Source organism: Tursiops truncatus, chromosome X (assembly GCF_011762595.2).
Source record: "Tursiops truncatus isolate mTurTru1 chromosome X, mTurTru1.mat.Y, whole genome shotgun sequence".
NCBI classification, from domain to species: Eukaryota; Metazoa; Chordata; class Mammalia; order Artiodactyla; family Delphinidae; genus Tursiops; species Tursiops truncatus.
The window spans coordinates 65016282-65088370 of NC_047055.1; the positions used below are offsets into that span (position 1 = coordinate 65016282).

General features: G+C 38.1%; 1 protein-coding gene and 1 long non-coding RNA gene across 2 annotated transcripts; one reads left to right on the top strand and one right to left on the bottom strand.

The window, feature by feature from the left end:
* Positions 1-12678: 12678 nt before the first annotated feature.
* LOC141277600 (uncharacterized) lies at positions 12679-57189 on the bottom strand. Its single transcript, XR_012329233.1, has 3 exons — positions 57147-57189; positions 53733-53827; positions 12679-12691 (listed from the first exon to the last, which is right to left on the bottom strand). It is a non-coding gene; the product is annotated as an uncharacterized lncRNA (long non-coding RNA).
* Positions 57190-69121: 11932 nt separating this feature from the next.
* Positions 69122-71706, top strand: RTL3 (retrotransposon Gag like 3). The gene is made up of 2 exons (XM_073799161.1): positions 69122-69658; positions 69737-71706. The coding sequence occupies exons 1-2, from the start codon at positions 69254-69256 to the stop codon at positions 70790-70792; spliced, it is 1461 nt and encodes a 486-aa protein (XP_073655262.1). The 5' UTR covers positions 69122-69253; the 3' UTR covers positions 70793-71706.
* The last annotated feature ends 383 nt before the right edge of the window (positions 71707-72089 follow it).

A 72089-nucleotide genomic window follows, 5' to 3' on the forward strand; every position in this document is an offset into this window, starting at 1 on the left:
TTCTATGAGACATTTAGAGAAGAGTTAACACCTATCCTTCTCAAACTCTTCCAAAATATACCAGAGGGAGGAGCACTCCCAAATTCATTCTACGAGGCGACCATCACCTTGATACCAAAAGCAGAAAAGGATGTCACAGAGAAAGAAAACTACAGGACAGTATCACTGATGAACAAACATGCAAAAATCCTCAACAAAATACTAGCAAACAGAATCCAACAGCACATTAAAAGATCATACACCATGATGAAGTGGGGTTTATTCCAGGAATGCAAGGATTCTTCAATATATGCAAATCAATCAATGTGATAAACCATATTAACAAATTGAAGGAGAAAAACCATATGATCCTCTCAATAGATGCAGAGAAAGCTTTTGACAAAATTCAACACCCATTTATGACAAAAACCCTGCAGAAAGTAGGCATAGAGAGAACTTTCCTCAACATAATAAAGGCCATATATGACAAACCCACAGCCAACATCATCCTCAATGGTGAAAAACTGAAAGCATTTCCACTAAGATCAGGAACAAGTCAAGGTTGCCCACTCTCACCACTCTTATCCAACATAGTTTTGAAAGTTTTAGCCACAGCAATCAGAGAAGAAAAGGAAATAAAAGGAATCCAAATTGGAAAAGAAGACATAAAGCTGTCACTGTTTGCAGATGACATGATACCATACATAGAGTATCCTAAAGATGCTACCAGAAAACTACTAGAGTTAATCAATGAATCTGGTGAAGTTGCTGGATACAAAATTAATGCACAGAAATCTCTGGCATTCCTATACACTAATGATGAAAACTCTGAAAATGAAATCAAGAAAACACTCCATTTTACTATTGCAACAAAAAGAATAAAATATCTAGGAATAAAGCTACCTACGGAGACAAAAGAACTTTATGCAGAAAATTATAAGACACTGATGAAAGAAATTAAAGATGATACAAATAGATGGAGAGATATACCATGTTCTTGGATTGGAAGTATCAACATTGTGAAAATGACTCTACTACCCAAAGCAATCTATAGATTCAATGCAATCTCTCTCAACTACCACTGGCATTTTTCACATAACTAGAACAAAAAAATTCACAATTTGTATGAAAACACAAAAGACCCCGAATAGCCAAAGCAATCTTGAGAACGAAAAACGGAGCTGGAGGAATCAGGTTCCCTGACTTCAGACTATACTACAAAGCGACAGTAATCAAGCCAGTATGGTACTGGCACAAAAACAGAAAGATAGATCAACGGAACAGGATAGAAAGCCCAGAGATAAACCCCCGCACATATGGTCACCTTATCTTTGATAAAGGAGGCAGGAATGTACAGTGGAGAAAGGACAGCCTCTTCCATAAGTGGTACTGGGAAAACTGGACAGGTACATATAAAAGTATGAGATTAGATCACTCCCTAACACCATACACAAAAGTAAGCTTGAAATGGATTAAAGACCTAAATGTAAAGGCAGAAACTATCAAACTCTTAGAGGAAAACATAGGCAGAACACTCTATGACATAAATCACAGCAAGATGCTTTTTGACCCACCTCCTAGATAAGTGGAAATAAAAACAAAATAAACAAATGGGACCTAATGAAACTTCAAAGTTTTTGCACAGCTAAGGAAACCTTAAACAAGTCCAAAAGACAACCCTCAGAATGGGAGAAAATATTTGCAAATGAAGCAACGGAAAAAGGATTAATTTCCAAAATTTACAAGTAGCTCATGCAGCTCAATAACAGAAGAACAAAAAACCCAATCCAAAAATGGGCAGAAGACCTAAATAGATATTTCTCCAAAGAAGATATACAGACTGCCAACCAACACATGAACGAATGCTCAACATCATTAATCATTAGAGAAATGCAAATCAAATCTACAATGAGATATCATCTTACACCTGTCAGAATGGCCATCATCAAAATATCTAGAAACAATAAATGCTGGAGAGGGTGTGGATGAAAGGGAACACTCTTGCACTGCTGGTGGGAATGTGAATTGGTACAGCCACTATGGAGAACCCTATGGAGGTTCCTTGTATTTCCTACAAATAGAACTACCATATGACCCAGCAATCCCAGTACTGGGCATATACCCTGAGAAAACCATAATTCAAAAAGAGTCATGTACCAAAATGTTCATTGCAGCTCTATTTACAATAACCCAGAGATGGAAACAACCTAAGTGCCCATCATCGGATGAATGGATAAAGAAGATGTGGCACATATGTACAATGGAATATTACTCAGCCATAAAACGAAATGCAATTGAGCTATTTGTAATGAGGTGGATAGATACAGAGTCTGTCATACAGAGTGAATTAAGTCAGAAAGAGAGAGACAAATACCATATGCTAACACATATATATAGAATTTAAGAAAATAAAATGTCATGAAGAACCTATGGGTAAGACAGGCATAAAAACACAGACCTACTAGAGAACGGACTTCAGGATATGGGGAGGGGGAACGGTGAGCTGTGACAAAGTGACAGAGAGGCATGGACATATATACACTACCAAACGTAAGTTAGATAGCTAGTGAGAAGCAGCCGCATAGCACAGAGAGATCAGCTCGGTGCTTTGTGACTTCCTGGAGGGGTGTGTTAGGGAGAGTTGGAGGGAGGGAGGTGCAAGAGGGAAGAGATATGGGAACATATGTATATGTTTATCTGATTCACTTTGTTATAAAGCAGAAACTAACACACCATTGTAAAGCAATTATACTCCAATAAAGATGTTAAAAAATAAAATAAAATAAAAAATTAAGAGGCAAGAATATACAATGAAGTAAAGACAGCCTCTTCAATAAGTGGTGCTGGGAAATCTGGACATCTACATGTAAAAGAATGAAAGTAGAACACTCCCTAGCACCATACACAAAGCTAAACTCAAAATGGTTTAAAGACCTAAATGTAAGGCTAGACACTTTAAAACTCCTAGAGGAAAACATAGGCAGAACTGCCTATGACATAAATCACAGCAAGGTCCTTTTTAACATCCCTCCTAGAGAAATGGAAATAAAAGTAAAAATAAACAAATGAGACCTAATGAATCTTAAAATCTTTTGCACAGCAAAGGAAACCATAAACAATACAAAAAGACAACCCTCAGAATGGGAGATAATATTTGCAAATGAAGGAACTGACAACGGACTAATCTCCAAAATTTACAAGTAGCTCATGCAGCTCAATATGAAAAAAGCAAACAACCCAATCCATAAATGGGCATAAGACCTAAATAGACATTTCTCCAAAGAAGATATACAGATTGCCAACAAACACATGAAAGGATGCTCAACATCACTAATCAGTAGAGAAATGCAAATCAAAACTACAGTGAGGTATCACCTCACACCAGGCAGAATGGCCATCATCAAAAATTGTACAAATAATAAATGCTGGAGAGGGTGTGGAGAAAAGGGAACCCACTTGCACTGTTGTTTGTAATGTAAATTGATACAGCCACTGAGGAGAACAGTATGGAGGTTCCTTTAAAAAATAAAAATAGAACTACCATGCAACCCAGCAATCCCACTACGGAGCATATACCCTGAGAAAGCAATAATTCAAAAAGACTCATGTACCACAATGTTCATTGGAGATCTATTTACGGTAGCCAGGACAAGGAAGCAACCTAAGTGTCCATTGAAAGATGAATTGATAAAGAAGATGTGGTACATATATACAGTGGAATATTACTCAGCCATAAAAAGAAACTAAATTGAGTTATTTGTAGTGAGGTGGATGGACCTAGAGTATCATACAGAGTGAAGTAAGTCAGAAAGAGAAAAACAAATACCGTATGTTAACACATACATATGGAATCTAAAAAAAATATGGTTATGAAGAACCTAGGGGCAGGACAGGAATAAAGATGCAGACATAGAGAATGGAGTTGAGGACACAGGGAGGGTGAAGGTTTAGCTGTGATGAAGTGAGAGAGTGGCATTGAGTTATTTATACTACCAAATGTAAAATAGATAGCTAGTATGTAGCAGCTGCATCATACGGGGAGATCAGCTCAGTGCTTTGTGACCACCTAGAGGGCTGGGATAGAGAGGTTGGGAGGGAGATGCAAGAGGGAGGAGATATGGAGATATATGTATATGTATAGCTGATTCCCTTTGTTATAACTCAGAAATTAACACACAATTGTAAACAATTACACTCCAATAAAGATGTTAAAAAAATCTAAAATTAAAATCTTTCTCTGCTCAAAAAAAGAAAACAGCCCATGGTAAGTGTTCATTAGAAGAAAATAATAAATTATAGTATTTGTCAAAAAAATGTGTTAAATAGGTTGATCTCATCATAAGTGTTCTTGCCACAATTTAAAATTGATTGTATATGAGTGAAATTAATAGGCTCATCTGGAAGAACTGATCTGTGGAAAAGATTCATGAGATATATTCTCCATATAGTGTTATTAAAAAATGTAAGGAAGATCTTTAGCCATTGTGAAATCCAAAGAAATGTCACAAGGATATTTATGTATAAATTTCTTCCTTTCTGTTTAGAGACAAGGAAAAGAAAAAGTGGAGAAGAAAACGTTTTATCCTTCTGGCGTATCACGTCTACTTTTCTATGTGTCCCAGAGATTGTTACTATTGTTGTTATTTTGTATTTATCAAAACAGAACTATGAAATGCTTCCTCGGATAGGTAATAGAAATCTATATTGGAAGCACTTGCGATAGCTAATTCTTGACTAGATTTTGTAGAGTAATACTTTCTGGTACTTTTTGAAGAAGCTTTCAAGATCTTTATTTAAATACACACTGAGTTTTTTGTTTTTGTTTTTGTGGTACGCGGGTCTCTTACTGCTGTGGCCTCTCCCGTTGCAGAGCACAGGCTCCGGACGCACAGGCTCAGTGGCCATGGCTCACGGGCCCAGCCTCTCCACGGCATGGGGGATCTTCCCAGACTGGGGCACGAACCCGTGTCCCCTGCATCGGCAGGCAGACTCTCAACCAGTGCACCACCAAGGAAGACCCACAATGAGTTTTTAATCCTCAAACTAGAATATTACTGACAGAGATACATACGGTGAGGCAGAAGATACACAATTGCTTTTATTTCCATATAAGAACTCAAGTGTTTTCAAAACAATGGAGATAATTTTAATCATAAGTAAACCATGCATAACTTGGTCTCATGTCAAGTATTAATTTCATGAAATAAGCAGTTTAACTACATATGTGCTAAGCACATTGTTATTTTTGTCTATATGTGACTTTAGCCTTGCACTATATTTAGACACTAAAAGCAAGTTATCATCAATTTAATAAACTTTTATATGAATACCTTCTCTTATTATTTGAGGAACTGGGCTACTCGTTAGGGAATCCAGAAATGAATGAGATATTATCTCTTCCTTTCAAGAAGCACACAGATTCATTGTTAGGGAGATGGATAAACATGACTCTGAGTATTCTAGCTTAGGTAACTGAGTGATACCATTAGCTAGGAGAAGAAAGTCAGGAGGGAGAAATAGTTTGAAGGAAAGGGATGAGTTTGGTTTTGAACAGGTTGTGTTTGATGTGCCTATAGGGCATCTAGATGGAGAAGTCTAGTATATAGATGAATGGTTTGGGGCTCAGGAAAAAATTCAGGGCTGAAGACATAGATTATTGAGTCATATTCATAAGGGACATAGTTGAAGACAAGGGAGTGAATATGATCACCCAGGGGAAACATATAAGGCATGTGTTTAAGGGCCAAACAGAATAATAAAAGACATAGAAAGAGAATGGCAGTTCCAAACAAATATCACTGATTGAACCTAAGTATCTAAGATTTTTCCCTCCTGAAACCCCACTAATACAACAGTATGGATATCTTTAGAGTCATAAACCCACAACTACAAAAGGAACAAGAGAGGATACAACAACATAATTCAGAAGCTGAAAAGCAGTTGGTAACTAATTTGACACCTAGAAGTATTGAAAGTGATTGCCTCTGGGAAATGGAAGGGAGAGATACAGGCAACTACTAATTTTTGTAACTCTTTTGTGACAAGCCTAGTAGAACTCCAGGGGTCAACATCTGAATACATATAGGTTGAGTAGTAAATCAAAGGTGAAGAATTAGAAACATCAAATAGTAACTACACCTTCAAAATATTTGGTTATGAAAGGAATGAGGTGGATGTAGCTAGAGGATTAAGGAGGAGAAATAAAAGGTTTGGTGCCTGTGTAAAACAGTGGAGACTAGAACACATTTGTAAGCTGTGAGAAAAGATAAGAAGAGTTAAAATGAGGTTCAATAATACAGGAGAGGAGAGTATTGTCACCTTGTGGCATTTTTTTTGTGAAATAGAAATGTAGGTCATTTGCTCAAAGTGAGGAGGCCAGAACTGGGGCCTTGAAAGGGGAATAATGTTTTGGAACAGCTGCAGTAGGAAATGGAAGAAGGAGCCAGCTACAGATGAGGAAAGGATTAAGGATGAGAGTTGATGGTCCAGATGAAGTTGGAAAGCAAACATTTATAGTGGAGCCAATGAACATGGATATGCAGTTTTCTCCAGATAGGTCTTCAGAAGCCTGGAAAAAAGAACAGGCAAAGTGGATCACTGAGCTGAGCCAGACCTGGGCAGAGATTGCCAAAGCTATGAGATGGAAGATGAAGGAATCAAAGAATGAAATATGCCTGTGAGAGTGCCCATTGAAATGGGTTGAATAGGGAGGAATGGAGATAACAAGATGTGGCTGCTAGCCAAAGGGATTATGTAAGAGAGCCGGGAATGGAGGTCACAATAAAGAACAATTTGATTGATCACAAGGCCATTCCTCAATGTTTTACATACAAGTTCAGGTAACTATTACCTCTATGACCAAACCTCTGAACCTCTTTTAGTTGGAGAGCTGTCAATTTTCCAGCAAGTGTAGTGTTAATGAGATTTAAATGACTCCTTCCTACCATGAGTTACTTCAATGTGGTGACCTTTATTCCAGTTTTCCCATTGTTTTTAAGGTATTTCTCTTAAATCATCTTAGCTAATTCATCCTCGGTTGGGGGGAGTCTGTGGCTGAGGCACAATGAGGGGAAGTAATCTTTAATGATCTCCTTTTGTGTATGGCTCTAGGTTTGGCTCTGCCCCAGAAACCCTTTGATTTGAGAAAAGCAAAGAACATTTAGAATCTATCAATCGTCTGAAGGTCCCAAAGTGCAGCCTGCCCTGAACAGAAATCCTGGCTAACCCCCTTTTCAGTCCTCTTCTAGAAGGCAGTTGTTTCCATCATTGCTTTGGAAGCACATCTCCTTGCCCATAGAGCTGTTCACCATTTGCACACTCTGATTTTACAGCAGTGGGGAAGTGGGCTGTGAAGGGGGGTTATTCTTTCAGAGAATGCAGAGGACTTAAGGCCTATCAATGCACAGTCCATAAAGGCCTCTTCCAGCCTTCTGGATCATGATTTCAGGAGAAACTTTTATTTCTGCCCACAAAGCTGTGATGGATTCATAATTATTTGCATCAGTAATAATTGCTCCTTACTAGCAAACTGAATAGGAGTAACTTCTTCAGCCTTCCTTCAATTATGCAAAAATGTCCCATATCCCTATTTCTTCATTATTACCTGATTGACTTAAGCAATATTTTCAAGGGAAAAACATTTGCAATTATTTTAAGACTACCTACTCCGGTGTATGGCAACACAACCTTTAATAAGTGCTCCTTACATTTTCAGGCACAAAAGCTTACGCTCACAGAAACTATAGCATACTAACAATCCATCATTTTGGTCTCCCACTACTTACTGTTGGAAAACAGGAACTTACTGGGGCTACTCAAAACAGTCCTCTCACAACAAATACCGTATGCAAACACATATGTGGAATCTAAGAAAAAAAATTTAAAATGTCATGAAGAACCTAGGGGTAAGACAGGAATAAAGACACAGACCTACTAGAGAATGGACTTGAGGATATGGGGAGGGGGAAGGGTAAGCTGTGACAAAGTGAGAGAGTGGCATGGACATATATACACTACCAAACGTAAAATAGATAGCTAGTGGGAAGCAGCTGCATAGCACAGGGAGATCAGCTCGGTGGTTTGTGACCACCTAGAAGGGTGGGATAGGGAGGGTAGGAGGGAGGGAGACGCAAGAGGGAAGAGATATGGGAACATATGTACATGTAGAGCTGATTCTCTTTGTTATAAAGCAGAAACTAACACACCATTGTAAAGCAATTATACTCCAATGAAGATGTTTAAAAAAAAAAGAAAAAAAAAACAGGCCTCTGTTTTTACGCTCAGATACATAAAAGTTCTAAATGTTTTTCTGGCTACTCAATTCCACTGAAGCTCTGTTATTAATCCTATATATTGCAGTGTGACCACTGTTTATCCAATTGGAAGGTAAAATCCAATGAGAGCCTTGAAAAGACAATATCAATTGTTCATAGAACAAATGTTCATGAGCTGTGTAAAACAGTTGTTAAAGAAACAGGTAGGCTAACATAATTTCGACTATAACTCTTCTCCATCCTTGGAATATTAATAGCCAATTTTGGTATCAATATGTCAGTTTTGTTGACAGAAAAAGCTTTGCAGATAAAAATTTGTAAAAGTAACACAGCTCTTATAGAATACATAGGTCTGCAAGACATTTTTAAGAGTCTGTAATTAAAGGAGCAGAAATAGGACTGTAGGTCTGCACAAAAGTGGGAATATTTGCAGTTTTATAAGTTTAAACAAAATCTAAATAACCTAGTTCTGTATAAAATGTAAAAGGCATTTGGCTTACCTGGGGGCTAAATTATACCAGTGATAAAGCCCTCTGAAGACCTAACTGAATGCTCCTTCAGAAGATAAATCTAGACTGTACATATACATATACAAAATGTATATAGTACTATATATAAACAATTCATACAACTCAATATGAAAAAACAGATTTAAAAAATGGGCAGAGGAGCTGAATAGACATTTTTCTAAAGAAGACACACATGGCCAAGTCTCATGAAAAGATACTCAACATCATTAATCATCAGGGAAATGTAAAACAAAACCACAGTGAGATGTCACCTCACACCTCTAGAATGGCTATTATCAAAAAGACAAGACATAGCAAGTATTAGAAAGGATGTGGAAAAAAAGGGAACCCTCCTTTATTGTTGGTGGGAATGTGGTGTGGCCACTGTGTAAAACAGTATGGAAGTGCCTTAAAATGAAAAATGGAACTAACATATGAATCAGCAATTCCACTCCTTGGTGTATATCTGAAGAAAATGAAAATACTAATTCAAAAAGATACAGGCACCTCAATGTTCATTATGGTATTATTTACAATAGACAAGATATGGAAACAACCTAAGTATCCACGATGGATGAATGGATAAAGAAGAAAATAAGATGTATGTGTGTGCATACACACACACACACACACACACACACACACACACATATGCATGCAATGGAATACTACTCAAACTTTAAAAAGAATGACTAAAGGATCATACACCATGATCAAGTGGGATTTATCCCAGGGATGCAAGGATTTTTAATATCCACAAGTCAATTAATGTGATACATCACATTAAAGAATTGAAGAATAAAATTGAAGAATAAAAATCATATGATCATCTCAACAGATGCAGAAAAAGCTTTTGATAAAATTAGCATGCATTTATGATAAAAACTCTCCAGAAAGTGGACATAGAGGGAACCTACCTGAACATAATAAAGTCCATATAAAATACCTAGGCATAAGCCTACCTAAGGAGGCAAAAGATCTGTACTCCAAAAACTGTAAGACACTGATGAAATAAATTGAAAATGACACAAACAGATGGAAAGATACACCATGTTCTTGGATTAGAATAATCAATATTGTTAAAATGACCATGCAGATTCAATGGAATCCCTATCAAATTACCAATGGCATTTTTCACAGAACAAGAAAAAAATATAAATTTGTATGGAAACACAAAAGAATGCAAATAGCCAAAATAATCTTGAGAAAGAAGAACAGAGCTGGAGGAATCAGGTTTCCTGATTTCAGACTATACTATAAAGCTACAGTAATCAAGACAGTATTGTACTGGCACAAAAACAGACACATAGATCAATGAAACAAGATATAAAGCCCAGAAATAAACCCATTCACGTATGGTCAGTTAATCTATGACAAAGGAGGGAAGAATATACAATGGAGAAAAGACACTCTCTTCAATAAGTGGTGCTGGGAAAATTGGACAGCTACTTGTAAAAGAATGAAATTAGAATATTCTCTAGTACCACATACAAAAATAAACTCAAAATGGATTAAAGACCTAAATGTAAGACCAGATACTAAAAAATTCCTAGAGGAAAACACAGGCAGAACACTCTTTGACACAAATCACAGCTGTATTTTTTTGGATCCATCTCCTAAAGTAAAGGAAATAAAAGCAAAACTAAACAAATGGCACCTAAGTAAACTTAAAAGCTTTTGCACAGCAAAGTAAACCATTGACAAAATGAAAAGACAGCCAACTGAATGGGAGAAAATATCCACAAATAATATGACCAATAAGGAATTAATATCCAACATATATAAACAACTCAACATTAAAAAAAAACCCTAGGGCTTCCCTGGTGGTGCAGTGGTTGAGTCCGCCTGCCGATGCAGGGGACATGGGTTCGTGCCCTGGTCCGGGAAAATCCCACATGCTGCGGAGTGGCTGTGCCCGTGAGCTATGGCCTCTGAGCCTGTGCGTCCACAGCCTGTTGCTCTGCAACAGGAGAGGCCACAACAGTGAGAGGCCCGTGTACCAAAAAAAAAAAAAAAAAACCCTATTAAAAGATGGGCAGAAGAACTGAACAGATATTTTTTTCCAAACAGGAAATACAGATGGCTAACAGGCACATGAAAAGATGGTCAACTTTGCTAACGATCAGGGACATGCAAATAAAAAACACAATGAGACATCACTTCACACCTGTCAGAATGACTGTCATCAAAAAGAACACAAATAACAAATGTTGGAGAGGAAGTAGAGAAAAGGGAACACTTCTACACTGTTGGTGGGATTGTAAACTGGTGCAGCCACTGTGGAAAACAGTATGGAGGTTTCTCAGAAAACTAAAAATAGAACTACCATATGATCCAGCAATTCCACTCCTAGGTATATATATGAAAAAAATAAAAACACTAATTGAAAAGATACATGCACCCCAATGTTCATTATTTACAATTGCCAAGATATGGAAGCAACCTAAGTGACCATCAACAGATGAATGGATAAAGAAAAAGTGTTATATATACACAGTGGAATGCTACTCAGCCATAAAGAATGAAAATTTGCCATTTGCAGCAACATGGATGTACTTAGAGGGCATTATGCTTAGTGAAATAAGTCAGACAAAGACAAATCTATATAATATGTATATGTGGAATCTAAAAAATGCAATAAACTATTGACTATAACAAGAAGGAAACAGACTCACAGATATAGAGAACAAACTAGTAGTTACCAGTGGGGACAGGGAAGGAGGGCAATATAGGGGTGGAGGAGTGGGAGGTACAAACTATCGGGTGTAAGATAGGTGACAAGGATGTATTGTACAACATGCGGAATGTAGCCAATATTTTGTAATAACTGTAAATGGAGTGTAACCTTCAAAAACTGTATAAAATTTTTTTTTAATTTTCCTAACAAGAAGGAAATCTTTCCATTTTTGACAACATGGACAAACCTTGAGGACATTATACTAAGTGAAATAAGTCAAAGAAAAACAAATACTTCATGACCTGACTTGTATGTGGAACCTAAAAAACTAAACAAACATGCAAAAGCAAGCTCATAGACATAGAGAACAGATTGGTGGTTGCCACAGGGGAGGGATGGTGGGGGTGGGGGAAATGAGTGAATGGGATCAAAAGATATAATCTTCTAGTTATAAAATAAATGTATCATGGGAATATAATATAGAGCATAGTGACTATATTTAATAATACTGCATTGCATTTTTTAAAGTTGCTTAAGAGAGTAAATCTTAAAATTACTCTTCACAAGAAAAAAATTATTATAACCATGTATGGTAAAAACTGGTAACTAGACTTATTGTGATTATCACTTCACAATGTATACATATATCAAAGCATTATGTTGTACACATGAAACATATAATGTTATATGTCAATTATACTTCAATTAAAGAAAAAGATGGTACATGCACATGACTTCAGCCTGCTGGCTAGTTCTTTGCTAATTCTAACTTGTATTCATTTTCTAACCTCACTCTCAATTTGCAACAAAAAATTGTGTAAACTGTGCTTGATGAAACTTAAATGTAAGACACTTGTTCCCCTTCAGTTTTGATGGAGGAAAAACATGTGCTTTTGCCATTCCTCTGGAATATTCTGGTTCTGACTTTAAATGAACTCAGCCCACTAAAACTATCCACAGCAACTTTCATTTTACTTTTGACTCTTATATCCTCTTGCTTATTTCATATAAATGTTTCTGAACTTGGCATCTCTTTCCATAACAGAATCTTTGGTTTATTGGATTTCATTCTTCAAAGTACAGCATACCATGAAGAAAAGGTCTTTCAACAATCTTATATATACTGTTTGACCATGGAAAGGCCCATTCTAGGATGCATTTATTAAAAGAAAAAATCCTCTCTTACCATAAACCAGAGTATACTCTTGGTTGGGGATTGGGGGCAGGGCAGAGAATCTCCTCAGCTGCAATTACTATGAGAGGAAAGAAAGAAAAACAGCAGTCACTTTTCGATACATATGTGCATGTCACAGTTTTTGTCAGGTTGACTTGGCAGCTCAAAAAACTAAACCAGGGCTTCCCTGGTGGCACAGTGGTTGAGAGTCCGCCTGCCGATTCAGGTGACACGGGTTCGTGCCCCGGTCCGGGAGGATCCCACATGCCGCGGAGCGGCTGGGCCCGTGAGTCATGGCCGCTGAGCGTCCAGAGCCTGTGCTCCGCAATGGGAGAGGCCACAGCAGTGAGAGGCCTGCGTACCGCAAAAACAAAAACAAAAAAAACAAAACTAAACCATTCTAATATGTTAGGGGGATTACAAGACTACTATATTTCAAAATGTTTATAGGTTAGTTTCACAGAAAGAAAGAACAGCTTCATCTAATGGATCAGGGACATTTACAGCAAAAGAAGCCAGGAAATTTGTTTTCAAGAATATTTGCAATAGGAAAAAGTACCCAAAAGACAGCCCTTTTTGTAGAGAGGCTGGAATCCTTTCCTGGGTGATTCAAACTGCTCTCTAGTGAACCATGGCCAATTTATGATTAAAAGCAGAAATAACAACTGAAATAAAACTGCAAAATGTCCTTTTGGCAGGGTTTTCTTTTCAGAAATCTATAATAGGTCTGACTTATGTCTTATCCATATCCAATGTGCTGGTAAGTCATTGAAATTTCCTTTAAAGAGGCAATTTATGATTAAGGATTCAAGCCCTAACTATGAGACCAGAGTAAATGTGAATAAAAAATAACTGTCAGTAGTTGGTAGCAGGCCATTTTAATACCTCGAAAGTGGATAAGCCAGTATATGATAACAAAGGCTAACTCATTGTTTAGGCCAAGTAGGTATTCATGTACATGTTATTATTTGGAGATCCCTAGTAAGACTATCCTGACCCAAAATATCTCCCCAGAAGCCTGCTTTACTGATTGAAATTTCCACCATGACAGTCTACCTTTTGGGTTACAGATGCTGTTACAATAGGTCTACCCTTGAGAAGTAACATACATATTACTACAAACAAATTAATGTCTTTGTTATTTATTTCCTATTAGAGAGCAAAGCTTTGACAGTGCTGGAGAAATACAAAGGATCTGCATCTAAAATAAAACAATGAGTAAGAGAAACATCTGAGTTTGTTCTTGGTTTCCACTTGGAAGGGGAGCCTGAGTTCTAAGGACATGGGAGTTTGACAGACTCTAAAAGGAAAGGCGGAACAGGAATACCATAAACACCGTGATGTAGTAATTCTTTTTCTTCCCCCTTGTTCCTTCTCTTCTGTCATTGTTTTGATTGCTGAAACTAACTGGCTACCTATTAACAAATTCCATGCCAGTTTCTCTATCTGACACAACAAATTCATGAAACATTTTTTTCTAGCTTCATTTCATCACATTTCATTTACTGATGACCCAAGACTTACCAAATCAAATTCTTCTTTTATTTCCTAGCTGGCCTTTTAAATAAATATGTGTTGTAACAAAACAATAAAAGCATGCACATGATCATAAGAGTGAGACACAAAATGGAAAGGTAGGAAACATTTAGAGACTTCTTGCCAGTATGGGATTACTTTCTATGATTATCTTTCAAAAATATTGCACAATTAATGTTGAAATGCCATAAGTGGTGCTGTCATATTCCCTTGGAGGCCATACCTTAGTCTAAAAAGATTTTACTCTCAAAAAATTTTAACTGATACTAAGCCCAAACTCTCCTCTTCTTTTACTTCCATACTTTCTCATTAAACATTAGGCAACATTGAAAAGGAAGTCCCCCCACCATTGTCACCTTCTTTTCAACAATTTCCACAGTTCCAAATCAAAACATCACAGTTTAATCTACTTCCTTTAGCCTGTATGCTTCCAGCTCTTTAATCTAATCTTATTCTGACCAACTTATTCTGCTTAAATTTGCCTGGGCCTCTTCTCATAGGACAGTAAGGGATTTCTGGGTTCATCAATTGTCATTGGCAGGTGGCTAGTTCCTTTGCCAGTAGAGACTATAGCTTGGTTTCAGCAAAGGTATTCCTCAAGTCAAACTGATAAGTACTGTATGCTAATTGCCCAAATTGCATAGGAAAGAAACATACAGTGTTCCCTTAATCAGGATAGAGATTTGATGTATTGAGTAAGACACATCTTTAAAAATGGTTCAATCCCTGATCTCTTACTCCCACTTAACACAGCAGTACCTTTGGCCTATTTGAAATCTTGACTCTATTGCTCATTTTGGTGTGGTCATATCTGCTCAACAAACTGGAAATTTGTTTTGGAAGTGTTATTTGTGTGAAAAACAAAACATTTACAAATGGCTCCTTCTAATAAATGTGAACCTCATGTAAAAAGCATTCACCAAGGGATCTGGCTGTGTTTGACACAGTGACTCTCCTAGCGTATTTTGGAAATAATAAATTTGGAACAAGGGAAGTACAGAAGTTCTGAGGCACATCAAGGGCTCTATGGATCATCCAAAAACCAAAACATACCAACTATGTTCAGGTCATTGTGATGTACATAAAGATATATAAGCATTGTTTCTGCGTTCAAGGTGCTTAAGAAAAATAAGTTATTTGTCATAAAAAGCATAGTCCAAATATGGTAAATACCATTTAAAGAGGTACAAATTGTTAATAGGGTTCAAAGAACATAGATTGATTCCAGATGTAGAAATCTTCAGTAGCTGACTCAGTAACCAAAAATTAAATATTTGTTGAATGAATGGGTAAATGAATGATTGCATGTGGAGGATATGGCAGGTACTTCAACTGAACCTTGAAGAATATACAGGATTCAGATGGAAAGAGATGGGGATGGTACATTCCAAAGAAAGGAAAAACCATGAAGCTTCCTGAAGGGTAAGTTGTGGTCATACTATGGAGAGATTAAAATGCAAGAATAAACTCTTGAGTGTACACGTGTGTTTTTTCACAACACCCTCCTTCTCTATGACACATACTAGAGTCCTGTTTATTGTCTGTAACTCTTTTGCCTGCCTGCACTTCTGTCAGAAACACATATTGCTCAGCTCTGACCTCAAAGCAGGGCAGTCATCAAAAGGAAGCTCATGCCTTTACCCTCAATTCCTGACACCTGATATATATCCCCACTACAGAGGTTCACTATGGCATACCCTGACTAGATTATGGTGCTATTATAATGACAATCTGTACTAGTACCTACTACAGCAGGCTTGACTCCAATAATATCCAGAAAATTGACCACTCTAGCACTCCTTTTTCCCCACATATGATATCTTTCTCCACTCACTCCTTCCTACAATGTCAAATAATAAGTTTCTATCTTCATGTAAGGTTAAATGCAGTCTGTAAATATAGGGATGGTCCCAACCCCTTCACATCCTGTTTATTTCATTGAAGTTAATAGTTTGCACCCATCATTGAATCAAGCAAGGGAAGTCATACTGAATTAGAAGTGGCATTAGTTTCACATGCTGTACACAAATGTACATTCAAGGGAACAAATCATTCTACAAGTCCAGAGAACTTGAAAGACTCAGTGCTTCAAGGACATGATTATTTCATTTCTAAGGTCCACAAATGAGTTTTCAGGACAGTTGAATTGCCACTATGTTCCACAACTCTTTAAGTCATTTCTACAAACTTACATAATATGCCAATCATGCTTGATTCTGCTTATATTGGAAATCTAACATTTTGTAAACTTAGCTATACTAGGTATAAAGGATGATTGCATGATGTAGGAGTGCAAGGCCAAAAGTTTACTGATTTATGTAAAGTTTCTCCCAAATGTTAGGTGGCATGATTATATTATATTTTATAATCCCAAACTATAAATTCCTCAAGGACAGGACCTTAACATTTTCTGCATCTCCAGTATATAAGACATAGTAACTGCATAGAAATATGTTACTACTAATCAATGATACTGAAGAAAAGAGATAACCACTTGTAAAAATAGATGCATAAAGCATGGTTTGATCATCCTCTTCCACTCCCTTCCACCCTTAGATCTCCATTGAACCTGACTTTGCCCCTCAGTTAGGAACATTGTATAAATTGGAAAAAGGGGTTTCCTCCTCAAGTAAAAATAAATAAATAAATAAATTAGTATATTATTGTACAATCTGAATAAGCATACATGGCATCCCTGTGTGGAAGAAAACCCCAGGCTGAGTGTAATAATGCACCTATACTCACACCAGCTCACATATACCCTGGATAGGTGTTAAGGCACACATTTAATAGGAAGTATCCATATTTTAACTTCCTCTCCCTGACTCCAAATAAGGTGACTGCATCAGTTTGGAATCTTTTTGAGAGGTTAGAATCAGACACTGAGAGTGGTGAGCAAGAGAGAAAAGTAACCTCAGGGTACACATCTTAAGTTCAACAGGGACAAGGTGCAGCTTCATGCATGTCTTTGCCAGTGAGTGTGTGCATGTGTGCTTTCTCAAATGTGTAAGTGGCTGTATGTGCCAGTGTGGGTTTACATAGGATGATGCTCTCTTCTGCTCTAGAATTTGGTTGCAAGGTGTAGAATTTCCATGCCTCCTCCCTCTTCTAATATAACTTAGTATCTAGCCATAATGTAAAGAATGTCCCTTAGATGGAATATCCTTGGGCTGTGCACAACCTGAACATCCATACAGAGCAGCCCTGCCCTCATTCCTGAGTTTTATCTGACCTTTATGCTATGAACTACATTAAGGGAAATATGGTCATCTTTTCTTTTCTTCCTTTCTTCCCTTCTTTCTTCCTTCCTTTTTTTTTTTTTTTTTTTTTTTTTTGCTTTTATTATCTTTGGATAGTGGGGTAGGGGTGATTGTGCCCTGTTCAACCTGCTTCACTAGAGCAACTACAGCTAAATTTTCCAACTCAGTACTCTTTTGTGGCACATTACAGGCCAATTTCATTGGATATTACAAAATGTCTGTTCATCAGGGGAAGATGATATTCCTCCTCATTAGTCACAGCTTACTAATATTAGCCTGGAACTTAGGCTTCAGGTTAACACATTTTTCTGAATAGCTTCCTTGTGATGATTTTTTTCATCCATCTAAATACAGTATATTCTTGGTAAGTCAACCATAAACAGAGCCATTTATTTATTTTAAAAAGACAATACTACTCTCTTATAAGATATAAATAATACTACTCTCTTATATAAATAATGCCTTTTTTAAAAGCCAATGCATTAGATTCTACTTTGCAATGTGGATGAGTTAACCCATGAGGCTGGTTTGCACTTGTTCAATGAATTTCACCTCCAAATGATGCTTTCTACAGAACAAAGCCTTCTCTCTGGGGATTCACTTTGTCAACTCAGTCAAACATACAGATATTTTATTAATTTACTGGGAACTTACAGATATAAACTTCTAATGCTAGGTACTACAAAGGATAAAAAAAATGAATGAGACACTTCCTAGTCTTAGAATAGTTTGATGGTTGAGGACATGTACTTTGAAATGACACATGACTGGGTTCTGATAGCTCATTCATCACTTTTCAGCTATGTAATCTTGAATAAAGTACATAATCTCTCTAAGCCTCAGATTCCACATATGCTGAAAATAAATAGTAATATCTACCTTATAGAGTCTGCTAAAATAATTAAATGAGAAGGCCATTATATTAAGGTGGCTCTAGTACTTAGTAGCCTGCATAAGCAAACCTAAACCTAAGCCATTGTCAATGTACTCAAATCCAAGAAAATGAAACTTAAGGACAATCAATTGCAAATAGCCAACTAGGCTTTCCTCAAAAAGGCAAGCACTTAAGTTACAGCCAATAAAATAATGCCCTTTCTTTCCTTCTGCATCTTTTCTATAAATACCTCTCCCCTAGCTCTGGTTGGTGGAGTGCTCTTAACCACTTTTAATTTGGTGTTGCCAAATTTGAAACAACTTATGCACAACTGAACTCGAAAATGTTAAGGTGCCTCAGTTTATATTTTACCAGTTCTGGTGTCAGAAGTGGGATCCATAGGGGACCTACCCGCCCCACCCCCAACAACCCCCAGGAACAACAAGCAACCAGGCATAGGTACACACTGAGCCCTTTGTGTTTACTGCTTTGTTGCTGTGCCTGAAGTCCTTCTCAAATATATGTGTTCCACAGCTTTTGTGTTATGAACTCTCTGAATTTATTTGAGAATTTCTTTGTTCAGACTGGGTCTAGAGTTGGACTGGGTCTGAGTTAATTTGGTCTGGGTCCAGTGTCAGACTTGGTCTGATTTAAACTGGACTGGGTTCAGTGTGAGGTCTCTGCTTTTTTAAAGGAGAAACCGTTTTAAAAAAGAGTTCTTCGGGCTTCCCTGGTGGCGCAGTGGTTGGGAATCTGCCTGCTAATGCAGGGGACACGGATTCGAGCCCTGGTCTGGGAAGATCCCACATGCCGCGGAGCAACTAGGCCCTTGAGCCACAACTACTGAGCCTGCGCGTCTGGAGCCTGTGCTCCACAACAAGAGAGGCCGCGATAGTGAAGAGGCCCGTGCACCGTGATGAAGAGTGGCCCCCACTTGCCGCAACTAGAGAAAGCCCTTGCACAGAAACGAAGAACCAACACAGCCAAAAATAAATATAAAAATAAATAAATAAATAAAAGATTACTATTTAAAAAAAAAGAGTTCTTCTGAGTCTAAACATTGTGGAACTCCTCTATCTGGGACTCCAGCTAACTATATGTTTAAAAGTTATAGGCCCAGAATCTATGTTATCTGAGCAAGTGGGTTAACCTTACCAAAGATAGTTCTGAACTACAATGGCCATAGTGGGAAGCCTTTAAGCTAGATAAGCTTATTTATGAGGTGCCTTAGAGAAAAAGGGGTCCCAAACTTCTCAAAATGAGATGCATTTATGCTTGGTATGCAGAAGCTTCTAAGAAAGAATAAATCAAAATGTGCCTATTTAAAAGAGTTCAGGGACTTCCCTGGTGGTCCAGTGGTTAAGATTTCACACTCCGAATGCAGGGGGCACGGGTTCAATCCCTGGTCAGGGAACTAGATCCTGCATGCCGCAACTAAAGATCCCACATGCCACAAAGAAGACCCTGCACACAGCAACGAAGATCCCACGTGCCACAACTAAGACCCAGTGCAGCCAAATAAATAAATAAATGTTAAAAAAATAATAATAATAAAATAGGAGTTCAATACCGCCAGGAATATTTACTGCTTGTCCTGGTTGAAACCTAATCATAAGATATTTGAAAGAATTTTTTTCTTTAAAAAGAACTCTGTGGTCAGAAGTTGGCCAAATTGGAGACTAATATTCAGAGCCTGATAGGAACTTTTTACAGACTTTCTTTCCTAAGCTAAAATGAAACTATGTACCTAGAGGTAACATTCTGAAGCCTCTTGGAACAATTTATTTAGACATTCCAAAGACACACAGCTCTAAATCTAGAACATAGGAATCTTGATTTTCATCTTAGTTGAAAATCTTCTCCCTGATATAAAGAAGCAAACTGAAGATACTGTATGTAGTTGAATGGGTGGGTCAGCCCCTTGACATTATTCAGGCTGCTACTCTATTCTTTCAGGAATGAAAACCAACTGTATTTGTTTTACAAATCAAGTCTTTACAAGAACAAAAATGCAGCTCTAGAAGCAATTCAAGGCCACCTGTTGTTTGTACTTATCCCAAGGGAGAAAAGTACCATGCACTGATTATTAATCCCAGGGGAGGACACTTCTGCCTACTGCATCTTGGTATCAGAGTCACAAAGAAAAACACAACACAGTCAAATACTGCTTTGCTTACATAAAAAAAGATACAGAGTAAGATCCGCTTCCATAGTAAGCACCGGTCCCCCATGGTCAGTGGGTCTTTCTTGGGAGCCAACACAGGACAGTTGGCCTATGTGCATCCCTCTTGTGCTGCAGTGGAAAAACCCTTTCTCCTCCCAGCAGAGGGAACACCTCAAAAGATTTGCTCTCTCTCCTTATAAAAGGGAGATGTTAAACTAATTAGGCCTGTTTGATATGTTAAAGTACTTGAGAAGCATTGTCAAATAAAAAGTGATGCTAAACCTGCTTTAGATTATATTTGTATAAATACATGTTATTGATGTAACTGTTCTAGAAATTATATGGAATTCCTAAAGATCTGATATGTCTTGGTATAATGTTATCAGTTATTATTCTAGTTATTATTTCAAAATGTTTGTCATAGAAATAATGAGATTAACTTTTCAATTGCATTATAATGAACTGTCAGATCTTTAATCATGGCCACTTTCAAGTCTTTTGACATTTACTGACAGTTACTGTATTACTCTGGATACTTTTACAAAAGTGCTTCCTCTTCAAAGCAACTCATGGAAAGGACTCTTGACAAGTACACAGTTTCTGATAATTTTACGATTATACCACTGAACTAGGTAAAAAAAAATGTTTAGAACTCTAATGGAAAAACTGATTGTTTCATAAAACTGCCAACCCAATATCAAGCATTAATCAAGAATTAATTTAAAAAATAAAAGGATTAATTACATGAGACTAAATAAATTTATGAGGACGACTATAATTTATATGACTTTGAAACATTGTTAGTCCTTTAATGTTTTGTTTTCCAGATTTAAAGAACCCTTTTTTTCCTTACCTTTAAGCTATCTATAACTTACAGCAATTTGGTAAAGTATACTTTTGTGAACAAAAAATAGAATATGTATCTTTTCCTGTCTACTTAATCCCTCCAGTATCTGGAAATTTAAAGCATTCTTATTTTTCATGACATTGTAGGTGTTTGCATAAGTTCAATAAGAAATTGTTCTCCTTGCAACAGGACACAATTGGGCAAGTCTTTGGCTTGGTTTCTCAGCCTAACGAGGTTTTTAAAAATCTAATCTAAGATTTCTTATTATCAGATATTTTTAAGAAACTAAGGTTAACAAAGTCCCATAAATATCACCAAAGCTTTAACTGGAATATCATATATTTAAGAATGTACATAAAATCACTATTCTTGATCCACTTATATAAGTAATCAGGCCAAATTTAATGAAACTAGCTCTTATTTACTAAAGATGTACTCAGTGACTTATGTTTGAGTTTCTACAATACCAGAAGTGTTGATCCATGTACAGCAGGAGGTATTTGCTAATGCACAGCACTCTCCAGCACCAGGAACAGGAGAGTGCAGACATTATGAATAGTAATGGGATTTCGGTGCCAACATTCAAAACATACAAGGTAATAGGTCTTGTAAATCACATCTTTACTGAAGGCAATTTTTTAAAAAAGTAAATATTTCAAATTTTGAAATTGGACACATAAAGTACACTACTGCGGGAATCTGAATTGGAGAATTAATCAAACACTTCATGGGAAAATATTTGTGGCATATACTTGTGAATTGATAAATGTTGTCCCATTAAGGAAAAAGTTTTGTGTCATGGTATTGATCCTAAGTACCCAGTTACTAGTGTATAAACGTCTTCAAGAATGAGACAAAATTCCAGAATGAGTATCAAGGACTAAAAACTTGATGAAGAAGGCATCTATGGCATAGTCCCTGCTTATATTTCACAAAGATCCTAACTATGCATTAGTCATCCTATTACTGTGACTGACATAAATTCAAAAGGGAAATTAAAAACCTACAGAAACAGAAAGGTGGGTGGTGATTTCAGAATCTTGTAGTTTCTTATCTATGTGTGTAGCTTCTTACCTATATGTGTAGCTTCTTACAGTGTGTTGCCATGAAGTCTTGCCTAGAGAAATTGAGAAAGTATCCAGATATTATGCCCAAACTCTTGATATTATATTAAGGTCTGAGGAAATAAAATCGTTCTTTGTATCTTTGAATTGTTTATTTTGAAAAGCAAGATGGCATATTTGAAGACCATACAGTAAGATATTGTGGTCAGCAGCTGGCAATTTAAACACCTGTAAACAGAATTTGATAAACACTTTTCCTGAATTTGCTATGCCTGAGGTTCTTGGTTACTTAGGAAAGTGTGTACTTTCATATGTGAAAGTGTTGTATAAAAACTGGTAGATAGAAAAAGCTTTCATGCAGCCAATATGCAGGAAATGTTACATTTAACCCCCCTCTCTTGCTTGCTACACATCTCCTAACTTGACCTAACTTCTTACAAACTAATTAAAGGAAGAAACTTAATTATGATGCATCTTGGAATAGATTTCTTTGTGCTTATCTTGTTTTGAGATTCACTCAACTTCCTGAGTACATAGTCAGGAAGTATTTATGTCTTTTTCAGCCTCTCTCTCTCCACCCCCCTCCCTCCCCTACCTCTGTTACTCCAATGATAGCAATGTGGGATATTGTTATTATTCCACAGTCCCCTGTGAGCTGTTACCTTTTTTTCAGTGTATTTTCTCTTTAATTTTCAAGTTGGGTAATTCCTATGTTCTGTCTCCTAGTTTACTGATTCTTTCCTCTATCCTCTCCATTCTCCTCTCAAGCTCATTCGCTGAGGTGTTTTTTTTTTTTTCAGTTACTATACTTTTCAATTCTAAAACTTCCATTTGGCTCTCCTTTATATCCTCTTTCCTTTACTGAAATTTGATCATTTTTATTTGCTTCAAGTGTTTGTTCTTGCTCATTGAAATATTTTTATCATAGTTACTTTAAAATCTTTATCAGATCATTTTTAGCAACTCTGTTATCTCAACGTTGACATGTATTGATTCTACTTTTTCATTCAGTTTGAAATCATCTGGCCTTTGGTACAATGAGTGATTTTCTATTGAGAACTGGATATTTTCTAATTTCATTATGAGTTTTCGGATTTTTAATAAAATCTTCTGTTTTAGCTGGCTTTCTCTGCCTCCACCTGGCAGGGGAAGGGGAACACCTCATTACTGCCAGGTGGAAGTAAAAGCCTAGGTTTCCCGCTTGGTCTCCTTTGCAACTGATGTGTGTGGGGAGGGAGGGATCCTCTCTACTGTTAAGTGAGGGTGGGAGTTCTGGTTCTGAATGTAGTCTCCACTGACACCAAGTGGAGATGACATTATTACTGTGGCAATGTTGAAAGTCCTGACCATCCACTAGGCCTCAGCTGACATCATCTCAGCAAGGAGGTAGAGGAAGATCTTGTGCTGTCAGGTGAGGGTGGAAATCCAGACTCCTCAAGTAGTCTCCACTTATATTGTAGTGGGATTTACTGGCCAGTGGAGATAAAAGACTTGGCTCCCTACATCTAGCACCTTGGCTTTCTTTGACATCATCCTTATGGACATGTTGGAGCACCTCATTACAGGCTCACAATGGTATAAATTTAGGATCTCCACTTAGCCTTGCATGGTGTGGGTGGAGCAATAGTTACTCTGTAGTGTTTGACTGGAGTAGAGAGATTATTTTCTAAAAGTTTTCCTCTTATTAAGCTGCCCCTTCACTGGCCTTTTGACTAAAGAGATAAAGCTTTTGTCGGGGCATTTTTTTTGTCTGTACTTACTGGCATTCCAGCTTCACATGTTTCTCCAAGTCTGAGATATAAGAAGCCAAATGAAAACATGGGAACTCACCACTGTGTTGTTCCTCAAGTCCTGAAGTCTCACACTGGTCAGACATCTCCCTCCACTTTTCAGAGTCTCCTTATGTTTATTTTATATATTATGTCCAAGACTTTTAGTTATAGGAGGAATAGAAAAAGCACAATTACTCCATATTTGGGGAAGTACGCTTGATTTTAATAATAAGAGACTTAGGGAAAGTACTAAACCAAAATCTCTAATTTGATGCTTTTGTTTTCCATTGTTTTTATTTTGTTTTATTGAGATACTTTTATAACAGAAGATAGTATTTTGAAGGTTTGGTAATTTTACAGATTTCTTAATATTTTTACACATGGCCTATTATAAGTTTCAAACTCTGAATTAAATCACAATTTTAGAAGCTGGAAATGAATTACAAGAAGAAAACTGAAAAATTCAAAAACATGTGGAGATTAAATAGCATGCTACTGAACAACCAATTGGTCAAAGAAGAAATCAGAAGAGAAACTAAATAGTGACAGTTTTAATTTTTTCTTTTTAATTTGGATGCCCTTTATTTCTTTTTCTTGCCTAATTGCTCCATCTAGGAATTCCAATACTATGTTGAATAACAGTGGCAAGAGTGGACATATTTGTCTTGTTGTTGATCTTAGGGGGATAGCTTTCAGCTTTTCACTGTTGAGTGTGATGTTAGCTGTGGCTTTGACATATATGGCCTTTATTATGTTGAGGTATTCTTCTTTATATACCCATTTTATTTATAAATGGGTGTTGAGTCCTGTCAAATGCTTTTTCTAGATCTATTGAAATTATCATGATTTTTACCTTTAATACCATAGTGTACCATGTTGATTGTTTTGAAGATGTTGAATCATTATATCCCTGGAATAAATCTCACTTGATCATGGTTTATGATCCATTTGATGTATTGTTAAATTTGGTTTGCTAATATTGTATTGAGGATTTTTTTATCTATGTTTATCAAAAATATTGGCCTGCAATTTTTTTTCTGTGTTGTCCCTGTCTGGTTTTAGTATAAGGGTGATTTTGGGTTTGTTAAATGAGTTAGGATGTGTTTCCTTCCTTCAATTTTTTGAGAAGAGTTTGAGAAAAATAGGTATTAAATCTTGTTTGAATTTGGTAGAATTCACCTATGAAGCCATCTGGTCCTGGATTTTTTTGGGGGGGAGGTTATTGATTACCATTTCAATCTCTTTACTAGTGATCAGTGAACACAGATTTTCTATTTCTTCATGAGTTAGTCTTGGAAGGTTGCATTATTCTAAATATTTGGATATTAATGTCATTATACCACAAGTCCCTGTGAGCCCTGTTAGGACTTTTTTTTTTTCACTGTTTTTTTTCTGTCTGTTGTTCAGCTTGGGTAATTTCTGTGGTTCTGTCTTCTGGTTCACTGATTGTTTTCTTTGTCCCCTTCATTCTGCTCTCAAGCTAAAAGAAATGGATAAATTCCTAAAAATATACAATCTTCTTAGACTGAATCATGAAGAAAGAGAAAATCTGAGCAGATCAATTACTAGTAGGGAGGTTTAATCAGTAATCAAAAACCTCCCCCCCAAAAATTCCAAGACCAGACAGCTTCACTGGTGAACTCTACCAAACATTTAAGGAAGAATTAATACCAATTGTTCTCAAACTCTTCCAAACAATAGAAGAGGAGGGAGCACTTCCAAACTCATTTTATGAGGCCAGAATTACCCTGATACCAAAATCAGACAAGAGATCCACAAGAAAAGAAAATTACAGGCCAACATCCCTGATGAACATAGATGCAAAAATCTCAACAAAATGTTACCATAACCAAATTTAAGAGTACATTAAAAGGAGCATACACCATGATTAAGTGGGATTGATTCCAGGCATGCAAAGATGGTTCAACATCTGCAAATCCATCAGTGTGATACAAAATTGATAATGATACACATTAACAAAATGAAAGGTAAAAATCAAATGATCATCTCAATAGATACATTAAAAAAACACTTGACAAAACAATATCCATTTATGCTAAAAACTGAAGAAAGTAAGTGTCGAGGGAACACAGCTCAAAGTAATAAAGACCATATATGAGAAGCCCAGAACTAATATCATACGCAACAGTGAAAAGCTAAAAGCATTTCCTAAGATAAGGAACAAAACAAGGATTTCCACTCTTGCTAATTCTATTCAACATAATACTGAAAGTCCTGCCAAGAGTAATTAGGCAATAAAAAGAAATAAAAGGAATCCAAATTGGAAAGGAAGAAGTAAAATTGTCACTATTTGCAGAAGACATGATATTATATGTAGGAAACCCTAAAGACTCTACTCAAAAATGCTGTTAGAACTAATAAATGAATTCAGTAAAGTTGCAGAATACAAAATCAATATACAGAAATCTGTTACATTTTTATACTAAATGTAAAAAAAGTTTTACATTTATAGTTCACTAAAAATGAACTATCAGAAAGAAAAATTAAAAATCAATCCTGTTTACAATTGCATCAAAAATACCTAGGAACAAATTTAAACAAGGAAGTTAAAGACCTGTACATTGAAGATAATAAAATATTGATTAAAAAAACTGAAGAAGACATAAATGGAAAGATATTCTGTGAACATGGGTTAGAGTAATTGTCAAAATGTCCATATTTCACAAATCTACAATTCAATCTACAGACCAGTCTACAGATTCAGTAAAATCCTTATCAAAATTCCAATGGCATTTTTCACAGAAACAGAATAATACTAAAATTTGTGTAGAACAACAAAAGACTCTGAATATCCAAAGCAATTTTGAGGAAGAAGAGCAAAGCTGGAGGCATCACACTCCCTGGTTTCAAACTATAGTTATCAAAACAGTATGGTATTAGTATAAAAACAGAAACATAGATCAATGGAACTGAATAGAGAGCCCAGAAATAAATGCACACATATATGGCCAATTAATTTATGACAAAAAAGCCAAGAATATAACAATGGGAAAATGACAGTCTCTCCAATAAATGGCATTGGGAAACCTGGACAGCCACATGCAAAAAAAATGAAACTGGATCACTATCTTACACCATACAGAAAATAAATACTCAAAATGGATTAAAGACTTAAGTGTATGACCTAAAAGCATAAAACTCCTACAAGAAAACATAGGCATTAGCTCCTTGACCTCCGTCTTGATGATGATTTTGTGAACTTGACACCAAAAGCAAATGCAACAAAAGCAAAAATAAACAAGTGAGAATACATCAAACTAAAAGGCTTCTGCACAGCAAAGGAAACCATCAACAAAAAGAAAAGGCAATCTGCAGAATGGGAGAATATATTTGCAAATCATACATCTGATAAAGGGTTAAATTCCAAAATATATAAAGAACTCATACAACTCAATAGAAAAACAAATAAAAAACATGATTTTTCAAATGGGCAGAGGATCTGAATAGATTATTTTTCCAAAGACACACAGACAGTCAACCAGCACATGAAAAGATGTTCAACATCACTAGTCATCAGGGAAGTGAAAATCAAAACCACAATGAGATATCATATCACACCTGTTAAAATGGCTTTCATCAAAAGACAAGAGATAACAAATGCTGGCAAATGGAATTCTTGTACACTGTTGGTAGGAATGTAAATTAGTGCAGCCACTATAGAAAAGGATGGAGGATCCTCAGAAAATTAAAAATAGAGCTACCATATGATCCTTTAACTCTACTTCTGTGTATTTATCTGAAAAATAATGAAAACACTAACTGTAAAAGATATATTCAACTCCATGTTCATTTCAGCATTATTTATAATAGCCAGGATAGTGAAACAACCTAAATGTTCATCCATGGATGAATGGATAAAGAAAATGTGATATATATATCTAAATAAAATGGAATATTTTTTAGCCTTTGTAATCTTGCCATTTGACACAACATGGACAGACCTTGAGGGCATTATGCTAAGTGAAATAAGTCAGAGAAAAACCAATGCCTTGTGATCTCAATTATATGTGGAATTTAAAAAACAAAAGTTCATAGATACAGAGAACAGATTGGTGGTAGCCAGAGGCTGGGGCTGGGAGAAATGGGTGAAGGGGGTCAAAACATACAGACTTCCAGTTATAAAATAATTGAGTCATGGGGATGTAAGATAAAGCATATTGACTATAGTTAATAATACTGTATTGAAGGGGTCCCCAAACCCTGGGCCTCAGACCGGTACCCATCTGCGGCCTGTTAGGAACTGGGCTGCACAGCAGGAGGTGAGCAGCAGGTGAGCAAGCAAAGCTTCATCTGCCGCTCCCCATCGCTTGCATTACCACCTGAACCATCCCCCACCCCCACCATCCATGGAAAAATTGTCTTCCATGAAACCGGTCCCTGGTGCCAAAAAGGTTGGGGAGCGCTGCTGTATTGCATATTTGAAAGTTGCTAAGACAGTAGATCTTAAAAGTTCTCATCATAAGAAAAGAAAAATTCTGTAACTATGTGTGGTGTTGGATGTTAACTAGACTTAGTATGCTGATCGTTTCATAATATATACAAATATCAAAACATTATGTTGTTCCTGAAACTAATTTAATGTTGTATATCATTATAACTCAATATAAGTAAATAAATAAATAAATAAATAGATGGCAACTTTGACAATTTAACCTCAAGTGCAGTTTAATTGCTTCAAAAATTATGTAAATAGAATATTATAAGCTGCAGATAAAATAAAATGTGTTTTCACAGGATATATTTTGTAGTGAACTAAACTAAGCCTACTTTTCTTTTTTTAGTTCGGTACATTCTTTAATAAAGATATGGTTAAGATACGTGTTATGGAGGAAGGATGCATTGGTTCATATTTTGGGTGTTCAAGGAAAGGCTAAGCCTACTTTTGAGGGACCTCTTTTTGATGCCTTTGTGACAAATGTATTTGATAAGTATGTTAAAAATGCAAAGTGTCTGAGTTTCTTTACTTTTCCCCATTAATCTTTTCTATATATATATATATATATATATATATCACATATCTTTTCATTCAACTGTTATTCATACTCTGGAAAAGTTTTATGTCTATTCTTGATTACAAGCAACAGTCCTAACCCTCAAAATGTTGTTTAACTTTCCTTGTCTTTTATAATGAACATATGGCTTTGCTTAGGATAAGCTGGAGTTTCATGTTAAATATAACTTGAATGTGTATGGGACATGTCTAGTATTTGCCAAAGTAATTTCTGCTGCCCACAGTCATTTGTATTTCCATGTATATATTTTCCAGCTGCTGGTTTCTACCTTTTAGTGATGATTCCATTTTTGCCAACGAAGAAATTATCTCTGATTTAAGTAGACATTCTGTCCATTGATGTAGTAATGGGGTGAGAAGTTAACTCTGTCACCTCATAGATTATTCCATCACAGTTACAGTGTTACAAATGACATGCCAGAAGCCCCTGGGGCATGAACCCCCAGCCCCTAGATGTACTACTAGAATTATAAGCAGGTTAATTCTGCCATGTAACCCTTTTGGATATTTGCTGGGAATTACCATGTCAAGGAAAGTACACACACACACACACACACACACACACACATACACAGTTACTTTCCTAGGGAGATTTATGATTAGCAGTACCCCAGTTTCCATGTGAGTCCCTAATTCCCTCATTCCAATGAGCTCATGTCTTCAATGAAATCTAAAGTAATTGCTCCTCATGAAAATATCAGAAACATCTGACCATAATGTGATTCATATAAGAATCATTAAAACTTTTCACAAAGAAAGGGGCTCTGATAGAGTAGTCTTATAATCAGCCTCAAGACCAGTTTATTGGGGTAAAAGATTCCACTCACCATCTACATTACTGCCTTTTTAAAAAATCCCTCCCAAGAATTAATTAGAAGACTGGTATCATTTCTAATAAGACAATGATGTAATACATAAATCTGATTCAATTTGCCTAGATCAATTAATAATTCATGACAGAAATAGGACAACTACTCTCATGTTTTGTTTTGTTTTGTTTTGTTGTGGTACGCGGGCCTCTCACTGTTGTGGCCTCTCCTGTTGCGGAGCACAGGCTCTGGACGCACAGGCTAAGCGGCCATGGCTCATGGGCCTAGCCGCTCTGTGGCACGTGGGATCTTCCCGGACCGGGGCACGAACCCGTGTCCCCTGCATCGGCAGGCGGACTCTCAACCACTGCGCCACCAGGGAAGCCCCTACTCTCATGTTTTAAGCACAAATATTATTAATAGCCTGACCCAAGGACTCCCAATGAAAAAGGCAGAAAGGTCCCAATGGTGTTCTACTATCCTGGAGATTAGTGAACAATAACAATGTTAGATAAGTCAAGTGAACAGAGGAGCATAAGAAGAGGGGAAAATTTAGCTGGTAAAAAGTTGTTGGAATTCAGAACAAAGAAAAGCATGAAAATAGGTGAGGGGCTTGAAATTTCTGATGAGAAAAAGGATAGAAGAAATAGGAATGCAATTGGTATTGGGTAGTGAGAGAGAGATATAGAGATATATCTATATAGATATATAGATATATATCTATATAGATAGATAGATAGATATAGAGAGAGGTATATATAGAGATATAGATAGATAGAGAGAGAGAGAGAGAGAGAGAGAGAGATAAGAGAACAAGATATAGGAGTATTTACAGTTCCTTCTAAGGGACTTCTGAGCTACAACGTTGCTCCCCTTTATCCTTACTTTCCTCTAGTGCCTCATAAACAGGTGAAAATGGAAGGTTGTAACATGATAAAAATAATTGCTATCACTAACATAATGCATACTATTTGTCACGGACTGTAAGTATTTTTTATATATTTTCACACTTTATCCTCAGAACAGCCCTATGAGGTAGGGATTATTATTATCTCTATTTTACAGATGAATAAACCCAGATGTAGAGAAGCTAAATAATTTGTCCAAAGTCACATAGTAAGTAAATGGTGGAACCAAGATTCCAACATAGGCAGTCTTACTGCAGAGTTTCTCCTCCATGCTCATCTCTCCTACACTTGCTGAAAGGGACACATCGAGAAAGGCCAAAGACTAACAAGTTGGGACTAAAAATCAGAAAGAAGGTTGAACACAAATAGAAAGAGTGGAGAACTCATCTGTTGGAAACAGTCTTTTGTGTACACAGATTAAGCATACTGCCAATGCCCATGGGGGGAAAAACCTTCTCAAAGAAATTGTATCATTAGTAAGTCATTCTTCTGGCTTAAAACTTGAACCTTTGAGAAACTGTAAATCCATCTTAAAAGAGATAACCCAGCAAGATTTTCCAGTTAGTACATCTCAGTGCACATCCACATATTAGTTTCTTTACAAAAAAATCCATCTTGATAGTGGAACAAGAGAATGAGAAGAGTAAGAGATCACTGTGGACCTGAAAGTGAAGGCTGAACTAAGGACCTACCCTGGAAAAAATGAAGAGATATAATCTGGTGCATTACAGTCCAGCTGTGAACATCAACCTTTGTGAAAGCAGAAAGTTTGGGCAAAGAATAAAATAATATGAAGCTAATGAGGTATGTTGACAGAGATTCAGACATATGCTAGGTCAATTGTCTTTATAGCAGGAGGTACAAAGTCTCACCTACAGCTGCCCCAAAACCCAAGAGGAAGGGAAATAAAACAATAGTTATAAAAAGAGAGGGAAGTAATGGCAATATGTGTAACCAGATTGCAAGCGTTATAGGGGAATGTTTTCTGTATTAATTTATTCTTTATCTTTTTCCTAGCAAAAGAAAATATAGGTATAAATGTGGAAAGATGGGGAAAAATCCAGGCTGTGTAATCATTTGCGTGTTCCCCAAAATCCAGGCTTACAGTTTTGCTGAAAGGATACCTTAGCCTCATTTGTATCAACAACCTCAGTTTAACACATGAATAGTCACTACAGCTGGAAGACATTAGTGTTGTCCAAGTCAACAATTTTCCATAAGCCACGGAGAAAAGAATTTTCAGTTTGTTGTGACACATGAAAATTGGAGTCTTAAATACTGCTTAGAATTAAAGTGACTTAAGATAAGAGGAAATGAGAAAGAAAAAAATGTTGAAGTTTTATAACAAGGGCAATCACTGCTGGACCACATTAAAAATAGAACCAAGCAGAAAACCGCATCAGATCCATAGGTAACTTGCTGTAAATGGGTGTTAAAAAGGCTAATGGGTTTTGAATTAGCCTAAAAGTTTGGTTTTGTTTGGATAGTATATATGTAATTGGATCTTTCACGTCATTGCTGCCTTCTCTACTGCTCAGGTGCTCACATACATCACCAGTGCAATTACTCTATCAAAGACAAGCCCTCTGCTAGATTGAAGAAGTCAGCGAAGTTTTATATCAACCTCTCAAGTTTACCTTTATGGGCTCCTTTTCATTGTCCCCCATTTTCACTTCCCTTACCCAACCAGGGCTGAGACTTGTTCCTGTGAAGCACTCCATGTTAAAAGTGGCTTTTTTTCGGGCTTCCCTGGTGGCGCAGTGATTGGGGGTCTGCCGACGTAGGGGACGCGGGCTCGTGCCCCGGTCCAGGAAGATCCCACATGCCGCGGAGCGGCTGGGCCCGTGAGCCATGGCCGCTGAGCCGGCGCGTCCGGAGCCTGTGCTCCGCAACGGGAGAGGCCACAACAGTGAGAGGCCCGCGTACCGCAAAAAAAAGGAAGGAAAACAAAAGTGGTTTTTTTCATTCAGCAGTTAGTCATCAGTGCCTTCAAGGAGAAAAAGCCAGTGCCAGGTGCTGGGGACAGTGAAATAATCCATACCTGAATTCTACCTTAAGGAGCTTATAGTCAAGGATAATCACATTTCCTTGCATTTGTCTCTAAAATCTGGTATTCTGGTATGATTTCATTGCTTCACTTGAATCCGTGTAGAAAAGGGAACCCTAAAAAGTCAAATTTACATGTTCTATTCTTTGCACATCTCATTAAAGATGAAAAGGCAGGGAGGTAAAATTAAACATTTTCATTTTATAATTTTTCAGGCTCTGTTCAAAAGTTTACTAAGGTATAATTATGGAAAGAATGTGGAATGATTGTTTATTTTATTCTGTAGGCCAGAAGAAGCACAGCTCTGATCCCACCAGGTTGGGGAATTTTAAACACCTTCCTCCTTCAATAGGAAATGGTAAAATAGAACTTAAAATTTATTTGTTCATGAAATCATTCAGCAAGAAGTTATTGAGAACAGACTGTGTGTCAAGTGTGGAATTAAACCGAGTTTCAAACAAGGACACAAAGCAAGTTCCATACTTGGGTCTTTTGCCAATGTCTCACTAAACATTTATTGAGGGAACAACAAAACACTTCTCTTGTCTGAGCACATATCTTTGTACCCCACCTATTACATTTTCCCTATTCTTCCTTAAAGTATAGTGATTGATGAATATTTCACTTACAGGGGACTGAAAGATTAAACAAGTCAGCTGTATTGGTATCAAAGACCTAGTAATAATAACAGAGGCAGTTCACATTTATTGTGCATTTGACGTGTTCCAGGCACCGTAATAAGTGTTTTATGTGCATTTATCTCATTTAATCCTACAAAAACTCTATGAAGATTGTTCTGTTGTTATCCCATTTGTCAGATGAAGAAACCGAGTCGCAGAACAGATAAGTAAGTGGCTGAACCAGGATTTGAACCTAGACTATTGGACTCCAAAGCCTGCACTTGAAATTGTTACACTACACTGTGCTTCAAAATAGAAAAATAAATTATACCGGAGTTTAAAAGAATAGGGTAAAAATCATCCAATACCTTCCCTCTCTTGTCTCCAAATCAACTGGAGGATTCAACTGAAATGATAACTCTTGCATTCCCTCAGTCTCTGCAAGAGCCATCACTTCCTTTTCTGATTTCTTATTACCCCGTATATTAACCTTTCTTAAGGCACTTTTCACTTTCAACCTAGAAGACAAGGCTCCATGGAAACAGGGGCCAAGAGCTTATATATATGATTTATTTATTTTCTACCTCAGCCACAGCCTGTATTAGCACAGTGCCTTGCATGCTATATGTTAAGTGAATGAACAGCATGAAATGGGGTAACAGATAAATTGCTCAAGGACTGTTATCTTTTTCTAGATTATATGCCTCTTTGTATCACTCATAATGCCATACACAAAGTAGAAACATAATATTTCTTGAAACTGTTGAAAAGTCTCTAAATTTCTATATACGAATGAACACTTTACTCAGAGTAGAAAAGCATGTTTGGTATTCTGTAAAACTTCTGTGAAGGCCACTTCCATTCAGAGTTAACATTACACAGGGGTAAGAAGCCCAAAGCAATAAAATCTGGAAGTAGGCTCCTCATCCTGACACACTTCCTTTCTCCCAATCTGATAAAATTCTTAAAATAACAACAATAATATCAACAAATATAATTCCAGCAGATACCGCAAGTTTGATATCTTTTCTTTTCCAAGCACTTAACATTCATCATCTTGTTTAATACTTATTACAACCCTATGAGGTAAGTATTTTTATTTCCAATTCACAGATAAAGAAACTAAGGCCCAGAGAGCTTAAGTGACTTACTTAAGGTCATACACCTAGCGACTGGCAGAGCTGGGATTCAAACCAAGTTCTCTTAGATTCTTAAGACTGTGCTCTTTCTACTACATCCACTATGTCTCCTGACAGACCCATGAGGCTCTTATTTCTGTTCCCCAAGCTACTACTCAAATACAGTTTCTGTAGACAGAGCACTAAATTTTGTCAATTTTTTCCAATTTGGAGATAGCATGGTTGTACTCAAGAGTGCAAATGCTGAAATCAGACACACCTGGGTTTGAATACCAGCTTCACCACTAATAAGCTATATATCCTTGGATAAGTTACTTTCTCAGAGTCTCAGTTTCCTTATATACTAAAGCAGAGCAAAACTAGTACCTCATAGGGCTAGTGTGAGGGAAAAAAATGAGACAGTGCATATATAGTGCCTCAGATATAATAAATCTGAGCAAAGCATACTTATATTTGCTACCCTAAAATATCATTGCTTATTTGTCATAATTACACCAGGTGTTGATAACCTGTCACCATTTTTCTGATAGGAGGAAGATGAAAGAGTTGTGTAACTGTCAATTCCTACAAGCCAGTGCAATGGAAAATATAATCAATTCTGCTGAATGGGAAAATGGAGACACAGTTGAGGTAAGACTTCACCAGAAGGCAGGGAGAACAGAGGTACTATTAAATCAGCCCCCATGTTATGGCTGATAAAACAAGTCATGGATTGCCAGTCCTTAACTCCACACTCCAGACTATACTCAGCTCCAGTATACAAAAGAGGGTTTGCTTTTTCAAATTGAGACAGACTTCTCCACAAACAAATTAAGTTTTCTCTCCACTAAAGAGAAAAGAAAATCCTGGGAATAAGAGGCCTATTCTCTTAGGATTCAATAATATGTGGTGAATTTCCAGTTGCTTTGAGGATGGAAAAAAGCACAAATTGAAGCATGGTGCAAAAGAGTCTCTGTTCACTAATCTTAACCTATCTGTAGCACAGGTGCACACAAGAAATTTTGGATCACTCTTTATAATCACCCCCTACTATCTTTAGTCCCAAGTCAAGAGACATATTTATTTATTAGAGATTCGGTATTTATATTTTTTTAGTGTTAGCAATTATTATTACTTAGCCCCCAATCTGTAGGGTTTCCCATCACTTCCAATTTCTCATGAATGCCAGAGTCCATTCCAGTGTCCACATTTCTGTTTGTACAGTTCAGGTGACAGAGAACTCACCAGCTCCCAAGGTAGTTCAGTGCACAAAACCTGTTAGAAGACTTACCCTGACATGGAGCCCAAAACTTACTTGACTTTCTACCTATTATACGCAGGCCACCTAGAACTAACTGGTCAGCTCTTCCCAGCAAGGTACTAAAAAGCTTACTTTTTAATTTGTATTGGAGTGTAGTTGATTTAAATGTTGTGTTGGTAACCAGCATACAGCAAAGTAAGTCAGTTATACATATACATATATCCACCATTTTTTAGATTCTTTTCCCATATAGGTCATTATAGAGTACTGAGTAGAGTTCCCTGTGTGATGCACTAGGTTCTTATTAGTTATCTGTTTTATATATAGTAGTGTGTATGTGTCAATCCCAATCTCACAATTTATCCCTCCCACCTCATTCCCCCTCAGTAACAAAAAAATTGTTTTCTACATCTGTAACTCTATTTCTGTTTTATAAATAGGTTCATTTATACCCGTTTTTTAAAATTCCAAATATAAGTGATATCATGTGATCTTTGTCTTTCTCTGTCTGACTTACTTCACTCAACATGACAATCTCTAGGTGCATCCATGTCACTGCAAATGGCATTATTTTGTTCTTTTTTTATAGGTAAGTAATATTCCATTGTATGTATGTATCATATTTCTTTATGCATTCCTCCATCGTTGAACATTTAAGTTGCTTCCATGACCTGGCTATTGTAAATAGTGCTGCATTGAATATTGGGGTGCATGTATCCTTTCAAATTATGGTTTTCTCCAGAAATATAGCCAGGAGTGGGATTGCTAGATCATATGATAGCTTTACTTTTAGTTTTTTAGGAACCTCCATACCGTTCCTCAGAGTATTTGTACGAATCTACATTCCCATCGACAGAGTAGGAGGGTTCCGTTTTCTCGACACCCTCTCCAGAATTTATTGTTTGTAGATTTTTTGATGATGGCCACTCTGACCGGTGTGAGGTGATACCTCAGTGTAGTTTTGATTTGCATTTCTCTAATAATTAATGATTCTGAGCATCTTTTAACGTGCCTTTTGGCCATATGTATGTCTTCTTTGGAGAAATGTCTATTTAAATCTTCCACCCACTTTTTTTTTTTTTTTTTTGGCGGTACGCAGGCCTCTCACTGCTGTGGCCTCCCCCATTGCGGAGCACAGGCTCCGAGGCCATGACTCACGGACCCAGCCGCCCCGCGGCACGTGGGATCCTCCCAGACCAGGACACGAACCAGCGTCCCCTGCATCAGCAGGCGGACTCTCAACCACTGCGCCACCAGGGAAGCCCCACCCACGTTTTTGATTGGATTTTCTGGGATTATTTTTGTTTTGTTTTTGATATTGAGCTATATGGGCTTTTTGTATATTTTGGAGATTAATCTCTTGTCAGTTGCTTTGCTTGCAAATATTTTCTCCCATTCTGTGGGTTTTCTTTTCATTTTGTTTATGGTTTCCTTTTCTGTGCAAAAGTTTTTATATTTTTAAATTTCTTAACTTATTAATTGGAGTATAATTGCTTTAAAATGGTGTGTAAGTTTCTGCTTTATATCAAAGTGAATCAGCTATACATATACATATATACCCATAACTCCTCCCTCTTGCATATCCACCCACCCTCCCTATCCCACCCCTCTAGATGGTCAGAGAGTACCAAGCTGATCTCCCTGTGCTATGTGGCTTCTTCCCACTAACTATCTATTTTATATTTAGTAGTGTATATATGTCCATGCCACTCTCTTACTTCATCCCAGCATACCCTTCCCCCTCCCCGTGTCTTCAAGTCCATTCCCTGCCTCTGCGTCTTTATTCCTGTCCTGCCCCTAGGTTCTTCAGAACCACTTTTTCTTTAGATTCCATATATATCTGTTAGCATACGGTATTTGTTATTCTCTTGCCGACTTTCTTCACTCTGCATGACAGACTCTAGGTCCATCCACCTCACTACAAATAACTCAATTTTGTTTCCTTTTATGGCTGAGCAATATTCCATTGTATATATGTGCCACATCTTCTGTGTCCATTTATCTGTTGATGGACAATTAAGCTGCTTCCATGTGATACCTATTGTAAATAGAGCTGCAATGAACATTGTGGTACCTGACTCTCGTTGAATTATGGTTTTCTCAGGATATATGCCCAGTAGTGGGATTGCTGGATTGTCTGGTATTTTTATTTTTAGTTTTTTGATGAACCTCTATACTGTTCTCCAGAGTGGCTGTATCAATTTACATTCGCACCAACAGTGCAAAAGCATTCCCTTTTCTCCACACCCACTCCAGCATTTACTGTTTGTAAATTTTTTGATGATGGCCATTCTGACTGGTGTGAGGTGATACCTCATTGTAGTTTTGATTTGCATTTCTCTAATGGTTAGTGATGTTGAGCATCCTTTCATGTGTTTGCTGGCAATCTGTATATCTTCTTTGGAGAAATGTCTACTTAGGTCTTCTGACCATTTTTGGATTGGGTTGTTTTATTTGTGATATTGAACTGCATGAGCTGCTTGTAAATTTTGTAGATTAATCCTTTATCAGTTGTCTCATTGGCCAATATTTTCTCCCATTCTGAGGGCTGTCTTTTGGTCTTGTTTATGGTTTCCTTTGCTGTGCAAAAGCTTTGAAGTTTCATTAGGTCCCATTTGTTTATTTTTGTTTTTATTTCCATTTCTCTAGGAGGTGGATCAAAAAGGATCTTGCTGTGATTTATGTCATAGAGCATTCTGCCTATGGTTACATCTAAGCTGGCCTTACATTTAGGTCTTTAATCCATTTTGAGTTTATTTTTGTGTATGGTGTTGGGGAGTGTTCTAATTTCATTCTTTTACATGTATCTGTCCAGTTTTCCCAGCTCCACTTACTGAAGAGGCTGTCCTTTCTCCATTATATATTCATGCCTCCTTTATCAAAGATATGGTGACCATATGTGCATGGGTTTATCTCTGGGCTCTGTATGCTGTTCCATTGATCTATATTTCTGTTTTTGTGCCAGTACCATACTGGCTTGATTACTGTAGCTTTGTAGTATAGTCTGTAATCAGGGAGCCTGATTCTTCCAGCTCCGCTTTTCTTTCTGAAGATTCCTTTGGCTATTCAGAGTCTTTTGCGTTTTCATACAAACTGTGAAATTTTTTGCTCTAGTTCTGTGAATAATGCCATTGGTAGTTTGATAGGGATTGCATTGAATCTGTAGATTGCTTTTGGTAGTATATTCATTGTCACAATGTCAATTCTTCAAATTCAGGAACATGGTACATCTCTCCATCTATTTGTATCATCTTTAATTTCTTTCATCAGTGTCTTACAGTTTTCTGCATACAGGTCTTTTGTCTCCTAGGTAAGTTTATTCCTAGGTATTTTATTCATTTGTTGCAATGGTAAATGGGAATGTTTCCTTGATTTCTCTTTCAGATTTTTCATCATTAGTGTATAGGAATGCAAGAGATTTCTGTACATTAATTTTGTATCCAGCTCCTTTACCAAATTCATTGATTAGCTCTAATAGTTTTCTGGTAATATCTTTAGCATTCTCTATGTATAGTATCATGTCATTGGCAAACAGTGACAGTTTTACTTCTTTTCTGATTTAGATTCTTTTTATTTCTTTTTATTTTCTGATTGCTGTGCCTAAAACATCCAAAAATATGTTGAATAATAGTGCTGAGAGTGGACAACCTTGTCTTGTTCCTGATATTAGAGGAAATGGTTTCTGTTTTTCACCACTGAGAATGATGTTGGCTGTGGGTTTGTCATATATGGCCTTTAATATGTTGAGGTAAGTTCCCTCTATGTCTACTTTCTGGAGGGGTTTTATCATAAATGGGTGTTGAATTTTGTTGAAAGCTTTTTCTACATCTATTGAGATGATCATATGTTTATTCTCCAATTTGTTAATATGGTTTATCACACTGATTGACTTCTGTATATTGAAGAATCCTTGCATTGCTGGGATTAACCCTACTTGATCACGGTGTATTATCCTTTTGATGTGCTTTTGGATTCTGTTTGCTAGTATTTTGTTGAGGATTTTTGCATCTATGTTCATCAGTGATATTGCATGTAGTTTTCTTTCTTTGTGACATCTTTGTGTGGTTTTGCTATCAGGGTGATTGTGGCCTCATAGAATGAGTTTGGGAGAGTTCTTGCCTCTGCTATATTTTGGAACAGTTTGAGAAGGATTGGTGTTACCTCTTCTCTAATTGTTTGACAGAATTCGCCTGTGAAGCCATCTGGTCCTGGGCTTTTGTTTGTTGGAAGATTTTTAATCACAGTCTCAATTTTAGTGCTTGTGATTGATCTGTTCACATTTTCTATATCTTCCTTGTTCTGTCCCTAAAGATTGTGCTTTTCTAGGAATTTGTCCATTTCTTCCAGGTTGTCCATTTTATTGGCATATAGTTGCTTGTAGTAATCTCTCATGATCCATTGTATTTCTGCAGTGTCAGTTTTTACTTCTCCATTTTCATTTCTAATTCTATTGATTTGAGTATTCCCCCTTTTTTTGATGAGTCTGTCTAATGGTTTATCAATTTTGTTTATCTTCTCAAAGAACCAGGTTTTAGTGTTATTGATCTTTGCAATTGTTTCCTTCATTTCTTTTTCATTTATTTCTGATCTGATCTTTATGATTTTTCCCTTCTGCTAACTTTTGGGGTTTTTTTGTTCTTCTTTCTCTAATTGCTCTAAGTGTAAGGTTAGGCTGTTTATTTGAGATGTTTCTTGAGATAGGATTTTATTGCTAGAAACTTCCCTTGTAGAACTGCTTTTGCTGCATCCCATAGTTTTTGGGTCATCGTGTTTTCATTGTCATTTTTTTCTAGGTATGTTTTTATTTCCTCTTTGATTAGTTCGGTGTTCTCTTCATTATTCAGTAGTGTATTTTTTAGCCTCCATGTGCTTGTATTATTTACAGTTTTTTTTCCTCTATTTGATATCTAGTCTCATAGCATTGTGGTCAGAAAAGATACTTGATACAATTTCAATTCTCTTAAATTTGCCAAGGCTTTATTTGTGACCCAAGTTATGATCTATCCTGGAGAATGTTCCATGAGCACTTGAACAGAAAGTTTATTCTGTTATTTTGGGATGGAATGTCCTATAAATATCAATTAAGTCCATCCTGTTTAATGGACCATTTAAGCTTGTGTTTCCTTATTTATTTTCAGTTTAGATGATCTGTCCATTGGTGAAAGTGGGGTTTTAAAGTCCCCTACTATCATTGTGTTACTGTCAATTTCCCCTTTTATGGCTGGTAGCATTTGCCTTATGTATTGAGGTGCTCATCTGTTGGGTGCATAAATATTTACAATTGTTATATCTTCTCCTTGGATTGATCCTCTGATCATTATGTAGTGTCCTTCTTTGTCTTTTGTAACAGTCTTTATTTTAAAGCCTACTTTGTTTGATATGAGAAATGCTGCTCCAGCTTTCTTTTAATTTCCATCTGCATGGAATATCTTTTACTATCCCCTCACTTTCAGTCTGTATGTGCCCCTGGTCTGAAGTGGGTCTCTTGTAGATAGCATATATAGGCGTCTTGTTTTTGTATCGGTTCAGCCAGTCTATTTCTTTGGTTGGAGCATTTAATCCATTTACATTTAAGGTAGATTTCAGTATGTATGTTTCTATTACCATTTTCGTAATTGTTTTGTGTTTGTTATTGTAGGTCTTTTCCTTCTCTTGTGTTTCCTGCCTAGAGAAGTTCCTTTAGCATTTGTTGTAGAGCTGGTTTGGTGGTGCTGAATTCTCTTAGCTTTAGCTTGTCTGTAAATGTTTTAAATTCTCCGTCGAATCTGAAAGAGATCCTTGCTGGGTAGAATAATCTTGGTTGTAGGCTTTTCCCTTTCATCACTTTAAATATGTCCTGCCACTCCCTTCTGCCTTGCAGAGTTTATGCTGAAAGATCAGCTGTTAACCTTTTGGGGATTCCCTTGTATGTTATTTGTTGTATATCCCTGGCTGCTTTTAATATTTTTTCTTTGTATTTAATTTTTGAAAGTTTGATTAGTATGTCTCTAGGCATGTTTCTCCTTAGATTTATCCTGTATGGGACTCTCTACGCTTCCTCTACTAGACCATTTCCTTTCCCATATTAGGGAAGTTTTCAACTATAATCTCTTCAAATATTTTCTCGGTCCATTTCTTTTACTCTTCTTCTTCTGTGTCCCCTATAATTCTAATGTTCATGCATTTAGTGTTGTCCCAGAAGTCTTTGAGACTGTCCTCAATTCTTTTCATTCTTTTTTCTTTATTCTGCTCTGTGGTAGTTATTTCCACTATTTCATCTTCTAGGTCACCTATCCGTTCTTCTGCCTCAGTTTTCTGCTATTGATTCCTTCTAGAGAATTTTTAATTTCATTTTTTGAGCTGTTCATCATTATTTCTTTGCTCTTTAGTTCTTCTAGGTCCTTGTTAAACGTTTCTTGTATTTTCTCCATTCTATTTCCAAGATTTTGGATCATCTTTACTATCATTACTCTGAAATATTTTTTCAGGTAAACTGCCTATTTCCTCTTCATTTGTTTGGTCTGGTGGGTTTTTGCCTTGCTCCTTCTTTTGCTGTGTGTTTCTGTGTGTTTACATTTTGCTTAACTTACTGTGTTTGGGGTCTCCTTTTCGCAGGTGCAAGTTCATAGTTCCCATTGTATTTCGTGTCTGTGCCCAGTGGCTAAGTTTGGCTCAGTGGGTTGTGTAGGCTTCCTGGTGGATGGGACTGGTGCCTGTGTTCTGGTGAATGAGCCTGGGTCTTGCATTTCTGGTGGGCAGGACCACATCCGGTGTTGTGTTCTGGGGTGTCTGTGATCTTATTATGATTTTTGGCAGCCTCTCTGCTAATGGTTGGGGTTGTTTTCCTGTCTTGCTGGTTGTTTGGCATAGGGTGTCCAGCATTGTAGCCTGTTGGTCATTGGGCAGAGCTGGGTTTTAGCATTGAAATGGAGATCTCTTGGAGAGCTTTCAATTTTGATATTATGTGGAGCTGGGAAGTCTCTGGTGGACCAATATCTTGAACTCAGCTCTCCCACCTCACAGACACAGCCCTGACACCCAGCTGGAGCAGCAAAACCCTGTCAGCAGCACAGCTCAGAAGAAAAGTGAGAAAAAAAGAAAGAAAAATAAAATAAAGTGATTAAAATAAAAAGAAGTTATTAAAAAGAAAAACAGCAATAAAAAATGAAAGAAGAGAGCGACCATCCCAATAACAAATCCACCAGTGATAACAAGCACTAAGGAGTATACTAAAAAATTTTTTTTAATTCGGACAGACAGAACACTAGGACAAATCGTAAAAGCAATGCTATATAGCATTGTATAGCAATGCTATAAAATGCTAAACAAATCTACCAATGATAATAAACTCTAAAACTAAACTAAGATAAACATAAAAGCAGAAACAAATTAGATGCAGATACCAAACCCCAAGTCTGCATTTGCTTCCCAAGTCCACTGCCTCAATTTTGGGATGACACATTGTTTATTCAGGTATTCCAGAGATTCAGGGTACATCAAGTTGATTGTGGAGATTTAAGCCGCTGCTCCTGAGGCTTCTGCAAGAAATTTCCCTTTCTCTTCTTTGTTTGCACAGCTCCTGGGTTTCACCTTTGGATTTGGCCGAGCCTTTGCATGTAGGTCACCTGAGGGAGTCTGTTCTTCACTCAGACAGGACAGAGTTAAAGTAGCAGCGGATTAGGGGGCTCTGGCTCTCTCTGAGTCGGGTACGGAATACGGGGTGAGCCTGCGGCGGCAGAGGCCATCATGACATTGCAACAGCCTGAGGTGTGCTGTTTGTTCTCCTGGGGAAGTTGTGCCTGGATCATGGACCCTGGCAGTGGCAGGCTGCACATATTCCCGGGAGGGGAGGTGTGAATAGCGACCTGTGCTTGCACACAGGCTTCTTGGTAGCTGCAGCAGCAGCCTTAGCATCTCATGCCCATCTCTGGTGTCTGCACTGATAGCTGCTGCTTGTGCCCATCTCTGGAGCTCATTTAGGTGGTGCTCTGAATCCCCTCTCCTTTCACACCCCGAAACAATGGTCTCTTGCCTCGTAAGCAATTCCAGACTTTTTCCCAGACTCCCTCCCAGCTAGCTGTGGTGCACTAGCCCCCTTCAGGCTGTGTGCATGCAGCCAACCCCAGTCCTCTCCCTAGGATATGACCTCCGAAGCCAGAGCTTCAGTTCCCAGCCACCACCCACCCCGGTGGGTGAGCAGACAAGCCCCTCAGGCTAGTGAGTGCTGGTCGGCACCGATCCTATGTGTGGGAAATCTCTCCGCTTTGCCCTCTGCACCCCTGTTGCTGTGCTCTCCTCTGTGGTTCCAAAACTTCCCACCCGCCACCCCCCATCTCCACCAGTGAAGGGACTTCCTAGTGTGTGGAAACTTTTCCTCATTCACAGCTCCCTCCCAGAGGTGCAGGTCCTGTCCCTATTCTTTTGTCTCTGTTTTTCTTTTTTCTTTTGCCCTACCCAGGTACGTGGGTAGTTTCTTGAAGGTCTCCAGTTTTTATGCTTAATTAGGTCCCATTTGTTTATTTTTTTTTCATTATTCTCAGAGGTGGATCAAAAAAGATCTTGCTGTGATTTTTGTCATAGAGTGTTCTGTCTGTTTTTATGTAAGAGTTTATAGTATCCAGTGTTCCATTTAGGTCTTAATCCATTTTGAGTTTATTTTTGTGTATGGTGTTAATGTTCTTATTTCATTCTTTTTTTTTCCCCCCACAGGCCTAGCCGCTCCACAGCATGTGGGATCTTCCCGGACCAGGGCACGAACCCGTATCCTGTACATTGGCAGGCAGACATTCAACCACCGCACCACCAGGGAAGCCTCTTATTTCATTCTTTTACATGTAGCTGTCCAGTTTTCCCAGCACCACTTATCGATGAGACTGTCTTTTCTCCATTGTATATTGTTGCTTCCTTTGTCATAGATTAGGTGCTTCCTTTCTCAAGACCGCTTTGGAGAAAGAAAAATGGAGCTGGAGGAATCAGGCTGCCTGACTTCAGACTATACTACAAAGCTACAGTAATCAAGACAGTATGCTACTGGCACAAAAACAGAAATATAGATCAATGGAACAGGATAGAAACCCAGAGATAAACCCACGCACATATGGTCACCTTATCTTTGATAAAGGAGGCAAGAATATACAGTGGAGAAAAGACAGCCTCTTCAATAAGTGGTTCTGGGAAAACTGGACAGCTACATGTAAAGAATGAAATTAGAACACTCCCTAACACCATACACAAAAATACACTCAAAATGGATTAAAGACCTAAATGTAAGGTCAGACACTCTAAACTCTTAGAGGAAAACATAGGCAGAACACTCTATGAAATAAATCACAGCAAGATCCTTTTTGACCCACCTCCTAGAGAAATGGAAATAAAAACAAAATAAACAAATGGGACCTAATGAAACTTAAAAGCTTTTGCACAGCAACAGAAACCATAAACAAGACCAAAAGACAACCCTCAGAATGCGAGAAAATATTTGCAAGTGAAGCAACTGACAAAGGATTAATCTCCAAAATTTACAAGCAGCTCATGCAGCTCAATAACAAAAAAAACAAACAAGCCAATACAGAAATGGGCAGAAGACCTAAACAGGCATTTCTCCAAAGAAGATATACAGATTGCCAACAAACACATGAAAGGATGCTCAACATCACTAATCATTAGAGAAATGCAAATCAAAACTACAATGAGGTATCACCTCACACCAGTCAGAATGGCCATCATCAAAATATCTACAAAAAATAAATGCTGGAGGGCTTCCCTGGTGGCGCGGTGGTAGAAGTCCGCCTGCCGGTGCAGGGGACGCGGGTTCGTGCCCCTGTCTGGGAGGGTCCTGCATGTCGCGGAGCGGCTGGGCCCGTGAGCCATGGCCGCTGGGCCTGCGCGTCCGGAGCCTGTGCTCCGCAACGGGAGAGGCCACAGCAGTGAGAGGCCCGCGTACCGCAAAGAAAAAAAAATAAAAAATATAAATGCTGGAGAGGGTGTGGAGAAAAGCGAACCCTCTTGCACTGTTGGCGAGAATGTAAACTGATACAGCCACTGTGGAGAACAGTATAGAGGTTACTTAAAAAACTAAAAATAGGACTACCATACAACTCAGCAATCCCACTACTGGGCATATACCCTGAGAAAACCATAATTCAAAAAGAATCATGTACCAAAATATTAATTGCAGCTCTATTTACAATAGCCAGGACATGGAAGCAACCTAAGTGTACATCACTGGGTGAATGGATAAAGAAGATGTGGCACATATATAAAATGGAATATTACTCAGCATAAAAAGAAACGAAATTGAGCTCTTTGTAGTGAGGTAGATGGATCTAGAGTCTGTCATACAGAATGAAGTAAGTCAGAAAGAGAAAGACAAATACCGTATGCTAACACAGATATATGGAATGTAAGAAAAAAAATGGTCATGAAGAACCTAAGGGAAAGATGGGAATAAAGGTGCAGACCTACTAGAGAATGGACTTGAGGATATGGGCAGGGGGAAGGGTAAGCTGGGACAAAGTGAGAGAGTGGCATGGACATATATACACTACCAAATGTAAAATAGATAGCTAGTGGGAAGCAGCCACATATCACAGGGAGATTAGCTCGGTGCTTTGTGACCCCCTAGAGGGGTGGGATAGGGAGTGTAGGTGGGAGGGAGATGCAAGAGGGAAGAGATATCAATATATATGTATATGTATAACTGATTCACTTTGCTATAAAGCAGAAACTAACACACAATTGTAAAGCAATTATACTCCAATAAAGATGTTAAAGAAACAAAAGATTGCTTTGGCTATTTGGGGTCTTTTGTGTTTCCATACAAATTGTAAAATATTTTGTTCTAATTCTGTGAAATGCTATTGGTAATTTGATAGGGATTGTATTGAATTTGTAGATTGCTTTGGGTAGTATAGTCATTTTGACAATATTGATTCTTCCAATCCAAGAACAAGGTATGTCTCTCCATCTGTTTGTGTCATCTTTGATTTGTTTCATCAGTGTCTTATAGTTTTCTGAGTTCAGGTCTTTTGCCTCCTTAGGTAGGTTTATTCCTCAGTGTTTTATTCTTTTTGATGCAATGGTAAATGGTTTTGTTTCCTTAATAGTTATTCAATATTTTTATAGATTACACTCCATTTAAAGTTATTACCACAATAATATTTCCCTGTGTTGTAAAAGATATCCTTGTTGCTTATCTATTTTATGCATAGTAGTTTGTATCTCTTAATCCTTTACCCCTATTTTGTCCTTCCCCCTTTCCTTCTCCCCACTGGTGACCACTAGTTTGTTTTCTACATCAGTGATTCTGTTTCTGTTTTATTATATTCATTCCTTTGTCTTATTTTTTAGAGTCCACAAAAAGTAATAACATACAGTATTTTTCTTTCTCTGTCTAACATTTTACTATGCATAATATCCTCTTGATTCCTCCACATTTTTGCAAATGGCAGAGATATCCTTATCTCTTAAATATAGGATTGTCTGACCAGAGTCATTTCCAGGTAGGAATTGTAAAATCTCTTTATATGGTCTAAATCCAAAGTTGACCAAATAGGACAATTTTTGTTTCAGAGAACTGCTTGCCCTAAGAAACTGCAACTTCAACCAAGTCATTTCCCCCATTTGGGGCACTGGACTGTACTGTAAACATTGAGGGGTTAGATTAGATACTCTCCAGAGGCTCTTTGAGCTCCAAAAGTTTTCATTCTATGGTAATGGATAGTTGTGTTCTATGAAGTGTCTGTCCAAGCTATTTAAGACATGTGGTGGAGTTTAAGAAAGTAACAACTGGCCATCATCCTTTACAATGTCCCTTTGTGCTTTGTACTGGTAAATCATGTCTTCATGGCTAACTCTACTGACATGGAGAAAGGTCACAAGACCCCAGATTTCAGCACTTCCAAAGCAATCTTTAATTTTGCCCAATTACTAAAACTCATGGATGAATGAGAACAATTCAAGTAATCATTTGTTTGTGATGTGTACTTTGTCAAATATACTAATTAAAAGTGAAATGATGCCACAGTCAATGAGACTTAGTTTTAACAAGGCACATAGACTATTATTAGAATGGGAATTAGAGGTTGTATTCCCAAATCACATTCATCCAAATACTTGGGCAGAAATGGTAAAATTATTGCCAAAATATCAGCTTATTTATTTGAAACCTTATAGTGGAATTTGCAAAAATTAAGGAAATTTTGACACCAATAAAATTAAAGTCATTATAGTGTAAAGGAACGAAAGCAAATAACATGAAGCAGGGAGAAATAATAAATACATTCTATGAGAGAAACAGGATAAAAATGATCTTGACAGAGAGGAACACTGAGTAAAATCTAACATGAGAGAATGTGATGAGGACAAATTTAAAATCCTACACATGTGTACAGGGAGCCAACTCTACAAGAGTAAGATCAAGGAAGGCTTGACTTAGTAGCAATATTTATCTTAGTAGCTGTAAGATCAATATGATTCAACAGGATCTGCCAAAAAATGAGTGGGATCTTAGCATGCATTGAGAATAGTTTGCATAACTGGAATTCTGTGTTCAATTCTGGAATCCACAGTTTGATATATACATACACAAAGGGTGAAGAAACTTGAAAGTTCAATGTGATCTGGTCCTGCTTAGTTTTCCAACGTTATCTTTTGCTATGTATCCACAAAGTCCCTTCATTTGATCATGCTAACCTACTAACAAATGCCTCAAATATTCCTTGTTTACCCATACTTATAAGTCAACATAATTTTGTTTCTCAGCTGAAGCACATTACCTTCTGTAAACATTTTCTAATATTCCACCTCAGGTTGTGGTTTATTCCTGTTAACACTCTATGCTTACCTCCATCACAGCACTTATTGCATAGCTACTGACTTTTTTTCTTTGTCATCATACCTAGAGCTCTTTGAGGGTAGGGTTTTCTTATTCATCTTCGTATCCTCAGCTTCCTGCACAGTGCCTGACTTATAGCAAGTGCTGAACAAACTACTTTAAAAAATAAAAGTTATACATGAATATAGAAAGGAAATTCAGCTGCTATGCTGGAGGAATAAGAGAGGTTGGGACACAGTAGTTGCTTTCAAATATTTCAAGGTCTGTCATGAGATAAGGAACTGAACTTATTTCCTTCAGCCTCAGAGAGCAAAACAGGAACTAGTATGTAGAAGTTATGAAGAAGTATGGAGCTTTCACTTCCAGATAAGTATTTTCTAACAAAAACAGAATGTTTTATTATAATATATCCATCAAAAGGATTTATCAAGCAGAGATTGGACTTTCCAAGGGCATGGGAGAGTGTGTTCAAACATTAAATAGAGAGTTAAGAGCTTATGTCTTCTACATACAGATGGCCAAGAGGCACATGAAAAGATGCTCAACATCACTAATTATTAGAGAAATGCAAATCAAAACTACAATTAGGTATCACCTCACACTGGTCAGAGTGGCCATCATCAAAAAAATCTACAAACGATAAATGCTGGAGAGGGTATGGAGAAAAGGGAACCCTCCTACACTGTTGGGAATGTAAATTGGTACAACCATTATGAGGAACAGTATGGACTTCCCTTAAAAAACTAAAAATAGAGCTACCATTGATCCAGCAATCCCATTCCTGGGCATATATCCAGAGGACACCACAATGTGAAAAGATAAATGCACCCCAATGTTCATTGCAGCACTATTTACAACAGCCATGACATGGAAGCAACTTAAATGTCCATCGACAGAGGAATGGATAAAGAAGACGTGGTACATACATACAGTGGAATATTACTCAGCCATAAAAAATAACAAAATAATGCCATTTGCAGAAACATGGATGAACCTAGAGATTGTCATACTGAGTGAAGTAAATCAGACACAGAAAGAGAAATATCATATGATATCGGTTACATGTGGAATCTAAAAATATGGTACAAATGAATGTATTTACAAAACAGAAATAGAGTCACAGATGTAAAAAACAAACTTATGGTTACCAGGGAAAAGACATAGGGGAGGGATAAATTGGGAGATTGGGATCGACATATACATACTATTATATATAAAATAGATAACTAATAAGAACTTACTGTATAGCACAGGGAACTCTACTCAATACTCTGTAATGACCTATATGGGGAAAGAATCTAAAAAAGAGTGGATATATGTATATGTATAACTGATTCACTTTGCTATACACCTGAAACTAACACAACATTGTAAATCAACTCTACTACAAAAGAAATTTAAAATAAAGTAAAATAGCTATTTGTTTTTTAAAGAAAAGAGCTTGTTTTCTAGCCTCTATAACTCTAAATTCTTAGAACTCTATAGTAAGGATCAAATCAATTGGGTTCTAGTCCTGGGTCTGCAGCTTCCTAGCTGGGTAATCTTGTTAAGATATTAAACCTCTCTGTGCCACAGATTCCTTATATGATATGACAGAATGAGACTAGAATGTTGCTTCCAACCAAAAAATTTATGGAATAAATAAATAATATGTTTATATAGAATTTATACTTTATAAAACATATTCTCATTTCCTCTTGTTTGATCCTTGCCACATCTCTGAGCATTGGTGGAAAGGTGCTGCTACTCCATCTGACAAATCAGAAAACTGTGGCCCAGAAAATTTAGGTGATTTGCTAAAGATTTAATGTTCCTTACACCACACCATGTTGAATTTAAAATGAGACTTTATGGCCAGTTTAATCATCTACTTTTTGAAATCCAGATATCCATGCTAACATCCATCAAAGGAAACCAAATCCAACATGCATGCTTTCATTTACCATTAGCAAAATTAATTATGAAATCCCTGGACAAATTTTGGCATATCTTTATGAGTATAAACTTCTGAATCTAGTTGAAACATCCCACACAAACCACATAGCCTAAAGAAGGGGAAGTAGTTATACACAATGAGGGGCTAAAACGCTGTGAATGCTCAAGTAATGTCTGATGAATGAGTGAATGGATAGATGAATTGATTGATGGATGGTAGATAGATGGATGGATGGGTTGGGGGATGGGTGCATGAACTGATGGATCAATGGATAAAGTTTGTGGCAGAGTCAGGAATGGAGCCTGAGTGTCCTGGCACTCAATTCACTGTACTGCCACTGGATAATTTTACCTCTCTAAGCAAAAAAATATATATATTTATGCATATTTTTAAAAACAATTGATTTTGGCAATGTGATCTAGCAGAAAAAACTATTAGCTTTAAAACCATACAAACCTGGGTTTGAGTCTCAACTCTACCAGCTAATAGCTGTGTGACCTTGGGAAAGTTAGTTGTCTTTGCCAGTTTCTTTTTCACCTCAAAAATGGGGATAATGTGGTCAAAATGAAGTGAAATAAAATATCTGTGTAAAGAATCTAGCAAGTGCATCACACCCAGTAGATGTTCAATAAATATTTGTCCTACTCCTTCTCTGTGACTTTTAAATTTTTACTTATATTCTACAGAAATGCTGATATTATCTCTTCTGAAGATCATGGAACTTCTTTACCATATGTGTCTCTAATCCAATGTTTCTCAAAGTGTGGTCCCTCAAACCAGCAGCATCAGCATCACCTGGGAACTTTTTAGATATGCAAATTCTCAGGCCTCACCCCAAACCTACAGAGTCAGAAACTGTGGGAATGGGGCTTAGAAACTTCTGTTTTAATAAACCCTCCAGGTGATACTGATACATTTTAAAGTTTGAGAACCACTAATCAATATGATTGGTACCTCTAGATTCATTGTTTAATGTTCTAGAACCAATTAAAGGCATGAAGACCTTTTATTGTGTTTTTTTCCTAAGGTATCCTCTGAAATAGGACATCATATCCACATGTCATGTTATGTCAATCCATGATCCAGGAGGTTACATTAAGTGACACTGGAATTCCAGTGACAGCTTATAAATAAACCATAATAAACTTCTCCTCATCAGTACATTGTGAGGATGTCCTTTGTTTGTAATGACCCCTCTAAACCATCTCAACAACTTTGTGAGAAAGGCACTGTACATCTTTGTTAAAAACCAAAATCTTTGTATTTCTTGACATCTTACTTTAAATGATGAATTACTCTTTATAGCAGTGATTCAAGACTAGTCAGTACACATACTGGTAATTCAGTGAACAGTACTTTGTTATTTTGTTTTATTGTCTTGGTTTAGAAATAGCAGAATTTAGCATGGACACATGCACTCTAGATCATTTGATTCAGATGGACATGCTTGAAGAATGCCTAATAAGTTGACCCATACAGTCCTAACCAGGCAACTCTGAATTATAGACATAATGCCTAAGAGGAAACAAACATTTCCTGGAAGTGTAACTGTCTTTTCAAATTTAAACCTTTATAATAATGATAATGCCATTCTCCTTTCTGCCAATTTCTGACCCAGGAGTTCGATGACCAGGGGTATAGTGACCATTGCAAGAAAGATAGAAGAATGGCTACTGAAAGGCTTTGAAGGATCAGCATAAAATCCTTAGGCCAAATAAAGTTTAACCACCCAGACTATAGGCATGAGAGACTCTCAACTACACTGAAGTTTAAAACAATTCCAACTGTACCCTGAATATTAATATTTCAGCTGGGATAGTAAGCCAAAAATGGCTGCCATAGACCAAGTCATCTGGGCCCTGAAGCTAAAACAATTGGAGTTTCATCTCAGCTGTGAGAAGAAAACTCATTTTGCTTTTTAATGCTTTTTTCCATTATGTTTCTACCATGCTCAAATCCAAGCTCTTCAAGGGCAAAAGGTAAGATCCAACAAATCTCTCAAGAAGTTCTTAACCGTGTATATAGTAGATGGCTGAAAACTGAAGAAAATTATAAAATCAGCACACAGAAGAGGGGTAGAGGAAAAGGTAATGAAGAGACACAAACTCCTTCACCTGGTCTCATCACCAGTTCTCTCACCCTTTTGTCCCACAAGTAAGGATGATACTGGGTAGTGGTGATCCAATTCCTGGCACTTATAATAAACTTTTGGATTTCTGGATAAATATAAATAAAAGCTATAGTCTGTGAGTCAAAACTACAGAAGTCATGTCAGAAGGTAGACTATTTAGTTAGATATGTATAATACTGGTGATTTGTAGACAGTTTTAGATGGTACATAAACAAACTTTTTGTTTTTAACATTATCTACCACATCTAGCCCATGACGCCAAAAAATCTAATGTTTAAGATAATGATAAAATAGACATTTAAATTTAAAATAGTTAATGTAAGTAAAAATAGTAAGCAATTAATAAAAAAGTGATGAGAATATAGAAGATATTCAGAAAGTGGTATGAAAATGACCAAAATTTAAGCTTAAGGAAAACTGACTTTCAGTAAAATTTAAGCCTTGGGAGAACAGTGTATATATTTATAACCTGAAGTCATTGCATCTTTACAGTCAAGTAATGAAATATTCATTATGTTTAGTCTGTACTTAATGAATCAAAGTTTTTGAGTTGGCAGGACCCTACTAATCAAATTGGCAAATGACTTAGAAGGGAAAGATTTTAATTAAGGAAGCAAACACTGGGGCTTGATTTGAAAGAGAGAAGAAGAGAGAAAGAGAGAAAAAGAGAGAGAGAGAGAGGGAGGGAGAATGTACTTGAATTTTTATCAATTTCTAAAAGCTCTTGCTTTTGGTAAGTTCAAGTGTTTAATGTGGTGAAGTTCTCTTTTCAGTGCACTAGGTTTTAGGTTAGGACTAGATGTCTAATTACTTTGTGCCTCAAATACAAAAATATTTTATCTTTGCCTGTCTCAGAAAGACAGAAATATCCAGAGTGAACTTATACAATGTGGTTTTATTCACTCATAAAAGAGAATGTGGTGTTACCTGGAACAATAGAAGTTTGGTGGGCAGGGACCCTGAGCATAGAAGGTCTTCCTCCAGATTTCCTGAAGACCACATTCTCTTGGATATGTGTTTTACTGGAGAGAGGAAAAAAAGAAAAGAAAAAAATGTCTTTTATCATAGTTTTTTTTTTTAAAAAAAATGAAGTTCCAAATAGTACCAGAGGTACTGTTACACATTTGAGTCTGTGTCTTGACATAATAAGACAATAGAACAAAGGGCCTTTGCATTTCTCCTACTCATCTTGCTAAAGCATTAATTTAGAAGTCTAACTATAAGGATTTACAGCTATTTCCCCACTGATTTTCCTGCCAAAAATGAAGAGAACACACACACACACACACACACACACACACACACACACACTTTCTTTCATCTATCTATTGATGCATATAGATAGATAGATAGATATAGGCATAGATATAAATATATAGATATAAATATATCTGAAAAATTCATAACAATTATAAGGATATTTTGAAACTACTGAGTGCTTTTAAATTTTTTAATTTCCCAAACATTTGTACATTAGTCATTTCAAATAGATACTTTTTGATCATCCAAAAGCGGGTAGGGGGCTTCCCTGGTGGCGCAGTGGTTGAGAGTCTGCCTGCCGATGCAGGGGACATGGGTTCGCGCCCCGGTCCGGGAAGATCCCACATGCCACGGAGCGGCTAGGCCCGTGAGCCATGGCCGCTGAGCCTGCGCGTCCGGAGCCTGTGCTCCACAACGGGAGAGGCCACAACAGTGAGAGGTCCGCGTACGGCAAATAAATAAATAAATAAATAAAAGGGGTAGGAAACATGAAGACCTGGTATTGCTTTACTAAGCAGATTAACCTCACTTCACTTTTAAATATGGTTCATATACTAGCAGATTAGCGGAATGGTATAGACGTAATATATCTGGATTTTAGCAAATCATTTTACAGAGTCTCTCATATCCTTGTGGACAAAATGATGAAATGTGGGATGAATCATAGGACAGTTAAACGTGGAGCATTTTAAACATATGTACCCATGAACTGCTGATGAATGTTTCTATGAGCAAGGAGAGGCTAGCTGTACCACATTGAGCACTTCCCAGACCATAATATTGGAGCAGAAATAAATGGTCACAGAAGAGTGCCAGGATGATGAGGGGTAGTCAAAAGCATATTGTATGAGAAACAGTTAAAGGAATTGTGGCTATTTCACCTGGAGAAGATTTATGGAGAATATCAGTGCGGTCTTCACAAACTTGAAGGGCTATTATATTGAAAATTAGAACTTAATCAGTGTGGCTGCAAAAGGCAGGATAAAGACTAAGGGGTGAAAATTTCAGTGAGATACATTTGAACTCAACAAAAGGAAGAATTTTCTGGTAGTAAAACAGAAAAATGAGCTGTCTGGAATATGATGAGTTCCTTGTCCTGTAGGGACTTGAGTCTGGACTGGATGAGTATCAAAGATGAAGAAGATGTTTTGGAGTGAGAGACTGGATTAGGTGGCCTTCAAAGCTTCCCTAATTCTTAGAGTATATGGGTCATTAACTTATTCATTCATTCCACAAATATTTCTTGAGTTCCTACTAAGTGCCAGGCACGATTCTAGGCACTAGAGAAACAGTAGAGAATAAGACAAATTTCCTGTCCTAATGAGGTCATCTTCTATTAGAAGAAATAGGCAATAAGTGAGAAGACAACTAAATACTTAAGATAATGTCAGATAATGAAAATGTCAGAAAGAAAATTACATCTTTGCATCATTTGCTCCTTACAATCACTGGAACTGAGATTTTTTGATTTAGAGATGAGTACTCTGCCCACTAAACTTATTTATCCAAAGAGTTAAGGCCTGGGATTTGTCAGACCAGATTGGGAGAGAGAAACTAACATTGGTGATTCCCTTTAAAGTATATTACAGGATTCTCATAAAAGGTGGAATTAACAGTATGAGATTCGTAGTCAGTGAAAAATTATGTTTCTTGACACCAGAAGAACATGGCTTTAGAAATCATAATGTAAATAATGAGGACAATGTATGTTAGTTCATGCCCTTCAATCACTGTTATAAATGATCGTTTCACCGACATTGTGTGGAACAGAGAACAAAACAGGTGAGGCCCACCTGAGCATGCAAATGAATGATGCTATCAGGTCAATCATAGGCAAAAATCATTAAGTAAGCAGCTTTTTGGCTGCTTTTTGGTGCAGAGATAATAAAGGATCTCTTTACCAGACCCTTAAAGTCACACCACAAACTCTATGTGGCAAGCCTCTACATTTTTAATAAATCTGCCTCAGAAACCATGCTCCAGGTCAGCAAATGTCCATACTGAAGACAGAGGTAGCAAAATTGCAACCTACAAAATTGAATGTAATATAGTCAGATATATGTCTACTTGTGACAACCACCCTCCTACCCTGATACTTAGACAAGATAGAGGCATTTTAGATGTAAAAAGGCAAACAAATGAAAGGACTTTCTCAGGGAAGCAAATTAGACCAAAAGTAAACTCTAAAATGAATTGAAAACAGCTACCCGCTCTGGCCCAGTCAGAGAAATGCAAAGCAGATCCTAAGTCCCACTGGTCACCCCTACTCCCCTGGGTGGTGAGTCAAAGTGAAACATCACCTGATGCAGAAAACAAAGCCAAATTTAGTCTAGCCTAAAGAGGCATTGCCAAAAAAGGAAGAGGTAAAACAAATAGCCAGATGAATTTTCAAAAAGACAAACAACCAAACCAAATAAACAAATACAAAAGATCATTTAAAAGGTTAATAGCAAATTTCCCATTTCTGATTGAGACAGAGGAATGGGGAGCCACATGGGGTGCATTGTCCTGCCTGCCAAACCCTTTAGTACTTATGTAGGTCACCCTGAGGTCAGGCCACTTACAAGTGATGATTTCTGGGGAGGGAAAAGAGTAGGCAAGACTCATGTCTTCAGGCTGTGGATATTGTTTTCAACTCCTAATTCCTTAGCACTTAGGTAGAGTAACAACTGCTCACTGTTGACTCCATATTTGTATAGCACAGAAAGCTGACCTTAGTAGGGGCATTCGAATGAAGCTTTGGAGATGACTCTCCACAGGGCTGGTCTTGTGTAATCTGCAGAATGCAACCATGTTTACTCTCCTCCCCCAGCTTCTGAGGCCTTTTACTCCTTCTAGTGGCTCCTTCCCTTCAATCCATTGCCCTCCCACAGAAATGTCAGTGACTTCAAAGAATTCCCCACCCAAGGACCTGTCTTCTAGGCCTTAGTATAAAAAGCTGTAATAGTTTCCTGGGGTTGCCATAACATAAAAAAATGGAAAAATTCATTTTCTGAAAGTTCTAGAGACCAGAAGTCCAAAATCAAAGTGTCAACAGGGCCATGCCCCCTCTGAAGGCTCTAGGGAGAAATCCTTCCTTACCTCTTCAAGTTTCTGGTGGCTCCTGACACTTTTTGCTTTGACAGTGCTTCGCTCCAATCTCTTCCTCCGTCTTCACATCACCTTCGTCCCTGTGTGTCTCTGTATCTTCACATGGTCTTCTTACGAGGACAGCAGTCACTGGATTAAGGGTTCCCCCCTTAATCCACTTAAACATTGTGCTGAGGGCAGTCCCTGCCACCAGTTTTTTGGAATCTAGAGTGAGTTAAGTATTTTGACCATCAGTTCATACCATACTAGTCTTCAAATAATCTAGCTAACTTGATGATATTTGTCCTGTCCTTCTTGAGCACCTTTGGAAAAGCATTAGAATTAATCTTTCTTTAAAACCAACATTCTTTCAATAGTCAATTCCCTACCACTACTCCCCATACATACACATCTCCCCACCAACCACAAGCATATTTCTAAGCAAGCTAGAAAATAAATCTTTGCTCCGAATGTTTTTTTGGGGTTTGAGTTCCTTCTCCTCTCCTCACCCCAACCAAACACCAACAAATTAACTCATTCAGAACGGGATTTAAAAGTGCCAGACAGAGGGCTTCCCTGGTGGTGCAGTGGTTGGCAGTCCGCCTGCCGATGCAGGGGAAGCGGGTTCGTGCCCTGGTCCGGGAAGATCCCACATGCCGCGGAGCGGCTGGGCCCGTGAGCCATGGCCACTGAGCCTGCGCGTCCGGAGCCTGTGCTCCGCAATGGGAGAGGCCACAACAGTGAGAGGCCCGCGTACCGCAAAAAAAAAAAAAAAAAAAAAAAAAAAAAAAGTGCCAGACAGAGAAAGGAACAGAAGTCCCCATATCTGACTCCTTCGTAAAGTTTTCAGTACTTGTTAAACTATACATCGCAAAGCTCCACCTCTAGAAATTCTGGAACTGTTGACCTTGCTGTGACCTGGGAATTGCTTTTAAGGAAAAATCTCAGATTATTCTGATGCCAGCTTTTGAGGACTAGGTTTTGAGAACCACTAAACACCACTGTTTTATGAGTATCTTGCTAAAAATGCAATATACAATTCATATACTGTACAATGCACAAATCTTCAGTGACGTTTTACATATTCATACACCCATGTGACCACTACCCAGATCAATATATGAAATGTTGCTATCACCCATACTCAGAAAGTTCCCTTGTGCTTCTTCCCAGTCAATACCCACTCATGCCCAGAGGTAACTACTATTCAGACTTATAGAACTATTGATTAAATTTCCCTGCTTTTGAACTTCAAAAAATGGTACCATTTACTCTTTTGTTTCTGGCTTCTTTCACTCAAGATGTTTTTGAGATCCATCCATGTTCTCATGTATATCAGTATGTTTTTTAACTTCCTGTAGAATCACTGAATGTTGAAGCTTGAAGGGACTTTAACGATCAGGATTAAAGCTCTGGCTCAAATGTCTATAAGGAACCAGGCAGAGAAAGTTTCAGAGTAAAGCAAGTAGATGTAATGGAGTAGGGAGTGTTAGGAACTGCAGAAAACTAGAGTGTGTTCTCCAGCTAAGGAAGCAACCAATATTTACTCAGCTCCTATTGGTTGTTGCTATATGGGAATATGGGCTTAACATAGATCTATTTTTCAAGGTAACTTGGAAAACTGGACTGTTGTATAGGATCTCCTGATTTTTAATCAACTTTAAAATAAGTACAGATCAATCAAAACACATCTGCAGGCCACCTCTAGACCAGAGATGGTTAGTTTGCAATCTCTGACTAGTCTAACCTCCTTACTTTCAGATAAGGAAAAAAGGCTCAGAAAGGAAGATACTCATTCACAGACACACAGAAAGTTGGGGACAGAGCTGAAGCAGCCTAGTATAATAGTTTAAATTGCTTAGAGCACAGAGTATGAAGACAAATGGCTTGAGATGTAATCCCATCTCCACCATTTACCAGGTCTGTGGCCCCTTAGCACATTATTTAGCCTTTATGAGCCTCAGTCTTTAAACCTGTGAGATGGAAGGGGGAAATGCCTTTCCTGTAGGGTTGTTGTGGTTGTTGTTATACTAACTTAATTGAATGAGTTAATATAAAGTTAATATAAGCAAAAAATATAGTATAGTATAGTGCCTAGTGCATAGTAAATGCTAGAGAAGTGTTTGCTATTGTTGTTGCTGTTGTAGTGGTTGCTGCAGCTATTATTTCCATGGAAAATGTATGGGAACAGTAATATTATCTTTTATGTCTGAGAAGTTAGTTTCTTCAGGAAAAGTTATGATACCAGGACATTTATAAATTTTCAAGCTTGATGAAACACAGCATTGAAAGGGGTCATTAATGCCAAATGCGCAATTAATCAAAATATTTTCAAGCGATTTTTACCCCAAGAATGAAAGATATAGCTGCCTATAGAAGAAAACTGATGTTAAAATTGGCGTGCCTAATGTGTAAAAAATAGTCTCCAATTTTTTTAAAAGTTGGACTTTGTTAACCAAAGAAGTAGTTTTTATCAAACTTTAAGATGATACATACAAGAAGTTTGTCAGAAATGCATCTCTTTTACCTATTACTATAAAAGCTGTGGGGGATTTAAAAAGTGTAATCCTAATATCAGTTTCTATTTTGTAGTGCTTTGGAGTTTTTGAAAGCTTCTTTCACAAATATTAGAAACCTAGATTGTTAGAACTAGAAGGCATTTAGGAAATCATACAACACCTCTCATTTTCTAGATGAGGAGAGATTGCTACCTACCCAGGATCATGTGGCAGGACAAGAATCTGGCTCCTCTGACTAACCAGAGAAAACTAAGACAAGATATAATTAGATTCCAAATGAGAACTGCCATCAGTGTTGGCTGCATTTGCAACAGGAAGTGTGGGCTAGGGAAATCAGGTAAGGCGCTTAGGAGGAGGCAGCTTCTGAACTGGGCCTAGAAAGAAGGGTTAAATTTTTAAACTTGGAAAGTCAGTCAGAGGGCATAGACCTGTAAACAAAGTCTGACTGAGTGTGCCACGTGAGTAGCACAACGTAGAGACTAACATGGTTAGTAAGGCATGAGTAAGGGAAAAGGGAAACACTGCTGGAGAGGTGGGATAGAACTGCATCTTACAGGGCTTTGAATGCCAAATCAAGAAACTTGGACATGAGGCCACAGCCAGATGGTAAGCCTCCTTTTTATTTCTTCATTAAAAAAAAATGTGTGCTCTCATGTTGTGTTCTTACCACACACACACACACACACAAGACACAAAGCAGCTCTGGAAGATGTTGGATATGTCTATTACCTTGATTATGGTAATGGTATCACAGGTGTTTGCTTATGTCCAAACTTATCAAATAGTACACAAAACATATGTGCAATTTTAGATATCAACTATACCTCAATAAAGCTATTTTTTAAAAAAAGAAGAAATGTATGCTCATATTTCAAAAATAACTCAAATGCTACAGAAAAATGTAAAATGAAAACTAAAAGTCCTCTCCACTCCCCCTACTCAGAGTCACTTATGATTTACAGTTTCTTATGAAACTTGCCAGAAATGTTCCCCCATGGAGTTATTTTTAAATAACAATCTTTATTTTTCAAACTGTGCTATCTACTGCAGTCATCCTGATGTAGCACAGTGACTAGATTGCACCATATCTGGCTTACACAAATGTTGAAAGCAAAAAGTGCCTCAGAAGTACAACCCTGCTTGCTTAAAGGCAGCTGAAAAAAGAAATCACGAAGCTCTCTCAAAAAATCAAGAAAACCAAAATGCCTTTTCAGCTCTTGACAAATAATTCATCAGTGTAATCTTTCCCATTTTCACATGCTGTTGGACCATGCTCTGCTGGCATACATAAAGAAAATACAAATGTCCCAGGAATCTGATGTGACTCCTTGCTAATGATATTTTCTGCTTCAGTCTTTTAGCCAAGAAATAATCAGAGAATAAGAGGGGAGCTATTTTTCTGTCAGGGATATATACAAATAACACAGTTTTAGATAATCCAGCTGTGCTAGAAAAATCAAATACAGCAGTGACAACAACAAAATCATGGCATAAATGGAATGGAAGAAGATGAGGAAATGGAATTTGGTTATGTAAATATGCTCCAAGAAGAAATAATTGAAATGAAATATCTAAACCAAGAGGTCCATGCTGGGGTTAACATGAGACAGTCTTGCTTGTTTAATACCTGACTTGGAGGAGGAGGGGAATTGAACCATTCTGAACATGGAGTACATCACAGGCAGAATTACGGGGTATTGAGAAAACACACATTAAAAAGTTCTTGGAAATGTTGAGATAAAATCATAGTCAAGCTCTATCAGGTATTCCTGGGTGGAGAGGGGAGATAGCTAATGGGTGTCAGTAGTTCAGTAAATTAAGAAAATATATAGGGCAGTTAAAAATTCAAGACCACACATTTCTTGACCTAGTATATATACAACATTTGCTTTTTACTGTCATCTCTGCTACATGGCAACTTTCTCTTTAAGTAGCTATGTATCACATTATATGTCTGTGAACTTACATACTTCCTTCACATACCCCAGGCTTCATCCAAACTGAACTGCTGCTTGTCCATTCATAAGCTATAACTGCTAAACTCTGTGCCTTTATTTTCACTATTTCCTCCAATAGGAATGTCCATTTCTTCATCCATTTTAATTTCACCCCCATAGTGGGATGATCAAATCTTATCCCTTTTTCAAAGCCCAACTCAAAAGCTCAGCTAAAAAATCACCTCTTCTACTAAGTCTTCCCAGATTCTACCCCTCACTCCTCTCCACCCACCCCACCCAGTCACAATCTTTCTCTTTTCCACCTTCATTACACATTACCTGTATTTCTTACAGGGCATTTAACACTAGGAGATTTCTACACTACTAATACTAATGTACATATTTTGCCTGCATACTGGCCTGTAAACTATTTGAGAAAAAACTTCAAGTGGATTCATCTTTGTATTCCTCACCCAGAATACATACTTCAAACACACACACACACACACACACACACAACTGCAACACAGTGCCTTTAACCACCTGAATGGTCAATAAATATTTGTGGAACAGTTGTGTTAATTATGGTTGGTTTATATACAAAAATTTGTGAGGAATTTTGTTTGAATGCACTAGGTTAAGCTGATATAGAAAATCGGTGGCAATCCCTTTTACTATCAATATGATTTTTATCATCAGCTACAACTCAACAAATGCCTATTGTTAAGTATTAACATTATTTCTAATCATCACAGCAACTCAGTAATGACCTATTATTATCCCCTACTTTCAGATGAGGAGAATGAGTCTCAGAGAATTTAAGTAATTTGGCCAAGATCACACAGCTAGTAAAGAGCAGAGCTGGGAACTGAACCTTAACCTGCCTTACTTAAAAACTTGCACTCTTTCCATTAGCACATTGTTTCAAAGCACTTTCACAACTATTATCTCATTTGTACTTCACAGTAAAAATATTGGGTTGTCAGGGTTGATGTTCTCCCTCCTCAGTACACCATTCACAGCTGCATCTCCCATCACTACACTCGGACATTCCTCTCTAGTCCTACTGAGAGTCTACCACCACCCCTTTAACAGTCTGCAACCCTATAAAGACCATACCACCACCACTGCCTGAATAAGACTTTTAGAGGTGCTTAGGTAAGTCTAATCATTAAAAGATAGTCTCCTATCATGTGATTTTTAAAATGCTAAACCATAAAATTAAATATTCTCTAAAGGGAACCCTCCTACACTGTTGGTTGGAATGTAAATTGATACAGCCACAATTTGTCCGGAGGATGAACAGAAAGAAGGGGAACCGATGAGAGACTAGCTGTAGCTGTTTGGACAGGCACATGTCACTCTAATTTTTGATTGGTACAAAACTTTTGATACAGCCACTATGCAGGAGAACAGTATGGAGGTTACTTAAAAAACTAAAAGTAGAACTACTATATGACCAAGCAGTCCCACTACTGGGCATATACCCTGAGAAAACCATAATTCAAAAAGAGTCATGGGGCTTCCCTGGTGGCGCAGTGGTTAAGAATCCGCCTGCCAGCGCAGGGGACATGGGTTTGAGCCCTGGTCCAGGAAGATCTCACATGCCGCAGAGCAATGAAGCCCGTGTGCCACAACTACTGAGCCTGCACACCCGAAAGCCCGTGCTGTACAACAAGAGAAGCCACCACAATAAGAAGCCTATGCACCGCAACGAAGAGTAGCGCCCTGCTCACCACAACTAGAGAAAGCCCACGCACAGCAACGGAGACCCAGCGCAGCCAAAAATAACTTAATTAATTAATTAATTTTTTTTAAAAAGAGTCACGTACCACAGTGTTCATCGTAGCACTATTTACAATTGTCAGGACATGGATGCAACCTAAACGCCCATTTACAGATGAATGGATAAAGAAGATGTGGCACATATATACAATGGAATATTAATCAGCCATAAAAATAAACAAAATTGAGTTATTTGTAATGAGGTGGGTAGACCTAGAGTCTGTCATACAGAGTGAAGTAAGTCAGAAAGAGAGAGACAAATACCATATGCTAACACATATATATGGAATTTAAGAAAAAACAATGTCATGAAGAACCTAAGTGTAAGACAGGAATAAAGACACAGACCTACTAGAGAATGGAGTTGAGGATATGGGGAGGGGGAAGGGTGAGCTGTGACAAAGTGAGAGAGTGGCATGGACATATATACACTACCAAACATAAGGTAGATAGCTAGTGAGAAGCAGTCGCATAGCACAGGGAGATCAGCTCGGTGCTTTGTGACTGCCTGGAGGGGTGGGATAGGGAGGGTGGGAGGGAGGGAGACAAAAGAGGGAAGAGAAATGGGAACATATGTATATGTATATGTATAACTGATTCACTTTGTTATAAAGCAGAAACTAACACACCATTGTAAAGCAATTATACCCCAATAAAAATGTTAAAAAAAAGAAGACGTGGCACATATATACAATGGAATATTACTCAGCCATAAAAAGGAACGAAATTAAGTTACTTGTAGCAAGGTGGATGCAACTAGAGTCTGTCGTACAGAGTGAAGTAAGTCAGAAAGAGAAAAACAAATACCGTATGCTAACGCACATATATGGAATCTATAAAAACGGTACTGATGAACCTCGTGGCAGGGCAGGAATAAAGATGCAGATGTAGAGAATGGACTTGAGGACACTGCGATGTGGGGGATGGGGAAGCTGGGACGAAGTTGGAGAGTATCATTGACATATATACACTACCAAATGTAAAATAGATGGCTAGTGGGAAGCTGCTGCATAGCACAGGGAGATCAGCTTGATGCTTTGTGACCACCTAGAGGGGTGGGATAGGGAGAATGGGAAGGAGGCTCAAGAGGGAGGGAATATGGAGATATACATATACACAGAGCTGATTCACTTTGTTGTACAACAGAAACTAACACAACATTGTAAAGCAATTATACTCCAATAAAGATATTAAAAAATAAAAAATAATTAAATTAAATTAAATGTTCTCTTTAACTGACCAAAATGTACATATGCTGTTTTTTGAGCACTTTTCTAGATTTTCTGTGATCTTTCCTTCTCTCCTCCCCTCCCCCTCTCCCTCTGCTTTCCTTCTCACCTCTGTTTCCCCCTCCCTCTCCCTTTCCCTCTGTCTGTTCTGCCATGCTGATGCCATAAGCTTGGATTTGTCTGCTTTCTGGGTGAACAAGCATTGGAAAATCCCAGAGAGTAGGGTTCCAGGAAGTAAAGGAGAGGACAAGATCCCTATAAGAGGGACATCCCCAAGAGTGGGGTTATAGCAAAGGCCCCTTATTCCACTGGTAGGCTGTGATGGTGGTTACTTCAGCCCTTAGCTAGGGTAGCCTGGTCAGCACATTGCCAGGATTCAATGAAGCCAGAGCATTGAAATCATTAAGCAAATTTGCTAATGCTAGAAGCCATATTGGGCCAGCCTTATAAGGAAAAAATATATATATAGGGCCACCTGAGTGGTGTGATCTAAAGGATGTCAAAATGATATCTCTGTCTCAGGATATCTCTCCCAACAGTAGGGTTTTGAAGGGACTGCAGCCTTTCAGAATACCCTATGAAAATGCAAACACCCCAATAAAGTTCCTTTTAGAGCTCAGTAAGGATTCATTTTCCCAAAATGATAGCTGATCAAGGGAAAAGGCCACCTAAGTATGCAAAGGAAAAGAAATAAAATGAGAAGATGGTAAATACCATAAAAAGAGACGAAGGGGTGACAAATTTTGACTCCAGAGTTGTACTGGGGTAGACTCTATTCCTATTCCATTGCCAGGTGCTTTGGATCCCAGTCACATGAGTAAGGAGAATTCTTAGAAAGCTTTCCAACTTCTAAAGGAATTGAGAATTCCTGTTGCCCCAATGCTGTATAGTCTTGATACAAGAAAAGTTTCAACCTGTACTAAGAACATAGTGGGTTAAACTTAAAATGCTGCAAGCCTCTAACCATAGGAATAACATGTTGAACAAAACAGACACCAGCGTGGGACTGCCCTCAAGGGGTAGCTGGGCATTGTGCCAGAGGTCTGTGAGGTAACCTGTCCTGTTCACTCTTTCAGGCTGGAAGAGGGATGGGTAGGAGCTTGAGTTGCTTGAAGATGCAGCCTAGCCATCTTTGAGAAGACCCCAGTAGAAACCGAAAATGTTTCAGATTGTACATTGCCAACAAAATAAAATTATGATTCTTAGTGCAATGTACAAAGTAGAATTTCATCTTATTCAAACTTTCCCTTCCCTTTCTCCCTAAGTTAACAATTAACATATGTAACTTATTAACATAACTGAGCATAACTGTGCAGTCTTTATATCTGTTAAATGGACATTTGTCTTTTTTCCATAAAAATTCATTTGCCAGTTTTTTTAAAAAAAAACCTCATTTACTTAAAATATTTTCATAACCATTCTAAATCTCCATAATTTCCATCATGTTGTGAATGTAAGGAGAAGAACTAAAGTATAGTGGAAACATGATGAGAGTTTGGATGTAATTACTTTTCTATTCTTACTTGACTAATTCAGGATATTAAAATTACTCTAGGCATTTTGACAAAAGTAAGTGTAGCTCTTCTTTCCACTCAAAATAGAATAATTCTCTATGTTTAGACAGTTTGGAACTTGTACTTAAGGACTTTGAATGTGGTCTTTGCTCTTTAGCAGGGGTGGTGGAGAGGTCCATGCATTTGCCCACTGAATAAATATGTCCGTAAGCAAGGCACTATTCAGTGCTTTAGTCCATGGACTTTTTAAACATCTCTCTTGGCTGCTCCACAATCTCTTTGTTAATCATCTCATCTTCATGCTCAGGTGCCTCCAGTTCTAATTCTAGAGCATTATTTGGTAAACTAAATCATCCATAACCCAGCCAGGAAGAAAAGAATAGCTCCCGAGTGGTGAAAATCAAGCTGTAAAATCCATGCACTGTAAATTTCTTCATATGAGAGCCCCTGTTCAGCCCTTACACAATTCTAGCAAGTTGAACTCTCTAGTTTCCCAATTCACAGATGCTTAAAAAGAATAAATTAAAATGATGTTTCTGCTGCTATAGCTGCTTATCATCATAGTCAACCTTCACTGGGTATTACTAGCTGCTAGACACTGTGCTAAGCCTTTTAAATGTATTATTTCGTTAAATCTTTGCAAAGACTCTATAAAGTTAAGTACCACTAATAGCTCCATTTTACAGTTTTATAAGCTGAATTTTATTTTTTTAATTTAAATTTTTTATATAAGCTGGATTTTAGACTAAATTTTAGAAGAACTAAATAATTTGCCAAATTTGCCTATACTTAGTATAGAAAGGTATATAGTTAACAGCGTGGAGGGCTATATGACAGTTTGATAGCAAAAGAGTAGAAAAATACAAAGTGAAAAAAAATTACAAGAAGTTGGAAAGTATAGCAATTTGGAGGTATTTAATTTGGAGACTGGCCACTTTATACCTCTCAATAGCTTTCAGAAGGCAACATGGTGTTAAACGCAGTAAAGGAGCTGGTTTGTATAAGTATGAGCCCAAACCATTAAAAAATAAATCAAATTACACTCAAAATAATCTACTTAAGAATGGAGAAATAAGTGTAATGCATTCTATAAATATTTCTCAGAATTTTTTTAATTGGTAAGGTAAATATCAACTGTGTGTTTTGGATTCTCAAAGGGAAGGCTCCAGTTATCTAAAAAATTCACATAACCAGAACACATTATTTCCTGATGATGGTGGTATTTTTATGTGTGTTGTGTTTCTAAAGAATAAAACATCAAAAGGAAGGGAGGTAATATCATTTGATTTGCAAAAGGTTTTACTTTTCTTTTCAAAGTCTCTGCATTAAGGTTCAGCTTGTCCAGTCTGTCAGTTTGCTGTGGTTTGGGCATATTCCATCACCAGGGTTTATCCCATTATGCTGATTAATGTAGAACTGACCATTTTTAAAGGAGACTTTGGACCATGAATAACCTGATGTGTGATTTGATTTGGCCAGAGACAGTTCCCAACCGCACTCCTTACTAGGACAAAAATGAGTCTTACCTAAAATGGCCACATGGCCCATGCCCAGGGCGTGACTGTGATTTGTCATGAGAAGAGAAGGTGAGGTCTTGAGCAAGGTCACTTCTCAAGAGGTCAGCCCTTAGTGGGATACCTGGGTGCTGCCTAGAACACCTGAGTGGCTCAGGGAAGGATGGGAACCCTGGGCCAAGACATTCAGAATGAGCCAGGGACCCTGCAAGACTGTTACAAGTACCTTTCAACAAAGTTGAACTCCTCTAAAATCTTATCCTATTATACTTTGTCTAGATCTGTCCATGGTAAAATTCCCAAGAAAACATTGCAGGGAGGGACCCTAGGGACTGAGTAGGTGGGTGGGGGAAGGGACTAAGGTGCTGCAGGCTGCTCTCTGAGTAAGAATTAAACAAACAGCCCAGTGTGGATAGAGTGATGGGAGGTTACATTAGACGGACATAAAAAATAAAGTCCCAAACCACTGTGGTCATTCAGAAATGTTTGCAACTTTTCACAAGGGCAGTGGCATTACTCCCAATTTCCTGGCCAAATATTTATTAAAGTAACCAAGGGCTGAGTACATGAGGCAGCCTCACATGGGCGCAACATCCTACTTTCCTTGCTGCGCTAAACTGAGAGGTACTGTCAAAAAAAACTCTTCCACACTCGAAATAGCTACGCTAGAGAGGAGAGTTGGAACGTGTTCTGGGAGTGGGTGTGTTTGTTTGAGTTCAGTGTATGCAGAAAAGGCAAGTCTCCACAGTCATTCACACACTTCCCTTCTCAGCGATGGGTACGCAGACAGCCGAGCTCCTGGACTAAGTCTCTGAATGGTAATGTACATTTATAAAGATTATTTTCTTAACTATTTTGAGGCATTTTATAAATAATGTGCATGTGTCTGCTGAGCGCATATATATATTTTGTCAACTTTTGCTTGTTTTCTCCTGAGGCTGGCCTTGTGTGGTTACTTATGTGGTATGATTTCTGAGGTGTCAGAAAGAGCTCCCCCCTACCTCCTACCCCAGCCACCCAAAAATATCTCTTGGGTTGGCCCACCACAGAACTTAAAATCCCCACATTGCTCAAACATTTGATTTAGTCATTGAAAGCAGCTGTTAAAATCCAAGTGTTACATTGGGATATTAGGCAGACATTAGAAATTAAAGACTATATAAAACAGGAAAAAATATGGAGAAATTGCTTCTAATATAATGCTCACTTTCAAAAGAAGAATGCAAAATAAATACACAGATTTGGTCAGATGCTGTTCTTAAAATGTCATGGGGTCAGAGCCAGCATATATGACCCAGTTCATGAATATGAGCCTATAGTAAAAGAAATCCAGCACTGCTGGGCAAGTTTTATCATGATTTATTTTGAATGAGTACTTTCCACAGTTTCTGATCCTCAGATCCCACTCTCTTCACAGTGTATCTGACACCTCTCTTTGCTGAGTTCCGGGGGCTCACAGTGACCTCCTGTTAATCAACCTTGGTGGGGCCCAAATCCCCACTTTCTGGAAAACTCAAGGAGCCTGACATCTGCCTGTGAGGAGCTTTTAGAAAGACCTCACAAGCACTCACCCACTCTCTCTTGGCAGCAAACTGCCAAACCAAGTCCATTTCCTCAAAAGATGGTGGAGGACTTAGCAGCCTCCTATATTGCTCTGAAATTGGAGAATGAAATTCTGCAGGCTCAAGTGCAGCGGCTGATGGAGGAAAATGCTGCCTTGCAGTCCCAGATCCCAGAGCTCCAGAAGCCTCAAGCAGCCAAAGAGGATGAACCACTCCAGAAGCACTCAGAGGCCCAGGAGACCCAGAGACCCCCAGAGACCCTGGATTTCCCAGCAGCCTTGGAACCCCAAGAGCCCCCAGAGGTCAAGGAGCCCCAGAAGCCAAGAGAGTCTCAGGACCTCCCATCCTGGGAGCCCTCAGCAGCCCAGGAGCCCCAGAAATCCTTGGAGCCCCCCGCAGATCCAGAGTCCCTGGAGCCCCCAGCAACCCAGGATCCCCAGGCACCTCCAATGGTCCACGAGCTCGCAGGAGCCTGGGAATCCCATAAGCCCTCAGAGGCCAAGGAGCCTCAGAAGCTCCCAGTGGCCCAGGAGGTCCAGAAGCCCACAGAATTCAAGGAGGTTCAGGAGCCTCCAGATACCCAGGATGCCCCAGCAGGCCCCGGGACCCAGAATTCAGAGCTCCAGGATCCCCCAAATGCTCAGGAGCTCCAGGAGGCACCAAAATGCCAGGACACTTCAACTCACCTGGAGTCCCTTGAGTTTCTTGCCCCCCAGGAGCTCCAGGATCCTTCAGATGTCCAGGAGTTCCTAGGACTCTTAACAGCCAAGGAGTCCCTGGACAGCCTAACAGCTGCTGAAACATCAGCAGCTTCAGAGTTTCCACAGTCTTCCAATGGGTTAGAGGCTGAAGCTTTCCCTCTAGAATACCCTTTAGCCTTCAATGGGGATGCCCAGAAGCTTCCTGAGTTTCTGGTTCAATTGAATAGCTACATGAGAGTCAGAGGGCACCTGTATCCCACCGAAGCAGCTCTGGTAAGCTTTGTTGGCAACTGCTTCTCAGGTGAAGCAGGAAAGTGGTTCCAGCCCTTAGCAGATATCCAAAGTCCCTTGCTGGAGCAATTTGAAAGTTTCATACAAGTGCTCCAGGATACTTTTGACAATCCAGAAAACATGGAAGATGCCAACCACCGCATCCGTAAGCTCTGCCAAGGGGAGGACCATGTCCACCAGTATGCGACCCACTTCCACATCATTGCTCAAGAGCTAAACTGGGATGAAAGCACTCTCTGCATCCAATTTCAGGAAGGGCTTGCCAGTTCTATACGAGATGAACTGTCTCACACAAACCCAGCCACCAACCTATCTGACCTGATTACCCAATGCATCACACTAGAAGAGAAGTTAAGTGGTAAGCCTGATCTAAGTCCACAAGAGGCAAGTCCATCTCAGGAGAAAGCTGGGTTTGATAGTCCACCAGCTGAAAACCATCCTGTGCAGGCTTCAAGCAATCGCCCACACCTCAGTGAAGCCGAACGAGCCCGCCGCCGTGAAGGCCACTTGTGCCTCTACTGTGGTTATCCTGGTCATTTCGCCAGAAATTGCCCTGTCAAGCCTCATCGTGCCCAGCAGGCGGGAAACATCGAGGCCCGGCGGTAAGGGGGAACCCGGGCGGGCCAATCTACAAATATGCCTCCCCCTCACTTCCAATATCTATGTCTCGTACTCTATGGCTTACTGTTGAAATCCGACTGGGAAGACGACAGTTTTTCGAGCAAGCTATGGTGGATTCAGGCTCCTACAGAAACAGCATTGACCATTCTGTGGTTCTTCGAGAGAAGCTGCCCATCCGCAATAACATCTTTCCTCTGATGCTCGAAACCGTAGATGGCCGTCCGTTGATTAATGGACCCATAACCAAGGAAACACCACCTGTTGAAGTTAAAATTGGAAACCACGTTGAAGAGCTCCAGTTTGACATTATTCATGCACCAAGGTACCCTCTGATTCTTGGAATCCACTGGCTTGAAACACATGATCCTAACATCGAGTGGAGTACCCGCACTGTGTCCTTTCCATCCCGTTATTGTCACTACAATTGCTTCAGGCACAGGTGGAATAGAAGACGACGTGACGAAATAATTGCTGGGTAGATCCTATGTCCTAGTGACTGCTCCTAGCAACCTGTCTTCTGTTACCTCAGCTGTCATCAGCGTTTGCTGCTCCCGGAATCTTCCACTGAATCTCTGGCAATGAACTAAGGCTACCTGTACAACAACCCTGCCTCTCGGATCATGGACTTAACCTGACGACTTTGAGCTGCTTTTTTTTTCCGCCAACCCTGCATGCCCCCCTCTTTGAACCCTGCATTAATGTGGGGGTGTTTTAATTACAATTTATACTAACAATATGCATGAGAGTAGATAATAGAAACTAACATTGAAAAAGTATAGTTGTTAGACCGATTTGATTTTTTCCTTATCAAGATTTTCTTTATCACAATTGCAACATCTTTTCAATAAAGAAAATAAATTTGCAAGTGATATTTTTTAAAATTCAATAAACATGGGCAACTTCTACTAGTGTTTTAATTCTTTATTGGATTAGCTGAGGGAAGAGAATAAGACAGAAGTAAGTTGGGAGGGAGGGAGGGAATTGGAAGAGTCTCAAAGCTTGAATATTCCAGGAGTAATGACAGGTCAGTGAGTGATGGGGTATAGGGAGATGGAGAAAGTAGGGGGCTGGTTGGAGTGGAGGGAGATTGAATGAGGTATGGAGGGATTAGAGAGAGGATAGAGGGAAAGTTGAGAAGAAGGTCTGGGGGAAATTGAAAGGAGGTTGAAAAGGGTTCAGGGGAGAGCTAGAGGGCAGGGGTGTGGGGAGGGGTAAATTCCTACAAAAATAAAGGGTGCACTGACAGAGACACTGAGCAGCTTTGAAAGCAACCTTCTTGGAC

Excerpts from the sequence above, each read along its gene's own strand:
- RTL3 (XM_073799161.1), top strand. The coding sequence starts at position 69,254 with ATGGTGGAGGACTTAGCAGCCTCCTATATTGCTCTGAAATTGGAGAAT. Across the intron at positions 69,659-69,736 it reads CTCCAATGGTCCACGAGCTC|CCCACAGAATTCAAGGAGGT; the intron begins GCAGGAGCCTGG and ends GAGGTCCAGAAG.